The 65379-nt window shown below is 41.2% G+C and overlaps 4 protein-coding genes across 5 annotated transcripts in view; all 4 read right to left on the bottom strand.

The window, feature by feature from the left end:
* LOC146991898 (uncharacterized) overlaps positions 1-1497 on the bottom strand; it is a 2146-nt gene extending 649 nt beyond the window's left edge. The window contains exons 1-2 of the mRNA XM_085780434.1: positions 1121-1497; positions 1-859 (exon numbers count right to left, since the gene is read on the bottom strand). The exon at positions 1-859 is cut by the window's left edge and continues 649 nt beyond it. Coding sequence (XP_085636560.1) covers positions 1-859; positions 1121-1277 — 1016 coding nt within the window. The 5' untranslated portion in view covers positions 1278-1497. The remainder of the gene's footprint in view (positions 860-1120) is intronic.
* Positions 1498-13372: 11875 nt separating this feature from the next.
* On the bottom strand, positions 13373-22312 carry mogs (mannosyl-oligosaccharide glucosidase). Its single transcript, XM_085780442.1, has 5 exons — positions 22237-22312; positions 17976-18339; positions 17005-17228; positions 16627-16820; positions 13373-15223 (listed from the first exon to the last, which is right to left on the bottom strand). Exons 2-5 carry the CDS (start codon positions 18322-18324, stop codon positions 13453-13455), a joined length of 2538 nt encoding a protein of 845 aa, XP_085636568.1. The 5' UTR covers positions 18325-18339; positions 22237-22312; the 3' UTR covers positions 13373-13452.
* A 1328-nt stretch (positions 22313-23640) lies between these two features.
* On the bottom strand, positions 23641-39679 carry pdcd4a (programmed cell death 4a). The gene is made up of 11 exons (XM_085780454.1): positions 39627-39679; positions 32583-32885; positions 32240-32337; positions 29919-30032; positions 29557-29778; positions 29060-29157; positions 28465-28579; positions 26456-26563; positions 25356-25466; positions 25067-25206; positions 23641-24845 (listed from the first exon to the last, which is right to left on the bottom strand). Exons 1-11 carry the CDS (start codon positions 39670-39672, stop codon positions 24794-24796), a joined length of 1407 nt encoding a protein of 468 aa, XP_085636580.1. The 5' UTR covers positions 39673-39679; the 3' UTR covers positions 23641-24793.
* Positions 39680-47712: 8033 nt separating this feature from the next.
* LOC146991901 (uncharacterized) lies at positions 47713-57583 on the bottom strand. 2 transcript variants are annotated; one of them, XM_085780462.1, is made up of 6 exons: positions 57101-57583; positions 53677-53721; positions 53249-53269; positions 52346-52493; positions 51947-52108; positions 47713-49896 (listed from the first exon to the last, which is right to left on the bottom strand). In XM_085780462.1, exons 1-6 carry the CDS (start codon positions 57149-57151, stop codon positions 48767-48769), a joined length of 1557 nt encoding a protein of 518 aa, XP_085636588.1. In that variant the 5' UTR covers positions 57152-57583; the 3' UTR covers positions 47713-48766. The 2 variants fall into 2 exon arrangements, with proteins under 2 accessions (XP_085636588.1, XP_085636596.1); XM_085780470.1 differs by lacking the exons at positions 53249-53269; positions 53677-53721; positions 57101-57583 and having other exon boundaries at positions 52348-52596.
* Positions 57584-65379: the final 7796 nt, after the last annotated feature.

A 65379-nucleotide genomic window follows, 5' to 3' on the forward strand; every position in this document is an offset into this window, starting at 1 on the left:
TATAAGGAATCACACTGATTAGATGGCTGTGGTGGTTCGGGGAAGGGTTTCAGGTTAGAGGAGAGGCCCATCGGTGGTGGTGGTGGGAGGTAATTATTGTACAGGGGACTGGAGTAGCTCTGAGAACAGGTGTCAGAGAAACACGGTTCCTGCTTGATTCCTCCCTCCACTTTAAACTCCATCTCTGGGTTGGGACAAATTGGGGGGAAGGTGTCTAAAAGTTCCTTTACATCCATTTGCTGCTCGGGGGGGAAATCACTTGACATCGGGAACGTTTCTGTCTGAAAACTCGTCTCCAAACAGTCAGACTTATTAAAGGTTCCCCACTCGTAGCAGCTGCTTTCAAACTCATTCTTGACCACAACAGGGAAAGAAGCGGCCTCTGACTTTGGTTCAGCCTTCTTCTGGTTTGGAGCTCGGGAGGAGCCGAAGCTGAGCTGGGAAGTGGACGGGTCTTGGGCCTGGCTGCCGCTCTGATCATCAGCATACCTCGGACATGTCTGGTCCGGAGAGTATACAGGGGGGGTAGGTCCGGAGCAGGTGTAGGATTGCCTCTTGGGGCCGAGGTCTCCAAAATTGCCATTGCTGCTGCTGTCCATCGGCGCTGGCGATGGATAAGTTCCCCGACTGCTGCCGCTCTGTTGCACTTCTGAAAGTGGCAGAGTAGATATCCCCACGATCTCAGTGATCATATTGAGGAGTGTTTCGGTGCTGCACGGCGCTCCCTGAGATGCCTCAACATAGAAACTGCCAGAGTAGGCGAGCGAGGAGGGGGTGTAGGTGTCTTTTGGGCACTCGCAGGGGTTAAAAGCAAATTCCGAGTTGGAAGCTTCGGTTTTGAGGGTTGCAGGGGCTCCTTCTGTTGAATTAGAATGACACAAAACTTTGTCATTGCCTGTGTTTTAAATCTGAGAATCAGTGCAAATTAAACAGTGAAGAGATTCAGCGTTACATAAACATGCATGCGTATTTTGGCACACAGGAATACCTTGGTAAGACGCCTTCACGTACACGACTGCACTAAAAAAAAGTGCCCGCTATTTCCAACGCTTCGCGCATTTAAAAGATTGAAATTCTCATGCATGCACATTTTATCGACTGTGCAAAGATGCGAACTCACCGTGGCCAAACTGGGCAGGTACCCCCCGCTCTGCATCGACATACACCTCCTGGTTATCTTTTCGCACGCTGTTTTCCATTCCCAGGGAAGAACTGTTGCAATTGTCAAACTGGGGGTAAAAAGAATCTTTCGCATTCAAATCCATATTGTTCAACATAATGATGCACTTAGAAGAAGTCCGTCTCTCCCAGGGAAAAAGGTAAAAGGGGGGGAAATGTGAAACAAATTATGCAGATGACTGTTTTCTTTCAACCCCCCTTTTGATGGTTTTCAACAAATGATCCAAAGTGGTCTGTGTCAAAAGGTGTAAAAAGCAATTAAAGGTATTCCTTTTCGTCTCTCTGCTCCTCGGTAGGTATTTGCTTGCTGTGGATTTCACATCAGCGACTTCCCTTCTCGCTCCTTATATACACTTTGGCAGCTCCCTCGGCCCTCCTCCCCATTCATCAGCTCCAGTGAGAGGATTCCCCGCTGCGTGTAAACTTCATGCCCATATATGGACAGAGGATGTGACGGAGTCCCCCCCTTTCACCCTCCTCCTCTTTTTGCCCAAACCTCCCTCCTCCCATACTGGAGAGATGGAGTCTGACGTTGCAACAAGTGGCGACCAGTGTTGGGTGGTGAAACGTTGTATTAATGGTATATTTCATTGCATATTAACGAGTTGAATTAAAAGCATGTCTAAGTAAAGCAGTGATAAAATATGAAGGTGTTGCTCTCATTCTGAAGATAAGGCATCCCACGACATAGAGCGACCTCCACCCGCCGCTTAGTTTTGGCATTGTATCCGAGGAAGGGTATTGCAAAAATAAAATCAAGTCAAAATCAAATCGCTGACTTGATCATTAGGTATATTCCAAACTTTGGAGATAAGATGGTACTCAGAGCGCATTGGGAGCGTGCACAGAAGGTAATGTAACGAGTAACGAGACAGTCTTAAGTCTTGAGCACTGAATTGAGAGATAAGAAAATTTTGAGTTGGCAAACTTAAAGACAGTTTGATTCCCTGCAACCATATTATTATATTTGACGATTTAACAATATAATACAACAAACAGCAGATATTTTATAGACGTGACAGACTGATATAGCTGTATGCAAGAGTTCTGAGAGCTAACAGCAAAATATTTCACAGTGTTTCTTCTTGGTTTATGAGACGATGAGATGTTAATTAAATACAATATGTTTGAGGAGAGTCTATTAATGTTACAGCAAACTAAGTGCATGTCCTATGGGATCAATGACAGAAAATATAGACTGATGATATAGGAATACATTTAGGATGCTACACAATAATGATAAAATAATAATAATAATAATGATACTGATATAATAGTTTTCTTCAGTGCGTCTTTTCATTTAAGGTAGGGTAATACTGGGGACTAGTGTCCAGTTCCAGTTTAAAAATCAACACACAACGCACAATCACACATAATGTAACACTGTAAGACAGTGCAGATTTCAGAGGTGCGACTATGGCTGTTCTTTGTAGATCTGACAGACGACACTCTTCATCTATGTGTGTTAACAGCCTGCAGTGAAGATGAAAAAGCAGAACACTAATGGACGATTAATTAAACGATGAAAGGCAAAACTGCGGGAACCTAGACACATAATTGTTTATTCTCCTAAGTAAGACTGCCTTTGAATATAAGTTATAGACTGTTGCAGTAATTACTTTAAGACCAATATAAGACGAAGCTACTGTCCAGTTCATCTAATTTCTGCACCGACACTTCCCTCTCTGTCCAGACTGCATGCTCTTGATGTTTCAGCAGTTAAACTGACCACCTCTTCCAGGCAGTCCACTGATTAGATTTACAAAATCCCTTCATCTCGTGTGGCCGCTGGAAATTGTGGTCGCTTACACCGTTAGGGCGAATAACAGCAAAGCCCAGTCTAAACGAACCCTTGGCCTTTAAAAGCATTGAAGGGAGTCGATAACACCCCTGAGGTGTTCAGTGGTTGAACCCAACTGTTCACATGACATTTCAACCCCCAAAGCATTTTTTTTTTCCAGTTTCGCATCTGTTGCTGGGTGCACTCCGTGGTCACACTTCCTATTACAAAAAGTCGATACTCTTTCATAGGACGTTGCAGTCTGCAGCAGACCTCTGGCACCGGCTGGACGTTCAGGACCATGGATAGCGACGGTGCAGCATTCAGCCGTGTAATCACATATGAACCGGCAGCGCACGAACCCTTTACTTGTTGCTTTGTACTGAATAGTTCCTGTGGCTCTGTGTTCATGTGAATGTCATTCTGTTGCACGACATCAATCCAATCACACCCCAGAGGACTATAGGAAAGCCTAATCCTTACTATTGCAATGATTTTGCCTAAATCTTGTGGTGCGTTTCCTTGTACAGAAGCAGTGGTCAACACAACTGTAATGATCCCGTTAGTGCAACATGAGCCGGGACGTATTAGCAATATACGAAGGTGTTCCGAGTCCTTATGTTTTTCCACATTGCCCAAAAGATGCAAGGCTATGCAAATAACAATTTACTCTGTAACTGATACATAATAGGCTATTTCTATTTCCTTCTTTAGTTTGTTGCTGCTTCTCCAACATGGGGGAAATGTATTTTATACTCAGCTTCATTTACTAATAAAGCTATAGGCTATTTTCTTTAGATTAGGATTTTGCACAAAGGGCATTTTTTGTTAAGTTTATCATCTTATAAAATGAAATACAATGCCTCAGTTTTAAAAATGAAACCCAGAAACCTACATAAAACTATTAATTTTGCTCCATCTCGATCTATGACGTTAACATAGAATTAGGATCCACTGACAGAAGTTCTTTTGACTTTATCAAGTAGACCCTTGAAACCTACTATAATGAAGCTGATAAAAAAAATAAAAAATTTTAAGACATTGTAAATTCCATTATATTTACTATTGAGGCCATCATTAAAGGTTCAGTTGTGCTGAACTATTAGGAAGTGCTTGTATTTTTTATCTTTTTTTTTGCTCTCCCTACATGAGTAGGGAGCAATATTAGAAACACCTCTCAGTGCAACACAGTCAGAAACTATGACATCTAAAACTGAACATTATGGACATTATAAAAGTAGACATTATGGCAGAACAGCTGTTCAGGGCTGCATTAGCTTGACACTGAGTGGATTTTTGGCAGGAATGAGATAGACAGGGAACATGGGGCAGGAGAAAGAAAAGGTGACATGCAATGAAGGTCTCCTGTATAGCCATACAAAGCCAGAAGTATTGCCGTTATATGGAAAGACTCTTTACTCCCAAGACTTTCCTGAAATAATCTTTATTTTTCTGTTTTCTAAACATGTGTATATAATATATATATTTATATTTTAAAGCCTGTAAATTTATTCAAATGAAACAATCTGAAAATGATATCACATTCAATCTGACTTTCACAATAGCCACACAACCTGTGACAAGGGGTCACCACATGAACATAGCTGTATATAAGCAAAAATGTTATAAGGTAAATGGACCTAAGCAGAAAATAATTTCTTTCACTCCACTACAGACGGCACTTAACCGATCGCCATAGGATTTTTTTTTTCTTATATTGAGATGTAATGAAAGGGCCCCTGTGAACTCAGATCTTTGGCCATCTGAATAGTATCCACATGTTGTTTGTTACGAACTAGATTAAGCGAAGATAAGAAAGCTTGTAGGCTATATGGAATAAAATGTATCCAGTCTACTGTAGCACAAATGCAAAAAGACTAATAAGACATAATAAACAGCCTGCTTACACTAGACTTCTCAAATTTTATGTTATCTACTCCAATACTGAGCGGTGGAAAATGTATCAAAGGATCTCTGAGACGCTTCCCTGTCATCTTTTTAAGGTAGTGTATGATAATAGCGTATAAGCTCTTTCATTGCAGCGGTGACATTCTCCGGAACAAATCGTTTTCACCTCAGATGTGCACTCTAATTCTAGGCCCAGAGATGTTTAGCTTTGAGGAACTGCCTCCAAGTAATCCCAAGTCTATTAAAACCAATCTGATCACACAGAGTTCAGATCACGGGATGCTGTTATGATAACTGCAGTGTGGCTAACCTCTCTCCTCCATAAAATGCCACAGCACAGGGACTAAGTAATGGATTTATGTAATGTTAGCACTTACTGACATTATAGCGCAGGGGTAACTCCATACTGGTGAAAGATAAATGAAAGCCTTTGTTTTACTCCTTCACATCTAAGCACTGTGAGACAAAATTTTCCTGTTTCTTATTGAAGAGGTAGAGAAGAAATTTAGAGCAATACAAAGTTGTCTCCATGTTTTAACAAGGATATTGACTTCAAAAGAGGTTCAAAGTACTGGCTATGGAAAGAGGATGAAACATTGCTTTAATGAAAGGACATCTTAGCACTTCTACTGAATGGATAGTTCCAGCGAAGTGCAAGTGGAACATGCTTTCATATTGACTAGACTTAATATTAATTAACTGTCTATGTATCTATCTACCTATATGTGTATCTGTCAATCTATAAATGTACAGTGGCAAAAAAAAGTATGTGAACCCTTTGGAATTTCCTAGTTTTCTGCATTAATTGCTTTGCTTTCCATTGCAGGCCTGAAGTTTGCCACTCCACAACACTAATGGGAAAATGTTTTGTGGACTGATGAAATTAAGATTTTATTTTTTTAATTTTTTCAAAACTAATTTAGATATGGTGTAAAAATGGCACTTCATACCAGCATGTAAACATAATCTCAAAGGTGAAGTACGGTGGAGGGAACATCATGGTTTGGGGCTTTGCTGCCTCAGGGCCTGGACAGCTTGCCATCATCAAGGGCAAAATGACTTCCAAAGTTTATCAAGGCTTCCATAATGTAAGGGTGGCTGTCCACTAGTTGAAGCTCAGTAGAAGATGGATGATGCAGCAGGACAATGAGCCTAAACATTGAAGTAAATCTACTATCTAGATAATCTAGAGTAGCTTCAAAAAAAGAAAAGAAAACCAACCTTTCGGAGTGGTCCAGTCAGAGCCCAGACCTGAATCCAATAGGGATGCCGTGGAATGACATCCTCAGAACATGGTTGAGCTGAAGCAGTTCTGTAAGGATGAACGTCCTGAGTGTTGTGCAGATCTGATCTGCAACTACAGGAAATGTTTGGTTGAGGTTATTTCTGCCAAAGGAGGTTCAACCAGTTATTAAATCCAAGGGTTTGCTTACTTTTTCCACCTGCACTGTGAATGTTAAATGTTCAATCAAGACATGAACATTATAATTGTTTTTGTGGTATTAGGTTAAGCACATTGTTTGTGACTTAGATGTAGATCAGATCATATTAAATTGCCAACTAAGAAATTCTAAAGGATTCACATACTTTTTCCTACCACTATGTATGATCCATCCATCCATCCATCCATCCATCCATCCATCCATCCATCCATCCGTACGTTCTTCATGTCAATTACTTAGTCAAGTGCTACTAGAATCAATCTCTGTGTGGCACCGCAACGATTTTAATGCATATCCACCTCAATGCATATTTTAACAAGACTGAGAGTCTAAGTGCTTAGTGTATATCAGCAGGCTAACATGCGTACCATGTTAATGCTACAAGCCTTTGTTAAGTTCAGGCTGGATGGAACGTCATTATATTTACATGTGTTTGGTCATGAACCAAAGTAATGGATGAACTGCACCAGAGTGGTGGCTATAGCCTATATGTCTAGGAGTCTATAGGGACTGTCATGCCAGTCCATCCAAAAGTGTTTGAGTTATTTCACACAAAACAACATTAACCTCCTGGTACAGGTGCTACAGGAAAAGTTAGCAGATCACCAAAGCCATTACAGTTTGTCGTTTGGGGACCATTAATGTCTATACAAAAGTTCACCACGTAATCCATTTACTAGCAATTGTGATATTTCAACCTGTGGAGGACAAAAGAGACAGACCAACATTTCCAGCCATGCAATGAATAAAAATGTCCCTGTGAAGAAAAAAACTGCTTCAGCTTTTTCACTCAATAAAGCTTGTATTTTGCAAAGTAGTTTACTCCCTACTTCCTGATGACTACAGACCTTTTCTCACTAAAATTCAAGCTGTTTAACAGAAACAGACCACTCCAATCTCTGTTGATTATGCCGCCTTTATTTCATTATTTTATTACTCCCATTTTATTAATTCGACATGCAATCCCCCATATTACTTACCGAACTGCTATGCTTTTTGCATAAAAGTAAATACTTTTTTTATACTGCAAACCCCTGTCCATGATATTTTCAGATTCACTCCTGGACAGGGTGTGGGAGTTACACTTGCACTTGGGTGCCTGATAAAGTTGAAGAGGCAGTGAGGAGTCACTGCCCTCTGAGATCACCATCTGCAAAATGAAGACTAGGCTGGGCACTAAAGTCTGACTCTTTTTTTTTTAAATTTTAAAAAGGAGCTGCAATGCTGACAACACAAAATCTAACCTAATTAGGCCCAGTTATCTCCTATGAAAGAAATAACATCTAAAAATAAATGCATTTCCTTTAGATAAGATACTACTACTTATTCATACAAAGCTGATACACATCTTGAGATGGGACAAGCTTTGGCATGTTGATTTTTGTAAAACTGTTCAACAGTAAAGCTATAAATAGACAAATCAGTTATTTTCTTGTGCTCTGAAAAGTATAGTGTAAATCTGGTTAAACATGTGATAATTAGTAGACTTTTGCTTGTTATTGAAAATCAGTGGCTAGTCTCGCATCCATGGATTTCCAATGGGAATTCTAAATTTAGTGAACAGCTCCATTATTTGATTTTCTCAGAAGTGTTGGCTGTTTCTGCTGTCACATTCATAATCATTGCATACGAATAAATCTAACTTCAACATGAAATACATCTCACTTGAGTTACAGTGGCTCCTCAAAGTCTCAATGCCTTGGCATCCTGTCAACCAGCTATGCTACCCACACTGTTTGAGAGTAAATAATAGAAGAACCTGATCCATACCAGGAAATCCACTGAGATGCAGAGGCTGTCGTTGCTGTTTGATATAAAAAAGCACTTCAAACCTACCATGATCTAGAGAGGTTATACTCAAAACACTGTGCTGAATCTATAACACAAACCTGCGATTACAAAAAAAAAAAAAAACATGCCTGCATCCATATAGTAATGAAATGGATATATCATACAGTATGCACATTTACATTCAGCCTCAAGTGCTGTGTTGTACTTTTGACTAATGCCTTTTTAAGTTTGTCACTGCAAAGCTGATTTGCTGGAGCAATCCTACGAAAGCTAGGGTTGCACAAGAGCTGGAGAAATCCATCTACCTCCCCCAAATCACATTCTGACATGTCTCACAGTCAAATCTCCCCCCAAGGCGCTAGATGAGGGAACATCTTCAATCTAAACCTGGATACAATAGGGCCTGTAAGACACCGCAAAAATGGATTGGGAGTGCTAAAACCACAGAAACCTCTGCCGGAAACACGACTTTCTATAAATACAAGATACTCGCCTCAGCTGCCAAGTTCGTTATTTTCTCTCTCTCTCTCTCTCTCTCTCTCTCTCTCTCTCTCTCTCTCTCTCTCTCTCTCTCCCTCTCTCTTTTCCTCTCTTTCTCTCCCTCTCTCTCTGTCATGTTGGGCTCTGCATAGTTATATATACTACATCATCATTCAAACGTTGGGCAATTGAAAGAAAAATAGCACAAATAAGAAAAATAAAAGCAGCGGAAGCGTGGTTCTTCTCTTGAAGGAACATCTCTCTCCTGCTCTTCCTCTGAGAGTGGGAGTGGGTTAGGGAAGCCCGGTACCAGGCCCCGATGCTGCTGCTGCTGTTGGTGCGGCAGGTTTCCCGTGCGATCCAAAAATACTTTCGCACTCGCCCACTTTGGTCCCCAGCCGCCTGTACTCTTTGGTTCTACAACAGGGATGGGTGAGAATCACATTCAGCTCACCAATCGTGATTGCGGAAAGCCCCAGTGTTTCTTTAACCATGCCCCCAGACTCCTCCACACACACTGCACTTGCATGGCTCCCACCTTGCCCTCTTCTCTGCTGAATCTATGCTTGCAGCATTCTGACAGTCCAATTCTTGGGCCTGATCCAGCATACTGTACCTGGTGTTACCTAACTGCTTGCACATATTTAAGAGAAATCCATGAAACAGAACAGTGATTTTTCTTTTTTTTTTAATCACCCCACAACTGATTCAAAAAATGCTCGATAAACTGTAGATAAAGTGTCAAATTGCAAATATCTAGGTTATTTGCTCCATCAGCTACAACAACAATCCCCTTAGAGTGACACTCAATAACAACCACTACACAAAATCATTATCACGCAACACGGGACTAATTGCATGTACTTTTGACCAACAGAAGTTAATAGGTCTACATATTCTAGTCTCTGACTCATCTGCACCCACACTGATTTCTATTTGCTGCTTTCTTCCATCCAGTGACACAACAACATGTATTAAAACATGTATGCGTCTTAATAATTAGAACATTGTTTCCATTACTGCTTAATCAGTGCACATACAGTCACTGTGAGGACATGCAATGCAAACAGATTCAAACAAATAGCCAACAGCAGACATGTGAGGAAACAGATGAAGAATGTTAAGAGCTTGCAGCTAACAAAAGTAACTATGGAAACGGCCAGCTCTACATTGCACTAGCTTCCACAGCTCTCTCCAGAAATAAAAACTGTTGGGCTAAGAGCGAATCAGGTAAAGACAAAAGATCGCGGGTGAACCTATTTATAGTGGGCCTTACATAACATACATAGACCTATGTTTGCTGAGGCAAGTTTGGTGCTCAACAGTAAGCTTCTAGGGGGCAAAGGCAGGGTAGAGAGGGCTGGAGATGCTCGATCCTGGAGGGTATTTTATAGGAAGAGGAGAAGTATAAACAGCAATTAGGGCCAGTCGGCATCATTGTCTACACCGAGAAGGCTTTATGTTTTGATGTCAGGCAGAACAAACACTGTCCTGGGAGGGTAGTGATGTCAAAGCTGGAGTGCCAGTAACAAGATTAACAGGAGATATGCTAATGAAAATTGACATATTCAACAGTGCATAGCCATGAGGTTCGAGGAATGCACACGTCACAAGAAGCAGAAGTTCATAGCCAGTTTGCCCAGAGGTCTGGTTTATTTGTTTGGGAGGCAAAGAAGAAGTTGGGTCAGAGGAGACTGCACACACACACAGACATATTACTGTGTGTGTGGCCTCAGGACAAAACATCTGACATCTCCAGTGAGCTCATATGAACATACAAGCCCACATACGTACAGAGAAGAAAAAGAACCTGTGTGAGAGCTGCGGTAATGCAATAGCAGTTATCATCTAGAAATACAGCCTGCCACCATATCTTAAATCCAAATTGAGCCATTAGCATAATTATCCACTTATACTGCTTTAATTCTAAGTAGCTCTCCATTGTAAGTAAAATGATAGCTAAGCTGTATTCAAAAAGCCTCTTTCCCACTCACAAATGCCTTATTAATTAGCTCCCTCTAGCATAAGTTCCCAGTAATTACATTCAATACAGCAGTCAGTGCTACAGGCAGAGGGGGTGGGGAGGGAGGGGGAGTGGGGGTGTATTTCCAGACAGCAACTATTAGACAACTTTATAATTACTCTGCAGATGTATTATGATTTCCATCATAAAAATACACCATTTCAACACCGGGCTGCAGCTATTTGGACTCTGCATTCACACTATGTTCTCTGTAATCACCAGATAATTCACTGGTAGTAGGCAATCACAAAATATTCACTATATAGAAGCTCTGATAAGGTTGGGATGATATGCAAATGAATACTCCCTGACTCATCTGTTTATTATGCAGTCACATTAGTTAGCTCTGATGCTGTTTGGCTATTATCCCATCTCACTGTGAAAAAAGGGTCTTGGGTGAGGGGGATGGATTGCGCAGTGAGTGCTTTAGTCACACAGATTGTCCGCACTCTTCAAAGAAATAAATGCATTTTCGAATGTAGTTGCATTCAGGGGATGTGGAATCCATTTCCACTGAGAGAAATGGCAAAAGGCAGAGGATATGGCTCATCTGTGTCCAAATCCCTTGATACCGTGCTTTGCGTTAACAAGTCAAAGGGTCAAATGATGAGCTTGGGTCTCCCACGACTGAACCCCTGAAGGCATCATTGCACACTCATACATCATTCACTAATTTTTGAGATCTAAGCTCACGATGATTCAACTGAATGTTTCACAATGTTGGGAAAAAAAACTCTAAAATGGTAAATCTGAAATCTTTTTTTTCAACAGATTATATTGAGTTGCTGTTAATTTACAGCGTCTTTAGTTTTCATGAACAGAAGAACTGAGGGACATACTGTATCTCCTGATAAATGTGGCAAAACTACCAATCTGTGGCTTCACAGCCTATCTGCTGTTCTGCTAACTGACAGAGGCACTATTTTTAGCCATGCAACCTTAATGCACCATGCTAAGCCTTCAACTATACAACTGCACATCTAGCCCATTCAAAGGATTCATAAAAGTCTAGAGGTTGGAACGCAGTGGTCATGCACACAGACGGGGAGCCAGTATCAGTGCTCCGAGTATCAGCGTTTTATATTTGGCATTTTATCAATAGGAACACTGCCACTGTATGCCCTGGTCTGTGAATATATGCCAGTATATGTCAAGGAGTGAAAAGGATTTACCATCTATGTACTCTCCATCCCTTTTGATGTTAGCTAATTAAGCACCAAACCCTCACAACAAATGTGCTCCATGGAAACCATGCAAAACTAAAGAAATAACCTGCAGCAGATTGACGTCAGCTGGAGGCCTTCAAATGTGCCATCTGACAAAAGAAAGAGGACCAGGTCATGGTGTGTTGAAGCTACTCTTTTGCTTTGACTGACAGAGGAGAACTGACATCTGCACTGAACATGTGAGGAGTTATTAAGTGCAAGGTAAGGATCCTGTATTCTCATTCAGTTTGTGTTACATGCTGGGAATGGAAACAATGTTGGCTACTGAGTGAAACTGAAAGAAAATCTGTCAGATTGATCTAGTATTTCACTCTGCACAGTACTGTGTAACATTCATTAAATATTATGACACTTAGATCTTAAGATTCCACTTCATAGATAATGTGCACTCTGAGGCATTTTTGGGAATACTGTAAAGATTTCTAAAATAAAAGGGAAAAAAGTAAGCCATGGTGGGATTTAACCTCCTGACAATAAGAACAATCTTATTAATACAAGATAGAAATATTCAAATCTGCACATACCCAGGCTGACTGATACATTTACCACATATGAATGTACTGTAACATGAAGCAATCAAAGTTGTGTATTAATTAATTGCATTTTTATGTTTATCATAACATATTTTGTTCACCGCACTCTTTCTTTTTGTGTCATTTGTAATATCAAATTCAAATTTTAGTGAAACATTTATTGTAATCATAGCTGGTTTACAATAGGATTACATCCAGAAGAACATCCAGTAAGATAGAGGGTGAGGGTCTGAGCCATAACGACAAAGGTAAATGTTTTTTGTTGTTGTTGTTATTTCTGCCTTCTGGAGATTTTGTAGTTATGAGTAGAAGTAACATCTCAACAAAAAAAGTAAAGTATGACAAAACTTCTTTAAACCATTTATTGTTTTTAACAAAACAAGATCAACGTCACAGTCCATGTTGTGTACCCTGCTGTCTGTCATACCACAGGCTGTGTATACAAAATAGGGCTGCTTTTAGAAGCAGTAATTTTAGAAATATTGAGCAACACCGTTTGGACTTTTTTTTTTTAAACAATTTAATATCAAAATTACTAGTCACTGAGACAGAAAACCAAGGACATGGTTGATTAAAGAGAAAATGGCACATGTTACAATGAAGTCCCTTATTGTTTAAATGAAAGCACAATATGCTCCTTGTCTGTTAAGAACTGTCTTCACATAGAGTGGTGAAGTATGAATACTCCCTCAGTGAGGTGGACCGCCAATTTCCTGCTTTCTAAATAACAGTATACCATTCTTCAATTTTCAAATTAAAGATTGCAGTGAATGTGCAGACATGTGAAGGTGTATGAGAAGGAAATATGAGTTCATTAATTAAAATGCATCTTAAGTACATAACTGAAGCACTAGACAGTGCTTAGTAACGCATACAGCAAAGTCAGGATAGCTGCACTTACACTTGTTTGAAATTGCCCTTCAGAGAGCACCTGTGAGAAACCTGTTATTTTAATTAAAGGTCATTTGTGGAAATAAGATCATAAGTTTTATCAACCGCACAAGTCAAACTCTATTTCTGGTCATGGTATTGTTCAGTCCCATCCAGATAAATAACGGCCAGTACCTTTTAAAACATGAAATGAAATCTATCAGTACTGTTCAGCCATCATTAACACTGTCAGTGCTGACCAGCCGGTGAAGGGGTGGCTTCCTTGGCCTCTGCCAGTGCTGTCATTGTACTGTTCCCAGACATATCCCGTTTCTACATATTGTCTATAAACATTATTGATAATGTTAGTCCTGAGTTCCTCATAGAGAGCAGCTGCCTTTTCTTGATATGGCCCTTCCGTGTTGCTGTAGTAATGGAGGGCTCTCACTGCCAAGAAGTTGAGATTAATCCAAATTGGGCCCCTCCAGTAGGGGGCATCGTGTTCTGTGTTTCGCTTCATATACATGGGATCGGCCTTGGAGAGTGAACGCAGGCCATAGGGTGTCCAGAGTTTGTTGGAGTCTCTCATGTCTCTTAAAATATGTTCTAGTTTGGGTGAGTCAGGTTGGAGGATGTGCAATAAGAAGGGGAACAAGCTGACATAACCCATGGCATTAACATACTGTAGCTTGGGGGCCCTGCGGACTGAGCGCACAAGGCGAGCCACAGGGAACTGGTGACGAGGTTGTCCGGGAGGTACATACACCTTCTCCTGCTGCAAGGACACAGCCTGAGTGTGGTTGCCAAAGTCACTGAAGGCCTGGAGTTGTTCTGACCAGTGGAGTTCATCCAGCAGGTTGTTGTCACCGAGCACTTGGTGGGTAAGTTCGTAGGCCTGATAGGGCTCTCCAAGAAGCCGAGCTACACTAGCCATTATGCTTGAGGACAAGGCCATCCAGCAGCGCAAATCCACATGGCGCTCATCTGCTGAGGGGTGTGAGGCCCGAGGATAGTCATCTAACCCGGAAGTCAAGGTCTTGGGATTGAGGAAAAGATTGGTGTCCTTGTCCCGTCCACGCCAGCGGTAGGAGTTGGGTAAAGGTCCTGTCTGCGTGGTGTTGTACCATTCAAACCAGGTTTTCAATCTGGGGAAGATCCGTCGGAGGAACGGCAAAGTGGGCTGAAAAGCCGCCTTGTCTGGGTTAGCAGAGAGCTGTTCAATAAGTTCCTGAAGAGCTAAGAAAAGAGTAGGTGGGTTTGCATTCTCGTTCCGCTGAACCACAAACTCAGCTGGGACCTTACTGCGAGCTTCATCCCCCAGGATCTGCTCACGCGGGATCCAGCCCTCCATATTCATTAGGTCTATCCAGTGGGCAATAGCCTCCCTTGTCACCTGGGGATCCCACTTACTAAGCAGCAGCTGGTGAAAGCCCTCATCCCAAAGGAATCCTCTGGGGAAAAAAGAACGTGATGGTACGGCAGTGAACAAAGCACCCTCGGGGTATAGGAGCGGGTACTCATTGTAGGCTGACTGCACCACTGACTGACCATAGAAGTAGCCCATTCCACCCAACATGTTGCTGAGTGCTGCTTTGGCAAATCTAATATGTGCCTGGTTATATCCTTTGCTCTCAAGTCCAAAAGTCTTCTCAAATTTTGCATCAAACTCAGCTTTCCTCCTCTCTAGCTCCTGGGTCATAACAGAGCCCACCAGTTGGTTTGGTCGACTGTGGAAACTTGCAGACTCAAACAGAACTTCAATCTGGAATGGCATCTGGACAGTTACCTGGTGAACCACAAAGTCACCCTCTTTCCTTGTGTCAGCAGGTTTCTGTTGGTTTTGGTGATGGGGAGGCTTGTAGGTGTCTACAGCAATGTAATGCCTTTTCTCACCAGTGGGATGGCTGTAGACAAACCGGCGATTCAGACTGTGCTTCACAATGTCAGTCAGCTTCTCCAAGCCAGGAGACACCGTCTGGAGATAGTTGTAACTGAAAAGTTAAGAGACTATTATTAACTGCTCTGTGTTTTCAAATCTATGAAACAAGCAGCCACACAAATCGTTTTAGCATAGTTACAGGAGCTACTGCTGTACAGGTGATCTTCACTTAACTAGCTATGCTTAGGTAGCCTTAGCTAACTGTATCTTAGCCTTTGCTGTCTCATGTTGTACCGGTGACTCAGAATAAAGTGACTGGTCACAGTTAAATCAAACTCTAGTCTCTCCCACTTACACCACATCATCCACCATCTTCCTACGATAACTCAAAATTCATACAATAGGCTTTATGCACAGCTCCACTACTTCCTGAAATAAGCCAGCTCGTTTATTTCCTGTCTTACATTATTGGACCAACTGATTAATCCAGGTGTGTCTGACCTCACAACAATGGTCAGGCACACCTGGGTTAATCAGTTGGTCCAATAATGTAAGACAGGAAATAAACGAGCTGGCTTATTTCAGGAAGTAGTGGAGCTGTGCATAAAGCCTATTCTTATCATTTCTACCTGTTTATACTGTACCTTTCTCTTTTGCTATGCTGGTCTTCTCTGCCCTTCACAAAGTTGTGAAATACTGGTGCTTCTTTTGAATACTGTTAGCAGACACCCTGCAGAGATCCACGTTATGCAAAAAGTGCCACAACAGTTTTTTGGAGGTGGATAAACGCCTTCAATGATTAAAACACAGCTGCAGGAAAACACTAGAGCCCTTAAGTAAAGGGTCTGGTATTCTTTGGCTTTTCAAATACATACATGCTTTCTAGGCATGAATGTGTATATATAAAATCCATTTCACAACAGTGATGGAATTCATAGAACAAAGGCAGAAAGTCCTGCTTTTGCTTCCACCTAGTGGTTACATTTTTTTTACCCCAGTGTTGTTGGATCACACCATAGTGTTGCAGGATCACACTACAACACATAATGGCATTACTACTGAATATCATCCAAAAATGCGAAGTGTAAAAGGCTACACATCTGATATTGGTAATCTAATGATGTGTAGTTGGGTAACATTTAGGGTTCAGTGATTTTCTGACATGAAAATTTGATTTGTTTCATACTGTATTGACCACCTGTACATTATTATGACTATTATTATTATTATTATTATCATCATCATCATATTATCACAATGTCTTCTTCCCTTTCTATCAAGATTTGCCTACATGTCTTCTCCCTTAATTGATGGATTGATAATTAAACTATTTGGATCAAAAAAGTAAAAATTATATTCTGTCTCTCTACAATGTTTATTAGCAATTTTTTTGAGGCAGTTGTTGCTGTGAAGTGAAGTCCTAACCGTCAATTTTCTTTGCTGGTTTCTTTGGTTTCTTGCTGGTTTGGAAAGACCTGCTGACTTTACCATTCACTCCAGTATTTATTAATTTACCTTGCATATTTAGCGTTGGATAATTCCCCGGTAACAGGCTTTCGGAAGGTGATCTTAAAGTTTCCAAGCTCCTCTGAGGAACCAGTGATGGATGCAAGACGGTTTCTCTCCTCCACGTGAGCCTCCAGTGAGCCTTGTGTGTCTGCTGCTGCATAAAACATCAGGGAGATGACTGGTGCTTGAGGGGTATAGCTCTGGTGGATAAAGGAAGAAGAATTATTCCTTAGAATCATTTATATTTCAAACAAAAGACATTTAATTCAACCGCTGACTGCAATATCCAAGGCAAAAGCTGATTAAAAAAAGATGAAAAACAGTCAACATCATGTAAGGGAACATCTACAATAAATCTTACACATACACACTGTGAGAACTCACATGCTGTTTGGCAGTGACCCTCCAGGTCCAGTCGCCCCCGTGACCCCCTCCCATTCTCTTAACAAACTCCGTGGTAAGGGTGAAATTGTTGTCTCGGATTTCCTGGACCCCAAAGGTGACACCATCATGCATCAGCCAGCCATATCCTTGCAAACGATCCCCCTGCTCACAGGTGTGCCTCAAGTTTATGTCCATGTCGGAAAACTGGCGCATCCACATCATACCTGTGGAGATATGATGATGGAGTTAAGTGAAATTGGTTGTATACCACAGATGATGCACATATAAAGCTGTTAAATTATGCTTTAAAATCCTTGTCAACAGTTTCAGATAAAAGTTAATTTCTTAAGTCAACTGATCACATAAGTTACCAACTGTTACCAACTGGGTTTTCAGACCACCAGTGCACCGGTGCTTACTCAGTAATACTAATCATCCAAATTGGCTGAAAGACTAAATAGTAGCAGGAACTGTGGCCATAATTGACTTGAAATTGACAAGTGCCTGAGTTTATTCCCCACCCTGTCCCTGTCTGATCTAGTGCAATGAAACACTGAAAATATCATCAATGAAGAAAAGTTTGTGTTCGTCTTTTGTATTTTCCACTCCAAGGCACTCACCTATAAGAAATAGCTACAGAGGTCCTCTGATATCCCTGCGGTTTGTAAACAATTTCACTGATATTCCTGACCACCTTCTCCCATACATTTATATAAAGTCTCTATAAAGCACAAACCACACACCAAGTTTCACACCCTACACACCAACACTCAGTTACAGGAAAGGAAAGATGTCCTCACTCATTTGATTTATCTTATTCTAATATTTATCTTAATTCTAATATCTATTTATTTAGTTATTCTTGTATTTCCACATCAGAGAAATGTCATGTCATTGTCATATTTTCCTTTAATAAACCCATCATAATTGCGCTTATCAGCTTCAGCTCGACTGAGAATGCATCAGCCTACCTGTCACTATGGACCTGGGACTCCTAGTTTTCATGCCAAAGTAGACTTGCGGCCTGTACGACCCCCAGAACCTCTCTGGGGAAACTTTAGAACTACTGCTATTGACATCCAAGACAGAAGGTGATGGATGAAGAGTCACCACCCGTTTGGCCAAGCTGGACCGCATGTAGAGGGCATAAAAGAACCAGATCAGACTGAATATGCAAAGGCCGATGGAGATGTTGATGAAGACTTTGCCGATATCAACTTTCTTTTTCTTCTCCTTTCGGTGAAATGCAGGGGGCTTCTCATCTTTCCTGGGAAGGGGAGCAGCTTCACTGTTCACCACCCTCTTCCTCTGCCTGCCCATCCTGCCCTTCTGAAACTGGAGACAAGAAGGAGAAACATCAATCAGTGCCTTCTTATGCACACACTTTTTTATGAGGACAGAGCAAATTACATAAATAACAATGTATATTAAACAACAGGATCAAATGTTTATTTGACCTTAGATATCCCATATGAATGCAGCACTTCTGGAGAACTACAATGAGATACAACACCTTTTTTATCTGAATAAAATGCAAACAGCTCTTAAGCAAGGTTTTTTCATACCACTCGAAAATGTTCAAGCTTTATTATCCGATAATATGACTATAATCATCTGGTTCAATTCATGGTCATTTCAGATGCTGCAGTTTGTGATACTGTAGAGCTGCACTGTGCAATACTTACCACATTTTCTAATATTTTGTCTGTTTTTGTCCATTTATTTGAATATCAAACATTACTGGATTTTGAGGAGGCCAGTAAACAGGTCAATGACTTGACACTAATTTTTTTGTGTCCATATGGTTTACTTGCACAAGTGATGTAACTATGAACATTTGCACCAAAAACTTAAACAACACACTACACTACAATTCTAAATAAAACATCATATCACTGGTTTGGCATGATGATCTTAAATTTATTTATATATTGAAATTTAAACTGGGGAATCATGTGACAGGACATGGTATAACGACCCGACCCTGATGATCACAGCTGCTGCATGACAAGGTTAATAGCTCTTTATGACTCATAAATTGACGTTTTAGGGTTTGGTCAGGTTTGGTAAGTTCACATGTCAAATGGTATGACCCTAGAAAAACATCAATAATCCATATGAATGATAAAAATGAATATTTATTTTAAAAAGTATGTTTGCATGGTAATGCCTGTCATGTTTGATTTTAAAATGAAATGACTAAAGGTGTAACGTCGGGTCTGATGCATGCTTTTAAAACATTTTTTAAAGGGACTTGGGGCAGGATTCATGAAAAAATACACATACGTTTTTTAATGCTAATGGGTGATGAAGCGTTCCAAACCAAAAAGAATGAGCCCACCCGTATCTCTCCACTGCCTTTAACAGGCTGTGTGCTGCATAATTTCTCGCGCAGTCCTGCAGACATGACGTCAGATGACGCTGAATGCGTGTCCTCGAAGGCTTTGATTTGCGACTGGCAGAGGTCTTGCAGTAAATAGTCAGGTGAACAGCGAGTAAAGAAATAACGTCACTTTATTAAGTTTTTATATTTTTTCATGCGAGAGAGTGATCCAAATAACGCCTGTTAGGAGATTTGCTCCAACGTTTTCTGAAGTGCAGAGCAACTGTGGGAGCAGCGGCCGGGAGCAGCAGCTCGTCACAGAGGCTGCAGCAGCTGTCTCCTGAGCTGATCAACCTCCGTCGTCAGAGAAACAAGCCGAGTAACTTATCTGCAGGTTTTTAGAGGTTTACCGCCGGCTGGTTAAATTCTTTTTGAGAGATAAATGCTGGTCTCATTGATGAAAACTAACAACTGTGGCAGTTGCATTAGTTTGTTTGAATGAAAAGTGAAGCTTCGGGTGTGATTGGACAGAAGAGCAGCGCTGCCTCGAGGCTCTGCATGCACAGAAATCACCACATTTACATCAATAAATAAATGTTTTACAATGAACCGATCAGCCACATTTTATTTTATTTTACTTTGTTACATAACATGGTTACGGTACAGGGCAAAGATAGGCTACTTCACTACTCTAAACCAGCTTTGGTCAGAGGTCAGGGGCGCATTGCATTGTGGGATAAAGTACACAATGTAGACTGGTCAGATCATGGATCTAATACAGTACATCCATGGGTTAGATGCACACTAGAGATATTTTCCGAATCAGTACAACATCCGGGAATTTTTCTCATACTGCAGATTGTGCTTTTATTTGCATACTGTCTGCAACATAACAGTAAGCCTATGCGGTTTCGAATACAGCCACATCAGCTGCACTGCTCTGAAGAGTTCATGCGTGCTCCCGCACCGGCTTGGCTGATGGCTGCATGGCCGCAACAGCGGTTGTGTCACTAATGAGTCTTATTTCCTGATCCTGCCCCAAGTCCCTTTAAAGATATTTCTGAAATGCTCATCTTGCCAAACCATAATTGTCACTGACCCAAACACCCACCACATCCTTAAACAATCTAGATACAGATCCTTTTGTCTTTTGCCTTAATTTTCTTTGTTAGCAAGATACATTTTCAACTTTGATGGATAACTGAGTAGTCTACCAGGGCACAGGGTCTGTCAGGAGGGGCCTTTAACTCTGGCAAGTGACCGCTAACACGACTTGTTGTGAAGTCAATCATATGACCACAAGGAATCAGAAAATTAGCACAACTGGAGTCACTTGACACCCACCACATAAAGACACAAAATGCTCACAATGAGTAAAGATAAACTAAGGTACCTGTAAACAACCAAAAGAAGACGAGTTAAAATAAGCACAAAATGACCACAGTGAGACGCAGTGAAGCATTCAGGTGCCTGCACTCAGGGACTCTTTGTCTCGTAACCCCTGCATGGTAATGGATGGTAATCTATTTTGACATTTCTTAACAGTGAGACCTTCTTACTTCAGCAAATACTGAACAGCAGCCTGGCCACAGTCTATGAGCCTTGCCAATTTATCAGTCTAGTTCTTGCCTATAACAATGAGGACAGATTGATTTATGTTTGACTTGTCTGACACTGTAGCCTATTGAAAATAATGACGGTGACAACTTAAAATGTTGTTTTGTCTGAACAACAATCTGAAATCTGAAATCCAGAGGTGTTTACTGTCATGTATGACAAAGACAAGCATCAAATTCTGACAAATAGCATGTTAAACACTGCAAGTAATTGATATGTTCGTATTTCTTCTGCAATAAAAACCAACCTTTTAATCTTCCTATGTTGCAGCTCTACTTTAAAGCAGTACTAAAGAACTTTCAGTTTTGGTTGAGTTTGGTGGCGTCTGTGGACCAAAGCGGTAGTGTTTTGCCTGAAGGAAGACTCCATTTCCCATGAACACTAGCGTGAAGCCCTGTAAATATCCTGCATTAAAATTAACAGAAGACATCAAAACTAGGCTAAGTTTCTGTTTCCAGTGGATCATTTCAAAGTGAAAACACAAACATAATCCATTGCTAAAGTGCCGTTTTGCCTGTTCCCTCCTTGTTGTGACTCGCAAAAGTGAAAGTGAAACTTAGGTGAGAGCAGGGTTCCTACCATGCTCCTCAAAGCTGCTTAGTGCCAGAGAAAGAGATACAGACCCCCTCAGGCCATGACAGAGGTGTCATTCAACTTGTTGTAAGTCGATGTATCATCACAAAAGTTATGAAAATATTTTATGAAGGTTGAAAAGTTACTTGGTGCTGGTTTAATGGCAGGAGCACTGAATTAGACTGACTGCAATGGTGCTAACTCCTAGTACACCCATAAAACAGGCAAGTGGTGGCACCTTTCCAATTCAAAGCAAGATAAAAACAACCAGCATAATTTGTTAACACAAGGGGGGGGGGCTGTCTGTATCAGTTCTGTGGTGTGTTGTGGTGTGTTATGGAGCGTCCTCAAACGCCTCAGGCTAAACATGACAGTCTAGCTGCCCGTGCATGGTAAGTGTGTGTGATGAAAATATGTTCCTTATGTCGACGCCCACTATATAATAATGAAACCTTCAATATTGACAGTGATTCCAGTTAAAATCACAGGCACCTGTTGTTTCACCCACAGCACATTCAGCCGGAAACCCGCCACAACGCCCAGATAAAGCAACGTAGCCTACACACTGCACGCTAGTCGTACCAACACGTTAACGTCAGTTTTAACGATACCGACCGGCTGTCGAAATGTAACACAGCTTTGAATAGCCAGCAGATGGTACAATATACCTCCACGACGCAGTTCTAATTTATTTGTACTGTGAATAAACGATTACTGACCTGCCAAAATACAAGAAATACTCAGCTGCTCATTATCCGTTGCTAGCAAACTAGCTACTTCCTGGTCAGTGCCGCCTCCACTGACGTGTTACTCCGTCGGCGCCTCGTAATGCCGTGCTGCCTTCACGGACTGTCGGCAAAAACATAGGGGGAAGCATGACCAGTAGCCTATCATACATCCATGGGAACAAGCCATCTTTGCCTACCATCAGTGAAAAAGAGGTAAATGATTTTTAAGTTCATATTCTTTAAATTAGATGGACCTGAATTTTCGGTTGCTATGCAGGAACAGTTATTTCACCAAGTTCGCCACCACATTTTTTTTGTCCTCATATGTAATTTATTTGATATAGAGTATTTTGTACCACAGCACTGCAAAAAAAAAAAAAAAACACCTTGATTTTCTTCCTTTGAAAATAGATTTTTTTTTTTTATCCTGGGAATTTTCCCTATGCATTGTGTCCAACACAAATTAAGGCGACTGAGAAGGGGGGGGGAATGCAAATATGACTTTATAGAGGGAAGTATATTGTATTGAAATAAAGAAAATGACCTTATTTTCTAGGACATTATTGCCGCTATATGACTGCAGGAATACAAGACAATAAGATAGATCCATAAATAAAGTCAGATTGATTGATTGAAAACACATCATTCCCCCTGGATTTAGTATGACAAAAAAAAAATGGCATTTAAACTGTAAAAACTTTTTATGGGTTTACAACTCAACAGTTTAAATGCCAATTTTTTTAGACTTTTAATAAAAGTAAGCTTTGTGAATTTCAGCCTGCTATTCCAAGAATTCACGGATAGGAAAGCGCCCATCAGATACCTTTCCACCTTGATTCAGTAAGACAGGAAGATCACAAATGGGTGAATTCATGCTACTGACTTGTCTACCTCTAGCATGTGAATTTCAGCCTAATATTCCTTAAGTCCCCATTGTCTGAAGGAGGAATGGATTCTGACAGCTGGAAATGTGTCCGACAGATACCATGGATCCACCATTATAGGAGCATTACAAATGAGTAAAATTCATACTGCTGACTACATAAAAAAATAGGCCTTGTGAATTTCAACCTGTTATTGACAAAACTCATCACGCATGGATTCTGATATCTAAAAAATATGTCCATCAAATGAGCTCCCCCCCTGGATTCACTGTGACAAGAAGAACATTACTTCTATTCCACGTTTAAGTTAACTTTTTTTCTTTTCTTTTTTTTTTTTTTACACCTGCTCTGATAAATAGTCTGAGAAAATGGAAATTGAGAAGCTTTCAGCTGGACTCCAATCAACAGATGTGAGTGATGCACAGTATATCTCTACTACTTTTGCCCTGGGGCAATCTTGGTTACTCTTTGCTTAATACTGCATACATGGGAACAAAACAAAACAAACTCCATTTTTGTTGCCTTTTTTAATGAATGAAATATATTTCTTATCCACAATTCAACTTTGGTCAACATGTAAAACTTTTACAGACAGTGGCAGAAAAATCTGAATATTCCCAACATGTCAGAGTTGCCTTGTCATTGACATATTAAACAGATTCCATGTTTAAAGAACATTTCCAGATTTGTCATTGACATATTAAACAGATTCCATGTTTAAAGAACATTTCCAGATTAATTATGTTCTCTAGAGCAAGGTCGACTTAAATTTAAGGTTACCTGTCCAGAATCCACTGCTGACCGTGTGGCTGTAGATTCATTAACTGCAAGCAAAGTCAGTGTGCTCAAAATATCGCTTGTTTAATGGTCTTTACACACATTACCCCCATTTTTTTTTTCCACAAAGGAACTCCAATGTATTTTCGCCCTAATGCAAGAAAACACCCAAACAGTGCCCAAACACCTCTTGATCCAATTGTTGTGCTGTACAAAAGGGAAGATGTGGCCTCAGAGACCAAGAATCAAAATGAAAGAAAGACTGTTCATGAAGAGATCAACAGAACCAGAGGGTACAAAGCATGGCAGCCTTGAAATAACTTCAAATCATTTGTAGCAGAAAATAAAAAGGTTTAGATCTTTGTTGTTTGAGCTAAACTTCTAAGTGCTCACTGATGGTATGGTATGCTCTTTCTTTTAAGTGCTTTTTTCCCCATTTATAGTGCTTAACATGAAAAAAAACTGAGATGTGGCAACAGGTGAAGCAAAGCAAGAGACAAACCACCAAAACTCATCTCCGACAAAAACCCATCCTGCCCTCCTGTCTGTCTTCTGCAGCTCTGACTTGAATTATTCTTGACAAACAGGTACAAAGATCGAGGCAACGGGGGGGGAACATCAACCCCAGAAATAAAGAATATTCTTACAAAAAAAATGTCAAAAAAAAAAACAGTGATTAACAAGATGAAGGGAACTGAACGCCACTCTTCAGTCTGCTTTCACCGAACGTCAACGCTGGTTTGTGTAATGACAACATTATCAGGAGAGGAACAAGGAAACTTTAGACTGCCAGCACGCTGCATTTCAAGAGAGCAGAGTGCTGGAGCGTAAACGGAGAGGGAGAACCTGTAGACACCTCTCCTCCCTTCTGCTCTTCCTCCTGTACATTAGTTCTTGATCGCACCTCCATCTCCCTCGCTTACAAAGCGCTTTCGCCCTCTGGTGGAGAAAATAAAGATTGAGACACGTTAGTATAATTTTGTTACCCAGGATGGTATATTTCATTTTTCTAAATCTTGTTCAAACCAACAATGTATTGATCATGCTGTTGTGTTATCTGTGTAGCTAAAATCTTATAGCATGCTCCTTACTGTCATGGCCAAAAACACACAACACAGGAAAATAGCAAACTTTTAAGTGCTGATTACTTGCTGACTGACCTGGAGGGACAAGCATCTCTCAGCTGTTGGGTAATGACAGACTCCTGGTAGCAGAGGTCCACAAAGGTCTCCATGATGGAGTGGGCATGTGGCACATCGAGGTTGATCTCAGGGAGTTCATCGTAGACGCGCTGGAAACCCTACATGAAAAACAATGCACAAAACAGGGATACTGTTATGACTTGGTTGAATGCTCATTGGTTTTCGGTTTCGTTTAGATCTTTTCTCTCATGAAGGAAGATATTTCAAGTTCAGTCAAGCTAAAACAAAAAAAGGGACAGAGACTGACCCTGTTCATCTGGTCCACAGTGATGAGGCCTGTTTTCCAGAAGGACTTCAGCAGCTTTATCATCATATGACTGGCAGTGTCCCCTTTGGACTCCAGCACCATCACTACAGCCTGAAAAACAATGACAACAACGTCATGTATCAGAGAGCGATGATCTGCATCACGTTTCCAATTCAAGGTCAAATACTGGTGGAACTGACGACTGAGATGGATTTTTTCTTTTCAGACATGTGAGAGTTGTACGTTGACCACATGGTGGCAGTGTTTGGACCGACATGGGGGATGTTCACCAGGAGACATGAGTTAGGACAAGGTAAGGGCAAAGAAAGACCCATATCATGACTTTGTTGTTCTCATATTGCACTTTAGCAATAACTACATTAAAGATTTAAGTTTTTAAAACAGTGACAAGATTTTATAATCCAATTGAAAGTATGAAATAATAGTAAAAGCTAACAACATGAAATGATACAAACATTGACAGTTTTGTATAAATTTGTTCCCCATCTAATTTACAGAAAAAAAAACCTATTGTCTAGTTTGTGTCAACTGTGTATGTACACAGAGGACCTGGTAAGTGACCAGTATTACAGCAGGCATGAGTAGATAACATACAAAATGATTTTGGTCTTAAAAAGGCCAGAGTAACTGAAAGTCAGTTTTATTTGCTAAAATTAGGATCATCACAAACAAAACCAGTTCAGCAACACACTGTAGCAAACAACGACAGCAGCAATTACATTTGTACGTAGGATAGACAGCTCCATGTTATGCAATGTGCTTCAACATTTTTAGACTGATTGATTTGGACTGAGCTTTGCTAATAATATATGAAATGCAAATGAGAGAAAGCTGCTGCCAAACAAACACTGTCCTTGGCAGAAAAGAGAAATGAAAGTCTCGCTGAAGAGATTTGTTTTCGGTTTTTCTCATCAGCTGACAAGACTGAAGCACAAGAGAGAAAAACATTCACTTTGATGATTTAATTATCTTATTGTTGTAATTAGGGGGAAAAACATGCAGAAATCTGACATCAAACTCAAGACTTCTCTGCACTTGTATTTATTTACACCAGGTAATGTTAAGCCTGACTGCAGTACCTCATAGACCAGCTCGTGGTGGAAGTGAGGGACTTCCAGGTCCCGCAGACAGTGCTCGGCCTCTGACACGTCTCCTGATATCAGATACTCCTTGAGCAGAAGGTTCATCTAAAAACAAACACAAACAAATGAAACCACAGTTGTTTCTAGCTTTTACCATCATTGCTTCTAGGTTGTGGTTCAAACAATGTGTGCAAAAACTACATGAGGTAAAAGCTGTGTAAGACTTCTGTATCTGTAACATCTGTGAGTGGCGTTGTTGTGTTTGCAAAGACAGATAGATAGTAATAGTAACAGACAGAAATACAGTCTTCTCCTTTCATGCTGCTGCTGGTGGGGGTGTCAAACATGCATTGAGCCACATTTAGAAAACTACATTTAGATGAGTATGTAAGTCAGGAGCCATGTATGCAAGAACAATTTGTACAAAAGCAATGTGCCATACATTCTGTTAATCATATTTCAAGTATTTACGAGGCTTATTCCCCACATTTATTTCAAATGGAAGCTTTCACACCCCTGTGAGGCTTTTCCTTTGAAACATCTGCAGAGTCCATTCACAGCTGCTTTTGAGCCAGAACAGACAGTATAGCTAAAATGTCTGGTTAATAACGTGTGATAACTATTGCATGATAACTGATGGTATAACACTGTATTAAAAGGTCAGTTTCTTGGTCGTGCCTTCCTGGATATTGCAAATTTACAGTGTTTGGGAAATAATGAATAAAAAAAAACTTCAAACATCTGTTTATGTTCACAGGACTGAATACACAGAGTTGAATAACACCTGGAAGAGCCTGTCCCTCAAAGGTATTTTATTCCAAACCGTATGAAGGGATTTTCTCCAGCAATAACCTGACCTCCTTGGGCAACAGAACCTGGCACACACGTCTGATATAACTGGCACTTCAAGTCAGTTAGGAAAAAATAAAATAAATGAAAGCATTTCTTTCAGTTTGGAGCTTGCACTTAAATCTTTTAGTCTCTGATTCATTTTTTTTTTACTAGTCTTGGTTCAGGCACGCTTGCTGAGCTGTATGCACTGTTTTACTTAAACCTATTTATGGAGCAATTAGTCACTCCACTTGGGATTTGAGAGGAGCGTGATTGATGCAACAAGTGCAAAAGCCTCTCAGTTAAACCAACACGTCTGAGTCAACTCCGGGTCTAATTCACTGAGCTGAGGGAATGTGCGGCCATCTGAGCATTAAAAACAGTAACAGGAGTGAAATGTATTATGGACAGTAACGGAGGGGAGGATGAAGAAAGTGAAAAGACTGGAAGAGGCTGCGCAAGGACAATAGGGAGAGGGAGAGGGAGAGAGCGGAGAGTCAAAGAGGCCTTGTGCCTCCTCCGGCCCTGGATGCTCCCCTGAGGCTGCGCACAAGCCGGCAGGAAATCAAAACTGGACAGGAGAGCCTGAGGGTCTGGCGGTTACTGAGGCTCACACAGAGCTGCAGGAGCGAGGACGCCCCGACAGACCACTCTCTCATTCACTTAAAAAGGTTGCATAACTCGATAATTTTTCAAGCAGCTCTCTTGAAAACTCCTACACCATCCACACCCACATTAGCACGACAGGTTCCAGAAAATCCAGATCATGGAACAATAATTGTAAACAAAAGACAAAAAGGCAAAAACACGTGGGACGCAAATGTGTGTGTGTGTGTGTGTGTGTGTGCAGAGTTTATGTGTCAGTTAAAGGTTTGGGTGTGTATCCCCGTCGGTCATCTCCTGCACCCTCGTTTTTTTTGCAATTCCCTACTTCTGTGGAGAGAAAGAGTGCCCTGCTGCTGACACAGCAACATAGCAGAGGGTCAGCCTGTTGCTCTCTACCCAGCATGCAACTCTGCCTTCTGCTTATGTTACATAATGCCAACAAAGAAGTAGCAAAACACTGCGGCCTCAGGTGTTGGGTTGTTTTATTTTGAATATGGAAAAGAGCTAGTGATTTCTTTGATTATTGTTTCTAAAACGTACAGGACTCTTCCTGTTTGGCCGGAGCTTACCTCTTTGACGAGATGTTTGACAGGTCTCAGGCCTCCACCCACACCCCACACGTTGTCTAAACGCACCATCTTCCTCTTCATGGTCAGCAGCACAGCAGCGCGGTCTAAAGCCACTCTGGAAAAGATAGAAAAAAAAGAAAGAGCCGCACCCAAAAGATGACTTTCATATGATCAAAAATGGGCAGTGTATCTACATAATGTTTGATAACTGAAAAAAACAAAACAATAAATGGCTGCGGGGATTTTCCCAATTTAGCACGGAGGTCCAAAAGGACCAAGATAGCACCACAACAAAGATGTTTCATTCACGTAAACGTTATCCATCAGCCACACAGAACCACAGGAGAGGAAGACATCTGTTCCTCTTTAAAGAAAGTGAAAAGTAGCAGCTGTTTTCAACACAAGGCGGAGGAGGAAGGCCAAAATGTGTTTCTGCTGCATCTGTTATCTTTATCTTACTGTAAAAAAAAACAACAGATATTCACTTTAAAGAACCTAAGAGCTTGTAAAAAAAAAAGAAAAAAAGAAAAAAAGAAATCTTACAGCTCTCGTATTTAAGGGAGTAAGCAGCAGGTATTTGCATATACTGACTCACCTGGCGTGATCACAGTCCACTTTGCCCTTGTAACAGTCCAGGAAAGACATGGGGAGGACGTGGTCCGCTATGGCTCTGGCTATGAACTGGCCTAACATCTGGAAGAGACAAACATACAAGTGTCACTACATCACAAGTCCAACGTGTTGTCAGTATGACAACATGCAGATATGGTGCCACTTCACTGATACAGAGGAAAACTCTTCAGAACAACTACGAAGATGACCTCTAGGTTTACTATGATAAAAAAAACATTTTGACCAACATCCGGATTTCATGGGGGAAAAAAAAACTACTTAATGCATGTCGTGTCAGATTTTATCTTAAATACATCTCTCTCTTGCTTTATATGTTTGTTTTATATCTATTATATTTTTTTTTGACTGTGTATGCTACTGTAACAACCAAATGTCCCATGTGTGGGATGAATAAACAGTCTCATGTCTTATGTCTGTGGCTCTGCCCGCACCCCTTCCTCCCCTGTGTATCAGTTTTACCTGTGGAGCCTCCGGTGTGTCCAGTATGAGGTCTGGTAGCTCTTTGAGCATCTTGTCGAAGGCTCGGCCCATGTCGCTCTGCGACAGCATCTTGCCTGACAGGTCAGAGAGCAGGCGGGAGGTCAGCTCTCTGTGGCTGGCTTTGCCCTCCAGTGACAGGGACACGGCCATGGAGGAGAACTCGTACTTATGGGGGCCCAGGTTGAGCCCCTTCAGCAACATCTGATCAGATTAAGAACAAATAAAAATAAGATTGTTGCGGATCATCTTCCCAGTCTGAATTAATAATGTACGTGTAAACTGCTTTCCACCCATACATAATCTACTCTGTAAACCCCACTCATCTATTTAAAATCCTTTACCTGGACCTCTTTTGTGTCTCCATGTTCAAAGTACTCCTGCACAATCGGGTTGACCATTTTCTCCAGTTCCCTCTCGTCCACCTCCGGCACAACTGTCGCGTAAACTGTGTCCCCCTGTCCATGAGAAGACACACAGTCGTCAGTTTGAAGAAGGCATTCACGTACACAAACATTGCAAACTATTTTATTTATATTCCATCCAGAATTTAGCATTCAACAGCATTAACCATTGAAGTTTAGACACCTGAATACTCAATATCACGTAAAAACTGACTACAGTTGAATCATGCCATGATCATTTCTTTTCAGTGAAGCAAACTAATAACTTCAACTTCTCTGTTCTGTTCTGCTTCCACACTCATGCATGAATGCCAGATATGTCAGTCGAAACCAGTCAGACTGACTCTCTGTGGCGAGGTTTTGCTCGACCTGGAGAGCTGATCAAATAATAATCCGACTACATTCCATTTTACTTCACTGACTTCAGTGTCCTGAAAAAACACTTTTCTTTTCTGATCACTCTTTTGTCTTCGCCTCCTCTTATACAATCAGGTTCATCTAACAGGAAACAAGGAAATCTAGGTATAAAGGAGGATTACAGCCAGGAGTTCAACAAGCTGATTCATCTTCCTGTTTGCTGCCCTTGTTACATGAAATGACTGTTAACCATAGAGGAGGATGGGGGGAAAAGCAAAAAACAATCATTTCAGACCAAGTACAGGCACAAGATAAAAAATAAAAAAAACTTTCAGCAACCCAACGACAGCATATTCAATTCAAAATTCCTTCATCAGGTGATAACCTCGGCCCGATTCAAACAGTCTGCACATGTCCCACGTTCTTTGTACCACTCTGTCCTACTTCCCTTTTAACCCACTGACATCTTTCCACTACATTCCCGCAACGTTCAAGGTCGAGTCACGTCGACTTTTCGGAGCCGTTCCCAAACCTTTATCGCCTCCTTTTCTGACAGAAGCTGCTTTCCCACTCTGCGTCCAGTCCGCCGCGGCCTGACCATTAACGGCAGATAGACAAACTTGGCCAACAGCATCACGCACACGGATTTGATAACGGGGTTAAAGATTGAAAAACGCAGTTGATTGTGATGGGACAGAGCCATCTGGATCAAACGAGCATGTGAGTGGGCGTGCTGTAAATAAGCTTCGGCCAAATCGCGGGGACTTTTTGGATATGAAGACAGTGTCGCGTTGATCAACATGTGAACAATGAATGCAGTAGGAAATATCTTCTTTGATCATTTCCCCTCGGAGAAAAGGTTGCATAATTTATCATTTTACTTATAATTGCTCTGTTGTTCATAACAACAAAGCAGTCATTTCTGTAATTTATCAGGCCTTTATCTTGTTTACAGGGCGAAGCTTCTTTTCTATCCAGTGTCTCAGCAGCAGCACACACACACACACACTTATGATCGGCGATCCCCTCTGGAACAAAAGGTTGCCGGCTGCGCCATCATCAGCAGCTCTGACTAACAACTGTGATGAACTAACCTGTGCTGGTGACGCTTATTCATCACTGGGGGAAAAAAAACGACTGTTGGGAGGATGTGCGTAAAGACTGCTGATGCTCCAGTCGCGCCAGCGCTTTGAAGCTAGTGTTTTTTTCACAGCACGTCAGAAAGAGTGTTTTTTCTTTGATGTGGTGTTGAAACGATGAAATCATAACATTCATCTGCAACTGTTCCCTTGTTCCCTTCCTAATTAAGGACGAGTGTTGTTTTTTTTCTTTGTTTTCTTTGTCTCTTCTCACAGTGAAATTAACGTATTGGGTTTCGGACAGTTGGCTGGACATAACAAACAATCTGAAGACATCCACTTCAACTCTAAAATCTCCCATATCATAACAATGCAGGATAATATCTGTAATTAAGTGAGAGTAATACTACATTTTTGCCCCTAATATTGTCATTAATGCTGGTTCCAACCCTCACTTTAATGTTTGTCATGCTGTACATTTTTTTTTCCCACACTGAATTAAGTCTAAATAAATGTGTAGTTAAATGTGCCACCAGAGCCTAAAAGAGACACTACACAGTGCATTTACATGCACAGCTAAATCGAGCTATGTTCATATCTCGAGTTGGGCATCTCACCGGAATTCCTCAACATAGGTGGTGATATGCGTTGTTTTAGCAGGTTAAAATGTTCCACTTTCCGGTCAACCTTTTTGTCAGTCGGATTTGGAGAAATCCAATCCTAAACTTGTATTATGGCCTTAATCTGACTATAACTGGTGAACTGAAGTGCATGTAAACGTTTTTTTTTTTTTTAAACGTACTGAGTGTCTGTCAAATTACCCACCTGGGAAGACTCATCATAGTTAGGGTCCCGTGCATCAGGTTCTTCATCTTCGTAAACCATCCCAGCAGCCCCCCAGACTCCTTTCCCACCTGCTCCGCCTGCAGACAACCAGTGAACAGACAAGCCATAAGAGGAGCACACTTGTGTAAGAGTCATTTCTTTCAATGCTGCACTGTCAACAATCAGCACAAACCACAGATCCTGAGCATTTCTCTCTCTGGCAGCTCAACCTGTGATCTATCTGGTAAATGTTTCTGTTCCTCAAAAAAGAGGAACCGTGTCTGTGAATTCAGAGATTCTCCCCAGAGCTGAACTTTTTCCTCAGCCGTTCTGCCAGCTGTACCTTTTTTTGGCAGGCCTCTGCCCTTGCCCGTCCTGGATTTGCGGTCGTTGGTGTTGACTTTGCCTTTTGGACTGTTTGGGTCGCTTCCTGCCAATTCTCCCGACTCGGAGATGGACTCGCTGGTGGAGTTGCGGGATGAGGACTTGCGCAGGCGGCGCTTGGCTTTGGCTTTGAGGCGCGCCTCGTGCAGCGCTTTCTCCTGGGGCGTCCAGTTGCCGTTCACCTCGGCATCGTTGAGCGCGTCGTCGTCATCGCTGTAGGGACGGGTCGCTTCTGCCAGGTTGTCGTTGTAGGAGAACACCCCTGTGATCAGAGATGAAACGAGTTGATTTACCAACAAGAACAGAGAGGTAACAGCCGCTGCGAATTATTGAAGTCGCTTGAGACCATTGGACAACTGCACTAAAGTGAGGTCAATCATAATAATACTCCAACAAACAGTGTTGTTTAAACAAGAGAGTTGTTTCAAGTTCGTGGCAACAGGATGGAGGGTTTGTTTCCATTTTCTGATCCAGTGCACAAATGAGGTGGAATTATTTTGTCAGTTACGATGTGAGTCATGATTTCAGCTGGAACGGTCGCTTTCCAAAATTTAAAGGATGATGTTGATTTTTTTCTGTTTTCTGTCTGTACCAAACAAACAAGTCGGACTTATGTCTGGAGAAGACGATTTGTACACCAAGCCGTCCCTGCAATGTGAATACTCTATATTGTGATTTTAATTATATTTCATTAATTGTTCTAGTTTTCTGACTTTGAAGAGCGATGGGTGTCATATATCCAACCGTTATGTATTAGTGTTATGCTGAAGTGTCCATCTATTTTGTTTTGGTAGTGTAAATATGTGTAAAAAAAACAAACTCCAAACAAGACTTAAGAAAACTATTGAGCACACAAAACAAGAAATGCTTATGGAACAGTTAGTCAAAATATGCAAATGCTTGTTAACATTAGCAAATTTTCCTGTCCAAATCCTTGTATCTCGATAACATTTTGAAACATTCAAATAAATGTTCTCTCATCTACACTTGTGCGTCGGTTACACATGGCTGCCGTTTTTATAGCTGCTGAAAAATTGATAGTGAAAACTGTAGTAAACAACTTCTTCATCTACAAACAAGAGGCTGTTTAAAGAGCCTAAGGTCTGAGGGATCTGCCAACAATAACAGTTAAACAAATGGTGAAAATGCAGTAGGTTGATTAATGTGGCTTAGCTGCACTTAGAATAATGCATTCTGTTGAACAGACAAAGTTATGTTCAGCATATTATTGCTTAAATCAAAAAAGAATCAGAGTGCTTCATTGGCTTTGTTTGTCTTGGATTTACCTGCGCTGCAAAACATGACAGATTATCTTGTGCATTAGCACCTTTACACTCCAGCGACGACAACAACAGCAGCAGCTCAGGGCGTAAAAACAGTGTGTTCTGGCTGCGCGTGCGACAGACGCCTTCGTATGTCATGGCCGTGTTTTACACATGGAGCCAAAGGTCACGCAAAACACCCTGAACACTGAGGAAGATGGCAGTGAATGTTCACACACATACACACACACTCACACGTTGTTGCAACACTCGCCCTCTCTGTAAGCAGATGTAAGATGTGTCAGTGTGTCAAGTAACTAAACACACAATTAATGACTAACTACCATGTACTACTGTGGGTAGAAAGAGAAACTGAGATCAAATCTCAGGTTGTTTCCTGTAGGTGAAGAGAGACACAACAACACAACAACAACAACAACAAGTGGTGGTGGTGGAGTATTGCTGCAGGCCTGGGAGGGAGGGAGGGAGGGAGGGAGGGAGGGAGGGAGGGAGCAAAGTGGAGCACATGCTGGAGAAATGCTGACACCACTATTTTTTTTATTCCTCTGTCTTCTCGCGATCTGTTGGCGGCAGCCGGAGTGGACCTGACTACATATGGCCTGGTTGGGACCACGACTGGTCACATGACGGGGGGGCTGTAGGAGAGCAGGAGGAGGTGGTGGAGGAATGTCTGAGGCTGTAATGAATACTTAGATCCCTTATGCATGGCAGTTGGAGGAGTTATGGCCCTATAGATTTACAGGAGATGTGGAAAACACACAGAGGGAGGGAGAGGGGGAATACGTCCAAGCCACAGATAAAACTAACAATCTAAAAACGCAGCAGCAGTTTGTGTGCTGCAGAAAACACCAACATGGTTGCGACTGGAGTCTTCTTTATCATGCCTCTACTGGATTACGACCAACTTTTAATAGAACTCTAAAGTTTTTTGTGCAGAGTTCAGTCGGATCAAGAATGAGAGGAAGCACCTTCGAAGCGAAAAACACGACGCACCCCTGAATTAACCTGTTGTAGAAGGAGCAGCAGCAGCAGCACCACACCCTTGGCCTTCACAACTCTGTAAACAGCAGGCCATGTGTCATCTCCTCCTCCTGCTCCTCCTCCTCCTCCCTTCATGTAGGCCACAGGGGCCTGCCAGCACTGTAAATTAGGAACTAGCCAATGGCAGTGAGCCAAAACACACGACCGGCCAACTGGAAAAGAGCAGAAAAATGAGAGGGCAGAGAAAGTCAAGAGCTGTTTGCCAAGACAAGAGTTGCAAAACAAGCGTTAAACAAAATTCAGCCGGGGCTAACTAACTTTTTTAAAAACACAGCAACACGGGCCGTGTGTGTGTGTGTGTGTGTGTTCGCTGCAGAGCCTGATTGTAACAGCTAAAAAAAAAAAAGAGCTCAACAACAGTAGGTCTGTGTGTCACTGTCGCATCAAGCTGCACTCTCTCCTTAACCAGACGCCACCAACACCAATATCAAACCACTCACTGCTGTCATGACGGTTTTGAAAACCACCCCCACAGCACACCAGTTTTTTTTTTGTTGTTTTTTTTAACAGCACACAGGCTGATGAAGACCAGCAGAGGACCTCTGCCCTACATGCTGCGTGGGAGCCTCACACAGCCGGTGAGCCTGAGCTGCAGTAGAGAGCTAGTTGGTTTTTAGGTGTCCATACAGCGGCGGTGTTTATGAATGAGAAGGAGGTCAGTGGAGCAGGGATTGCACACACCTCAGCTCAGGGTAGACCTAGTTTTCCAAAAATATAAATATAACTGTGGGCTAAGCAGAAGTTAGTGTCACTTCGTCGGGATCTGTCGCTCATGACACAATTTTTTTAAAGTCCTGTTCCACTCCAGATATATGTTTTTCTACTTTTAGTGCAGTTTGACTGGAAAGCTGTGTTTGTGCTCGCCTCGAGTCTGAATTTAGTTTGACGCGTTCATGTGAACAGGATTTTCAGATCTCACAACTCCTTTGGAAGCCAATTACTGTATCACCTCACATATACACAACTAACACAAATGTGTGGCGCATGTGGAAATGAATATCCTCCAGTGCAATACATAAATTAAAAAATACTTGCACATGCTAAAGTTGTGGATGTCTTTCAGTGAGAGAGGGGAGAGTAGACGTTTACAAACTATCATTGAAAAGCACAGTATTACCATGCATGTTAAACCAGGTCAGGAGGGAAATCTTTACAGTAAGAACTGAAACCTGTCATTAGGGGGATGATAGAGATACGTTTTGAATTTCCACTTCAACCAAAACCACAAACTGCTCAGATTCAGGGTCAGTCAACCTAACATGCACAGATCCTTGTCGAGCTCGTCTGTTTGCACAAGAACAGACAGGAACTGTACATTTACACAACTTTATGTTGTTCTCAATGCTTGCTTGCGGGACCCCCCCACCCCCAAACACACTTCTCTAATTTTTGTTTCATGCTTTCCCATGAAACTCTCAAATCTCAGCTGAACAATCTGGTTAAATACAGGTCAATGGGGTAAATATCTAGTAAGCCTTGTCTGCTGAGTGCTGACCCAAACACGCAAGACCAAATAAACATCTGCAAAATGATACAGGGGATAAATGAGCCCTGCTCTACAGCATGTGTCCTGGTGGTGATTATCTATCACAGGGAGTCTAGGGTGTGGTTGTCCTAGAGGTTTAACTGTCATTTCATCTAATGAAAGGAGACGCTGGCAAATTTTTTTGCATAGAAACACGCTTCATATACGTTGCCTGAACTTGCATAGGGGCGATTTGTGCTTAAAATAGAACAGTTGTTAAAAAAAACTGTACAAAACAGAATACACTGGCCACAAATGTACGCTCATGAGCTGCAACATATGGAGCAATGTTAAGTTTCTTTTCTTTGTTTATACAGTGAGAGAAAAATAAAGATCTTCATTGAGTGGAAACTTTTGCTGACTCTGCTTCTTGAGTCACCACCGTCTGCAATAGCTGCAGAGCAACAGCACAGATAAAGTTCAAGGGGAGGTGCGTTCAAAAGATTACAGATACTCAGATAAACGGCCAAGAGTCTGATAGCGTGTGTGTTTTCTGTTTTGTTTTTTTCTTCTTCAATACTCAACCAATCATCTCCGCTGGTGCACTGTAAAGCACTCACTCTGCACGGTTGGTTTGTTCGGTTTCACAAACTTGAACGACTTAATGCAAACGGATGGTGTGTGCAAACATGTTTTCATGAATGTATGTATGGGTGGAAAGTTAACAAAAGAAGAGCGTAGTCTAATGTGTACTCAGCAGGCCACAAAGACATCTGGCTTGACATTTATGGCAGCAGGCTTCTTGCATGCGCATTTACCCGAGGAGTTATGTAAATGTTCCCACAGGTGGGGCGCTCGCTGCACGGGTTTTAAATCGAATGATCCTATAGGGCACTTATCACAGCACAGATGGGCTCTGTGTCGCTTCAAAACCCTGCACAGTCCGTACAGATCGTCAGTGGTGAAAAAGCCACTTGAGAAGCCAGCAGGACCATTAACATAAAATGATTCATGTCTTATAGGTCATTTCTCATTTAAAGTTATTCGTCAAGAGACAACACCAAAAAAAAAAAAAAATCTTCCCAGAAAACAGATTAAGGAAGAATTTTAGTTTATTTTTCAGGATTTTGATTCTAATAGCTAAAAAACAAAAGAGGAAAAGCCTCATCCTGACTCTGCTCAAGTGCAACAGCTTTGTACCTCCCTGAAGGTTGTTCTGTTATCCTCATACTGAGCTTTTTGGCCACCAGCCAGACTAGTTAATCTTAAATGACTTAAAATGACTTTAAGATCTGGTAATTAATCTGATTCATAGCAATTACTAGTCTGAAGCCTAAAATAGAAAATACAGAAAGGCTTTTAAAGTACACAATTAATCACAATATGGCCAAATCCAATATCCAAAACGCTGGAGGTTGCATTTTCTTAAATGTAAAGCCCTGGCAAACTGATCATGTTCTCAAAATGCACAGGGGCCTTGGACATGTCTGTTTGGTACAGGACACAACATATTACATATAAACTTGATAATGTCATCTGGGTGAAAATGGAAAGATAAAAAAAAGGACCATTCCCAAAGTAATTGAAATCGCATATCAGAATTGCAGAATGTGCCATATTAGTCACAATATGCATCTTACTGTGCAGTCCTACTTTAACCCCTGGATGACCGGTTACATAGGACAATATATGTTTAAATCAGCCATAATGTGCTCTACGTATATATATATATTTACACACTTCCCATAGGACTGTTGTTGAGTTCAGTGTGCAGGCTGACCCCATAGCATATGGGGGGAATTGTTTTGTCTTTGGTCTTTTTTTTGTTTCTTTCTCGTCTTCCAGCTCAGACAATAGAGTCTTTGACAGCGTCTGTGTGTGACCACCTCATCAACAAGAGGCTGCTCCATCAAGCGTGGCCAACCCTCCTTGAGGAAAAGTAGGCCAGTCAAGTTCATGCAGGAAAGCCCATATGTGCTGCTTTTTACACACAGAGACACACACACACTGAAGGCAACCATAACAAGCATGGAACAAACCATGTGGTGTCTCACATGGTCACAGATTTACCTCGGTGTAACCTCAGGTAAATCAACTGTAGTGTGATTTGTTAACTGATTTTGCTCCAAATCAAGATTAAGTTATTCCACTTTGACACATTACAACCTGCTAACTATATTTCTTATGTAACCTTCCTAATAAACAGCAGCGCAGAGATTATATAAGGTTTTCCTATTGGCTCGTATAGTAGGCTATACGTGTCGACGTCACTGACAGGCTGGGAAGAGGAAAACGGAACCCAGTGCGGCCATGGGCTCAAATATCGTGGTAAAAATAAATAAATTAAAAAAATTGTACAATTGTTGTGACCATTAAATCATAGACACTGAGGGGTGTGTGTGTGTTAGTGACAGAATGGGGTGAATATCGCACATCGTTTTGGTTTTTTTGCGTGAAAAGTAAACAAAGCGCGGATTTGCTCTATAAGCATTCATGCAATCAAAGAAATCTGAATTTCTGGAGGATAAAAGCGTCAAATCTGTTCCGAGTTCCGGTTTAAATAAAGATTTTAATAGGCAGAGTGACAGGGAAAGTGGGGATATGCGTGTATACGAGATAGGCTAACCCATGAAAAAAAAATCAGGAACCAAAACAGCTCTTTCTGTGTCGTGCATTTTGCAAGTGTTTAGCAGCTAGGCCAGTTTGTGTGTATGTGTGTGCACAATGCACACCACAACGACTTGTCAAAGCGGAAGTAAGGCACGGTGGCTTCGTCCAATCAGAGACGCGAAAGGGTTAAATGTGGAAGCAGTTCAACAACAAAAACACCGTGTCAAAGCTGCTAAGATGAAAAGCTGTAATAAATAAATAAATAAATAAATAAATGCAAATGGTCGGTGTTTTAATGCAAATGCGACGTCGAAAGTGCAACGTTGCGTCAGTGTGCAGCGATTGTTGCACCAGTTTGAGCGTCGGTGTGTGTTCAGAGAGAAAGAGAGAGAGAGAGAGAGAGAGTAGCCTATGTGTGTGTGTGGTTTAACAGGAGCACATGGTGAAGCATGGCTGGCGCTGCAGCCCATCCCATGCAGGGACAATGGATCTCGGGGGAGAGAGAGCTCACGCCAGCGGGGCCACGGTGGTCGCTCACCCCGGGGCTTGTGCACCGAAGCGCGGCTACATATAAGCGAGCGACGGCCGCGGTGCATTCACTTACCGTCGGCTTGCGGAGCGCTGGACCACGTATCCACTTCGGTCGCCATGGCGCTCGGTTAAAGATCCTACACGGACGGGTGCGCTCCTCCTTTGCCTTCAACTGCAACAAATCCCCCCTACCAGCCACACGTTAAACAGTCTTTAACAAACGACACGTGAAGGAGGGAATAATAAAAAATAAAATAAAATAAAATAAAAAACTCCAAGTCTTCCTGTGACTGCTTTCTTTTCTCCCTCGTGCAGCACGAAGAGAACAACAACAAAAAAAAACACGATGAAATGAATGATACAAAGAGCAGAAACGTTGACGAGTGAAGCGAAGAGATGCGATAGTTTCAGTGCTCCTCTCAGCGTGCAGGGCCGGGGAGGAGTCGAGTCAACAACACGCTGCGGTGATAGACACGGAGGAGGAAGGCAGGTAAACTAGTCAGAGGACATTTCAGCAAACAGCCACCAAGATAAACAAAGTCTGTTTTTAACTTTGCGAGAGAGAGCCGAGCGAAGTCACGTGGAGAAAGCGCGGATGGGGAGTGGTCAGTGGAGGGGGTGGGTGCTGGTCCTCTCTGACCAATCACAGAGCAGGGAGAGAGAAAAAATGCCTTAATATATGGCTATGTTTTCACTACTCTACTTTATTGTAATGGACACGACATATATTCAGATGTTACTGTTTTATTTTATTATTTTTAATGTTCTAAGTTTTCAAAATTCATTACATCAAAATGCAACAAGTTTGCACGATACATTTAATTTTTTTTCAAGCATGATACTTAGGCTATAATATAGCCTAACATTTGATCATTTTATTTAAAAAAATATATAAATATATTATTTGGTAGGATTAAGAGGTTTGATATACATTGGGGGTGTAGGCGTTTGAGATACAATGACGACAGTGTTTAAAGGACACATAAACATGCTGTACACATAAGTGTTTTTGTCATCTTAATTCACACCACTAGATGTTGCTAAAAAACCGTAAAGCTACATTCGCAGCACACTTGATAATGTACTGCATAAATCAATACAGGCCAACTATCCTTCGACTGTGATGCCTACAGCCTAATGTAATCCATGTTTTAACACTATTTTCTGTTTTTTGTATCTGCACCACTCATCTCTGTGGAGCTGGAACAGTTGCTTCATAGTAACACTGTCAGATTAATCATGACTGGGTTAATTTTGCATTTGGTCCATATGGCAGAAATGGGCTTATGAGCCTCTTGTCCGTTCACTAAATTCAATTTACAACATGCTATTTATTGATTGTGCATTAAAATCAGAGAAGAGATCAGTTCATGGTGTGATTCTTCTCCTCTCTCTGACCTTTGCATTGACGCCTTTTTCCTGACTTTGTTTTATGGGAAATACAGACTGCTGCCTTCTGAGGTAGGGCTCCCAAATGAGGTTCAATGCCAAAAAGGTGCACCTGTTTCCTCTTATGCAACATGCCCATGACTGAAATAAGGAAGGGTTCAATTCTAGATCAGATTTTTTTTCTTTTTACACAGTGTGTGTGTTTACAAAGATGAATTTCCAAATCAGGGGACAAAGCAAAGCCTTTCAGTTATAACTTCAGTTTCCTGTCTGGCACCTCTATCAAGAACACATAGGCCTACCGCTTATGGCAACAGGTCACATATCAACACCTCTCACCCAGCTATAAGAAACTGACTTGAAGTTAAAAGCCAAGCAAGGGACCATAAAACGGTAAATCTTGGACTGACCTATGCTTGTTGGGAAGAGCTCAGACAAAAGACAGGATGTAAGACAGATGCCAAACTCACTAACTTGTTCCAAGACTAGTAAGTAATGTCTTTGTCGGTTAGATTGACTTCAGGTTGTCAACTAATACACTTGTACAGTGGGGCTAGACTTGTGACTTGTATTTATGAGTCTGGTAAAATGAATTACACTGCTCAAATGTATGAGCAAAAAAAAAAAAAATGTAATTCTTGCACAGTAGTTAAGTTTCTGTGGTCCTTGAGTTTTAGGAACTGCAGTTTAGTTGCCTGTACTGGTAATAGATAATAGGCTATCTCTGGTCTGGCAGTTAACAGTTCTTGTTAAGGGTTATGACAGTTGTTGTTGCTTAGCACGTATATAAGACTATAAAAGCCAGTTAGTATTTTCATATTATAAGCTGTATTTGTCAGCATTGACACCACAATACTGTCAGCTCAATATTATCACTCATTTCATACTGGTTTTTCTTCATGTGGTTTACTCCTCAAAAAAATGAAGCTTTCAGAGTGAGTGCAGCCTGATGATTCACCCTGAGTCACAGTGACAGCTCCTCATGTGTGGGTGTTTTTTTGAGCTCATTCCTTGCTTAAATAAAAGTTGAGACGTTTGCTGTATTTCACTGTAGAACAGAGACACATACATGCACTTGGTAGCACTTGGTAGCATTTATTTTTTACACAAATTCCACAGTTTTTGTTGAATAAAGTAGCGCAGGTGTCAGAGTCCAACGCGGTAGAATCCCAATCGGCATCAAGGAAAAATAAAAGTCAAATGGAAGAAACCCAAACACAACCTAACCTTCTGAAAGAAAAGAAAAGCACCAAAAGATGTGCAAACAAAATAGATCTTTAAAAATGTGACAGCATTTCATTGTTTGGGTCTTACATCAGAGTATGCATCAGAAATCTCTATGCTATACACCAAGATATAAAAGCAACTCGATATCCATGATGACATAAAAATGTTGGGATAGCCTATTTATATTGACAAATATCCTGTTAACAAATACCAACAACACTCAACTTTGGCCTCATAATAAGCAACAATGATTAAACGCCACAACACGGCTGACAACAAGTCTCTCACACATGCGTACGACACACTGAAGAGCTGCAGGTAGAATTGCACAAAGATACCCTCAAAGAACACCACATTTTGTCGTAGTAATATTAATCTGAACTATTCCACATACAATTACATATTGATACTGCTATAAATCCTGCTGTCCCATAGCTGCAGGAGGAAAAGGAGAACGCTTTTGGGAGACAATCTAAAAGAGTTATCCTGACTCAACAGGGTTTAATGTTTTCTTTTGTTTTTTCCTGGCAAACTATTTCAGCCATACCAATGTGGGCTCTCTTTGTGTGTATGTAGGCTATGTGTGTGTTTCAATTCTTCAATTCTTGGCATTACAAAATAAAGTCAGTATAAATATAGAGTAAATACTATCTTGATAAGGAGAAGTAAACAGTCCTTTGCAGTCAAAACTCAGCGAGGTAACAGTCTTAAATCAGGCCTTGGCCTACAGTGGCAACGAGGGTAGAGTTTGGGCATTTTGTCTGTACACACTAGCTGCTATGCTAAATTTAAGTAGTTCTATATACACTGAACTCAGTTTGGTTTCTGTGAGAAATCAGAGTCGAGGTTAAACAAGCCGCAGGTTGTGAATCTTGTGTATTACCATTATGTTTACATCACAGAGCTACTTAGAAAAAAGGGGGGAAAACGCTTCAACTGCCGACAAAAGTCTTAATTTTAACAAAAACGTTTCTGCCCAAGGCCTTTTTTCTTAATTTTACAAAATAAAGAAAAAATATGTTTTGTTCTTGTTAAAATAAAGATTTTTTTTTCTGCTCTTTAAGATGAGAGTGTTTTTTCCACTTTTTTCTAAGTTGCCTGCTCCATCACTAGCACCTCCAAAAGTTAGCCATTTTTCACACATAGGCTTAAAGACAATGAAAACTCATAAAGGTATTGTTGCGTACTATAAAACTACACTTCGAAAACTCCTTCAGTAAAGACTAATATGAATAACGTTCACAATAGAGTTTTCTGAGTTTCATATTGGCATGAAAAAAACATGTGCTGTGTAACACCACAGTAAATCATTTAGCCTTTTAGTTTAAGAGAAACCTGAAACACATCAAAAAGGACTTTCTCCCAGAATAGACAGTGTACATTGCCTTGCTCCTGCATGTTATTGCTGACCTCATTACCCAAAGGGAGAATACCAGATACAATTTTCTGGTCTTTAGCATATCAAGATGCATCATATGAATCAAGACCAAATAAATATAGGCTATATAAAACAACAACAACAGAAAAATAAAACTGTCAGGTACATTTTCCTTTTTTCCAGCCAATTGTATGCGATATGAAAGAAATAGCATTGCAACCTGGGAAATGGGTTAAAAATATTTCGCATCATTTTTTTTAACCTGGACTAAAGAGTCTTTGAGGAAAGTGGAAATATCGTCAGGTTTTTCAAAGATAGTCAGGTACTTATCCTTCAGAACCACAATAGCTTGGGTGTATCACTCGAGTGTTAATGGTAATACATGAGAGGCATAAACCAAGGCTAAAGGTAAAACCAGATAATCTGAGTTTGCACTTGGGAGAAACCTTAAGCCAAAGGCATTAAAAACGCTGTGTTATGTACAATCAAGGGCCACTGCCCAGCACAGCTCATGGATCAGTAATGAAGAGGTAAATGTCTTTTTCACAACAGTTCATTTCCTATCAACCAGCATTAACTAGAGTAAGGAGAAAAAAAAGTGTGAATACTATTGCTAAATACTATTTTTGCAAGTCTCGTGTGTACTGTGTATATTTTTACAAAGAGACTGCCAAGCACTGCTATAAAATGTCTGATGTTAAGACTATACACAATTTCCAGAAAACACACACATTCACATAGCAGCATTAAACTACAGAATGCCTAAGAGAAAGTCTATTTTTATCTAGGCACCATATACTTAAAAAAAAAAAAGAAAACAGAAAAAAAAAATCTGCTAAATTTTAATGAAAATAAAAACTTTGACTTAAGCCAAAAAAAAGCCAGAAGGCTTTTATGTGGATGTGCTCAGAGGATGAACCTCAGAGTTACACCTGTGAGTCACTGCACAAGAGCTTTGAACAGAGAAGATCAAGGGCTACCAAGATGACCCGCATGACAAAACCACACCGCAATACAAACCTCATTCCCTACACACCTTTTTTAAGGTACACACCAACACGCGTGATTTGTCTTTGATGAATAAAGGTTTTACAAAGCTGAATCGAGGCAAAAGTTTTCTGCCCACACAACTATAAATGAGTTGAAAGCATCGAGACAATTAATTCGGCTTTGCAACGAGCCGACACAGCAAAGTGGCATCTTGTCAATGAAGTAGAAACACCCGTCTCATAATAACTACAGCAAGACAAGCATGTACAAAATGTGATTTGAGACATTGTTTCCCTCTAAAACTTGCCCTATTCTTAAGTACAGTTTGGACTTAATCAATCACAAGAGAATACACATGTGCTCTTCCCACTAAAATACTGAGACACAGTATCGATCAAAGGTGTCACACTGCACTTGCTCAGGCAGAGACTATTCTTAGTGAGAGACTCTGTACAATTGGACATCAGATGGCAAATGGCTTCATGCACAAAGACAGATCAACTGGGACACATGTACAGGAAAGCAGTCCAACTTCAGTCACAGTGGAAATTAAATTAAATAAAAAAAAAAAAACATGATACTGACTGTGACTTTAAACCTTCACTCTTTACATTTACAAGTGTTACACACAACAATGGAAACTTCATTTCAAAAGTGTTGTCTCAAAGCCCACACCTGGCAGTTTGTATTGCCTTGCTGCTGTTTTTGACACATCTTCCAGAAATTTTCAGTCAAGCATCATGCTATAAAAACTCTCCGTAAACAATTTAAATCTTTTTTGTTGTTGTTGCGATACATAACCTTTTACATTCATTATCAGTGATGAAATTGGGCTTAAAGTTTCTGCCTTAAAAAACTCAATAGTCCATCTGCAGAGGAATCAGATTTACATTGCCTTGCAAACAAAAAAAAGGCAATGACCAAATAGGAACATGTTCAAATACATTACATCCAAAGTCCAAACAGTCAGGTAATTATACAGTTTATTCATTTAACAGTCTGAAACAACAATGTATAGTCATAATACCATTGTAAAGCTGCGCCACCCAAACACATTTTAATCAATGCTTGCTCCCCTTTTCCTTAAGGGAATATAAGAGACATAAATGTAGAAAACACGCACCCCTGGTATCAGTCAGAATAGTTGCCTTCTATCAGGGGCGCCGAAAAGGGGGGGTAAAGGAGACGGATTCTAGGGGCCCATGATTGAGGGGGGCCCAGAGAGGTCCCTAATGATGATGAAATGATAATACAGAAAAAATAATATGACACTAAGTTATTAACTAACATATAATCACAAATATTTTATTTTCAATGTCCTGGTAACAATAACTTTATTTGTTTTGGAAACATCAACACCTGCAGGGCCCCCCCTTCCCCCTCTCTATTTATGTAAAATGGTAAGAGAGTCCGACTGGATCAGCTGCAGGTAGCGCACCGGCGCTTTGTCACACAGAGCCACAGCAGCAAAGAGGTGGAGACGGCAGTATGCCTCAAATAGCAGGCAGCCAAAAACGAAAAGAAAAGAAATTAAGAGAGGAGAAGGAGTTGAAGGGTCGACAATATGTCACCCAGTATTTCAGAAAAAAAGGTGGGTTTGTTAGTTGTGGTGGAAAGTTATGGAATATTAACTTCATCCCTGTCTGTGGTCTATAAGCTAGCTCACTTTTCTCACCATGTTAACTCAAGAAAACTCTGGATTTTTACATTTCACTGTTATTTTAGTTAAATAATCAATCCAGTCAAACATTTATCAAGCTGTTCTTATTCAATTAGTTGACCTCCCTTCTGTCAAAATGATGCCTCATTCTGAACAGAGTCAAGTGCACCAGCAGCTGCAGCAGCTGTCAGCCCCAAACTCCCCCTGCCCCTGAACCAGCCCCAGTGCCCCCACATGAGGAAGGTGAGCAGCTGTGTGTGTTGAAATAATAATAATAATAATAATAATAATAATAATAATAATAATAATAATAATAATAATAATTAATACATTTTACTACTGTCTCAAAACAATACAAAGGTGAATCTGTTATGGGAAAGATTAATTAAAATTTTTATTTTTTTATTTTGCCTTTATTTAACCAGGTCGGTCCCATTGAGACACAATGGCCTCTTTTTCAAGGGAAGCCTGGCCAAGACAGCAGCAGAAAAGTTACTACACATACATGACACAGAAATCACACAACACACAGATAAAATACAATACAAGATAAAAGCAACAGGACTAAAAGTTCGGATTCACATTAAAACAAGAACAAGTGCGATATGAAGCTGCTCCAATTTCTCTCACACGAGTTTTCAAAGATCCAAGGTTGATCAGCTCCTTTAGCTTTAGAGTTTTCTGCAGTGCATTCCAAGCAGCAGGTGCAGCATACTTAAAACAGTGCTTACCAAATTCAGTGTTAACTTTGGGCACGTTTAATAAATAAAACTCATTTGAACGTAGGCGGTAATTGCTTTGAGATTTGGAGAGATAGTTACATAAATAGAGGGGGAGCAGACCCAAAATGACTTTATAAATAAAAATGAATGAAATAAAAATCATTTTGAACAAGTTTAATGGTTCATCTGTGGTGTGTGCAGCAGACTGGGGTGACTGCTCTCAGTCCAATCTGAGAAGTTTACATGTTGGTGACTATGCTATTACAAATAGTTATATTATAGGAAATACTATATAATTAATGTATGTCATGTACACTCTACAGAGCCAGGTCCAGGACCCTCTTCTGGTTTGTCAGGGAGGAATGTAGAGGAAGAGATGGAAGAGGGTACAGATGAAAGTGAGAGCGCAGAAACACAGGCGACAGAGAGTGAGGACGAAGATGTTGAAAGTAATTCAGAGGAGGATGGACTGAATGAAGAAAAACAAGCTGATGTTGAGGTATTTGAAAGGGAAGAAGACCCTGGTTTCTGGCCAGCAGATTTTACTGATCATTGTTTATTTCCTATTTAAGAATCAGTGTTGCAGCAAATAAATGAATCATGAATTCTGTACATGTCAACTGTCATGTTGTTCTTCTTTCACAAATATGGTAATGATAGTCAAAAATACCATTAAAATGCATAATTGTATGTAGCCTACGTAAAATAGCATCAAAAAATGTTGCCGCTGTGTTGGGGGCCCTGTAAAGATTCTTTTCATGGGGCCCAAAATCCCTAGCGCCGCCCCTGCCTTCTATCATTGTGTCCTCTGATGAACAGAGGGAAGTAGGCTGGTGAAAGCAGAAATTCACCCTACAACGTATCGTGTTGAGTATTTCACTGATCAATATTTCTGAACTGTTTTCAGTTCTTTAAAAGCTACAAGATTATATGATGCTTGTTACTGAGCTCGTTTGAAAACACAGTTCTGTGGTTTTTACTTCAAGAATCATATTTCTTAAAGTAGAATTTAAGATAAACAGTCTTGTCTCTGGTTATTAAAGTTGATCGATTCACTGCTTTATTATATGACATAAGGCAGTGACCCTGAACCTTTTGCCATATGATCCTTAAATTTAAAGAATATCTTGTTGAGATCCATCATCATACATTGCATAATAACTTCTTAGCAATTCCACCAAGGATTGATTTTTGCTTCTCAGATTGTTTAAGCTAAATCATCTGTAATTCTGTTGAATCTGTAATTTCACATTTAAAAAAAGGAAAGATTAGAGAAACATCAGAAAAATATCATATAATTCTGTACAGCTTTTTTTTTTTCCTTTCTTAAACGTTTAATCCTCATATGACCTTTCAGTTTCACCTTTAGACCCTGAACCCCCGGGTTGAAAACCACAGACTATCAGGGATTTCATTGCAAAGAGCTTAAATTGCTAATTTTAGCAATGTTGTGTCATGCAGAGTAAAGAGAGGTAAAAAGGATGTTGGTATGTTGACACTGAACCACTTGTCAGAATGGTTAGCATGTGGGAAAGTGATGGAGAAAGGGAAAGAACAATTATTTTCATCACTTTAGAGAACAAGATATGCTTTCCTTTCTCCTAAACCACAAACCAAATGTAGAAACTACAAAATATGACTCTCAGCCCTCTGTTTCTCCTTTGAAATAGAACACACTGCAGGAAATAAGTGGATCTATTTCTTAACCTGCTCCTTGGCTCACAACCATTAAAACCTCCAAGACTTTTCTTCAGTGATTCAACCTCTCACCGACTAGTCTTGATCTGTAATGACGTCATTACACATTAATATCTCACTATCCGACGACGTATCGCCGGGCTGCTGGCCTACAAGGACTCCATGGTGATGATGGCCTCGCCTGTCTTCTGGATGACACCGGAGGAGGATGAGGAGACGTGGCCTTGCTGCTCCACACAGTCGTCCAGGAGGGGTGACTGCCCGCCGGTCTTGGCTCGGAGGGAGCAGTCCACGCTGTCATGCAGCACATCCGCCCTCTCCTCCGCCATCACATCTTCTTTACCCCCTTTAGCTAAATGCACCTTCTGCAGTTCCTCCTCTTGTTCCTCTCTCTTCACGTGGCAGCGACACACCTCGATGCCCGAGTCGCCCGTTAGACGACGATGCCGGAAGTGGTCCTCCTCCTCATCGTCTTCTTCTTCCTCTTCCTCTTCTTCCTTTTCTCGTTTCTGCTCCTCTTTGCTGCTGCACTGTGTGAAAACGGCCACGTTTGAAGAGAAGAGAGCCTGTTTAGGGGGAGACGGCGTGGGCCTGGGAGTTGGGCCATTAGGTGAGGCCTCCTCCATCTCTTTCTTCACAGCTATGGCCCCAAGTGGGTCAGAGAGGAGAAGAGGGTGGATCTGACCAGGAGGGAGGGTAGATAACAGGATGAGGGGAGAAAGCGGAAGGCGAGAAGGGTGTGACGGACGAGAGCGTAAAGGAAGAGACAGTGGTGGGGCCGGAGGTGAAAATCCTTCACCGCCAATGGAACGTCTCTGCATGGGTATGACATCCGGGGTGGCCGCGGGTACGACATCAGGCGGAAGTTGCGATGGAGGTGGCGGGGAGGGCGTCTGAGTAAAGGCCACCCCGGCCCTCGACGGACCCATGATGGAGCAGTCGCCCCCTGCTTCGCTGGGCGTAGAGAGGCGGCTGCTGTCGTACGTCTCGTCCGTCACCTGCACAGAGAAGGAGGTGCTCGACGGGGAGGTGAGGGAGCACGACTCGCAGGAGCAGCTGGTGTAGCAGTTGTCAGAGCTCTGGGAGGAAGTCAGGCCACTGGGGCCGGGGCCCAGGTAAGGGGGGCAGGGGTGACGGTGGTGGTGATGATGGGAGAAAGAGGAGCTAGGACCCCCCATACCTCCCTGCAGGGCGAAGACGGAGCTGTAAGGCGGAGGAGGGGTGCTGGGCTGCGCAGCCACCTCCTCATAGGAGGGCAACTTGAAGGAAGCTAGGAAACCTGAAGACAAAGGAAAGATCGGCTCAGATGTGGCAAAGTGGCAAGAGTTCATCTTTCTTTAACTGTTAAAACAAACCTCCGCTGATAAACTTTTAAGAGCACATCAGTTCTACTGGGTGTCCTGTGGCAGTAACTAGAGCAAGTGTGTATCCTCTGCTAAAAAAGGTTCTTGACAATCCACAAGTTAAAGCAGATAACAGCGGCACGGCCGTTTCGGCTAATGCTGTGTTCAAGGCAGGCTTTTGAAACCGTAAGTTACAGCTTCAAGTCACAACTACGACTTGGTAGCGTTCCAGGTAACCCGTAGCTCGTGTTTTTACCGTCCTGTTGTCTGTGAAAGTTCCCTATAACGGCCACTCGTAACTTCCGACCCGTGAACTCGTACCAGATCGAACTGGTATGACTTCACAGGAAGGAAAAACACAAAGTACGAGTTTCCTTGAACGCACCATGAGTTAGCAGCCCCCGCCCTTGTCAGGCATCAATTGGTCCTCGTGCTACGTCACCACATTCACGCGCATCCCTTGGCTGCACACACAGCCCTTCATGCCGTTCTCTCTCCTCATTGGATAACACTTGTATCCCACAAGGAAAATTTTCTCCTCGGGTTACAGCAGAGCAGAGTGACGGAGAGACTCGAGTTTAGGCTGAAATACTTCATGTAAGTGATTGCTGACGGAAAATAGGACTATTTAGGACTTATATTAACAAAAACATTCCACTGATATCTGCTTTAAGTTTTGACTTTACTTGTGGATTTGTCAAGAACCTTTTTCAGCCAAAAGACAAAAACTCTCCAACTCTTTACTGAACTACTTTGATGTGGAGAGGAGGGAGGCAGGGACAGGAGGTCCAATTGACTTGAATGTTGCATTCAAGATGATTGGATGGTGTTTTTACAGGAGTGTCTGTCCCACAGGTCACTGACTTTTTTCATCTTTGTGAAAAAACATTTAATGAATTGGTTGCAATCGGAGTGTAAAGAGGATTTCAAGCAATTTATTAAAAAATGCTCCAGAATAGGATCTCCAACCCTGCTTTTAATGGCCTGTTGTACACCAAGCCCATTGGTGGGAAGACACCAATGGGCTTGGAGCTGAGTAACAACACAGTGACAGGCTGTGGAGGTCAGCAAGAACTGAGAGACATAGATGAGCACATTGAGAGTTAAGAAAAATGTAGAATAACACCAGCCCTATTCCGTAATACTGAGGCCATTGTCCAACATATGACGCTATGTTTCTAACATGTTTTATGTTCTTCAGAGTTGTGTTATTTACAAAAAGAAACAAGACCATTCATCCTACTTCAAATGCAAAGTCTCTACCTTTTCTTTGTGGAATAGGTGCTCAAATTAAACAATATTTGCTGTATAATGAACATCAATATTCCATGTTTATGTTGATGTAACATTATGATTGTGTTATCAAATTGAATTTGTTGTGTTTGGTAATGTCAATGTTATAACACTCAATATTATATTAAAGGGGAACTATCCAAGTCCGGTCACTTTCCCGCTGTTTTGCTAACCCTCCTCCCGGCCATGTGCATTTGTTTACAACAAAGCTGGCGAGACATCAATCCATAGAGCGGTACATAACGTTATATATCATATACGATGTTACGATGTGTATATTTGTGAAGTCTTATCTGTCATAAACCAGGGACTGCGGGCTACAGGGCACATTTGTGACGCAGTGGGCAGAGACGAGAACTGGGTCGGTTTTCATACAAGAGCTACGTTGAGGGCAGAGAGCCTCCATTCTCCCTCATAAAAAGTTATGTGATTCATTAAACCATCACAATTACTCCAAAGCTGTTTAATTAAGGTAAAGAATTTGCAAAATTAAGCTAAAAATCCTGCATAGTTCCTCTTTAACAGCAGTTTAACAACTAGGCTAATTAAATAACCAAAGTGTCAACCTTTCTTAATACAGGCCTAGTTGTGTGGGTCGGTCTGTGTTTCCTAATCCAGAACATGTAAAATGTGGAGACAACCTGTGCAGAGCTACACATTAAAATCTACACATCAGAGACGCCATAAACATACTGAGGTCCAGCATTGAGGAAGGGTAGTTGCAGGCTCCGTTATAGGCGATCAGATTGATCTCTCTTTGTCGCTGCTGCTGTTGGATCCTCAGCTTGGCCCGGCGGTGGCGGTAAGCACAGAAACAGCTGAAGAGGATCAGCACCGTCCACAGAATCCAGAACCCTGAAAGAAAATAAAAGCAGGAAATTAACCTGAATGTTCATCAGTGTAAAAAACAAAACAAAAAAAAAACACACACACATTAAAGTTCTGTTCTGCTCTGCTCAGTTACAGCTCACAACATCAGTGGTTTTTGGACATTTTACCCCTGTGACATACAACGTTTCACATTACAGCTATCACCCTCAGGCCCCTGTCTACAGTGAGGCAGTGGCCAAGAAAGTCAGTAGGTTGACTCACACCAGAGTTCATAATAGTAGGTACAGCAGCCTGTCTCTCCGCAGCAGTGTCCTGTTTCACACAGGTAACCCGGGTTGTTGTTTACTCCAGGACAGTACTTGGGGCTGACTACAGGCTGGCTACCAGAACTCCCGTGCTGCTTCACCACCTAGTGGACAACACATCACATCACAACATAACCACAGTGGGAATAATGTCACTGCAGATGGAAAGTTGTAATGGCATGTATGTATGGCTTTGAGACTTCATTCTCAACCTTGGCAAAACAGGTTTGACAATTTACCTTTAACTCAAGGACTAGGCTACTTATTAGCATTTTTACGCCCATTTTAACCAGAAGATGAAGTCAAGACCAAACAGGAGGCCATAACATCTGATATCAGCCTTTTAACAGAGACTGGAATCACAATCACCCGCTTTATACGACCACCTGTTATCACCTGACTGTCACGTGATGACAGGTGAAACATCTACATGACATGACAGGCGAAAGCGAACAAATCTAGTGGTTGGATCTCAAAACTTGACTTCGTTGGGGTTGTTTTCCAACGACTTCTGAGGGAATAACCCTGCTCTGTAGCTATTAAATGCTCGGCAGCTAATCGATAACTGTGTCTGTCTGCTGTTCTGCTGAAGAAAGCTGTCTGTGGCAGCTATTAACGGGATTGATGTGAGCCTGAGAATGAACCAAGACTGTGCAGTTGCTGGCCATCAAACCAAAACAATAAGCTGAACAGAGCTAAAAATGCTTTATGGTGGGTAATAATTCTCCATGATGAATTCCTTGGTATGAAAGACCACCCGTTTTGCAGTTTTAATATCATTTCTATCAGATGGCAGCAACAGGTTGAGGTAAATTTAAACAAATTCCACACCTTATTAATTGTGTACACCTCACCTTACCTTCTGGGTAACGGTCACCACCTAGAAAGAAAAATGAAAAGACCTCCATAAATTTTACACTTGCATCTAAGTTATTAGGAAGTCACTGTAAAGGACACAAGCAGGTGAGGGGTGAATATGAAATACTAAATGTTTTATATGTCATAAAAAGCCAGAAAGAATACTTGGGCAAAAAGAGTGTTCAGAAGAACTGAGGCACTAGAGCAAAAGCATAACTCACAATAATAATGCAGCAAGGAGAGGTTTCTAAATCTGTTATGTACATAGTTACCACACATGAGACTCTGAAGTGCTAACAAGTAATTATGCATTGCCATAGCAACCACCGCTTGGAGGTTTTTTTTTTTTTTCTAAACTCATGTGGACAATGTTTTATATTGTCTAGTGGCATGACATGTTTAGTTGTAGTTGAAGGTCGAGCTCCATACCGTTGTGGTTTCAGTACTGTCCAGCCCCCGCAGGGACATGGTCATCTGGTGAAGGACAAGAGACACACGATGGTTATTACTAAGACGGAGCAGTTGGGTAGAAAGAAGAAATGATAGAATGTAAACGACAGGAAAAATGAAAGCCTGGCTCGACATGTTTCAGCTGTCAAGGGCACAAGACGATACTGTATTTTCGTTCCACTGATCAAGGATGACAAAAAAAGAAAAAAGGCAAATTAAAAGGCTGATTTTCCGCTGAAGACACTGGCTGCCATGTACTCCAGGTCCTTCAAGGAGACAGGAAGGTCAACGGCTTTTTAACAAACGAGTTTCTCCCCAATGTGTGTGTGTGTGTGTGTGTGTGTGTGTGTGTGTGTGTGTGGGTTGTCGACATTGGCAGACAGAAGGGAGCAGACACGCTACTAAAACCTTGCATGCTTTCTAGTTTACCTTTCCCTGTTTTCTCCAAACACACATGTGCTTTAAAGCGTCATCATACATATTTTATATGTTACTTTTTTTTAAAAAACCTGCACATTTTTTATTCTTTTTCTTTTCTTTTTGCTTCACAAATCAATTATTCAACTATCATCAAAGCATAGGCGATAAAACCCTCAGCCGTAATGATCGACAGTGATTTGTGTGCAGTGGTGATGAATACTACTACACCATATGTGTGTTTATGCTACCCGAATGCTATTCTGTCCCTGTGCAGATTTCAAAATTCAGAGTGCTGCTCACGCTTCGGTAAATGCCAGGCAGGCCCACTGTGAGTAAAAAGTGTGTGTGTGTGTGTGTGTGTGTGTGTGTGTGTGTGTGTGTGTGTGTGTGTGTGTGTGTGTGTGTGTGCCCTCTGCTGGGGCTACTGTCAAAAAAAAACAAAAAATATGTGGAGACAATGGGGGCTCGCTACCTTGTTTAAGACCAAAACTGCAGCCACGTAAATGAGACCTCCTTTGTTAACAAACAATGCTGTCCCTGGACTGCGGTATGTGTGTGTATTTGTGTGCAATGTGTGCAATGCATGCACAACTATTAACGAGTACAGAATCACAACTGCTGTCTGTTCACAAAGTACCAAATGACAATGAGCCAAATCTCATAAAGCAACCAACTCCACACACTTCTCTTAGGCTGTGCATTGTAGCTGCAGTAGCTGTTGGCCAAGTGACATATCTGCTGTGGCATATCATATAAAACTGCGCATAGTAAACTCCTCTTCAATACCCGATGCAGCCACAGGTTTATTAATATTGCATGGCCAAGCATTACATGATACTGTGGTGAAAGAGGAATGTCTAATGAAGGACATACACAGGCTCCAAAAAAGCAACTGGCACTGCAGCCTGCAGAGCACAGGACAGATAAGTCAGGTTTTCTGCCAGATATTGATCTGGTGGCAGGCAGCATATTATACTGTATATGGCAATGAACACATGATCATCAGCACTATTTTACACCTCATACAATATTTACATAATTGATAGTGAAATGTATACATCATTTTTTTCTAGACAGCATTTTTGTGTAAATAGTAAAAAGCTGAATTTTTTATTTAATCAGATCAAAGAATAAGCAGCATACAAACAGACACGTGTCTAAGGGGGAAAAGGTCTGGTCTGTTACTAAGCTCTACAAGAGTGCTGATTAATCACATCCCTACGAGCAATTGTTGGCCTCCAAGTGTTTGTCTCAAGATTTAAGATGATTTAATGATTGTTTCTGTTACGACTGCTTTTCATTTACTGTGCTCCAGCTAATCATAGATAAATAATATTCTGCAGAAGTTGCGTTTCTGATGTTGCGTTTCTATGTGCACATCACTGGTGGTTATTGTGCAACCACAACGTTTCAGAGATAAATCCAACTGTCAAGCGTAACCTCAGCGGGTTCATGGAACTGAGTTTCTATACTCTAAGAAAAGAGTACACTAAGAAAGTCAGAGTGAAAAGGGGAAATGTTCTGGCATCCGTGATGTGGAGCTGAGTTCCTGTGGTAAGCCCACCACACGGCACCAAGTGTGTGCACAAGGAGGGTGAGGAGATCATTCAGGCTTTCCTAGAGACCACGGACTAACCACAAATGATTTCCACCTCTGGGGTCCCAAAGGGCTATACAGCAGATCAGAGCAGCAAATAAAAGTTTTTTTTTAAAATGATTGTAAAGAGCTGTAAGATGATTATACGGTGATATGCACATTTCTGCAAACTGCCACACAAGAAATGTCTAGTGAAATGTCAGATATTCATAGGGAAAGTGAGAACCCTGCGCAGAAAACTTGATTTTATGTAATGTAGTCAAGATTATGACCTGGGATGTTAAACCCTAAAAGGTGTCATAAAGGTTTATAAAGGCAAGGTGAAAGTCTTATTCTCCAATCTTGTTCTCCAACTGCTGTCACAATGTGTCAGGCAACATTTCACACAACTGCCTGTGTGAGGATATGAGACCCAAGTTCCTAAAAAAAGCAGAATATTTACTCGAGACACAAACTGACGTTGCCATGGAAGCAACGAAATATCGCATGTGTGAGCATGTCACAGCCAACAACAGTGAGCAGCACATGACACTGTGCTGTGATTTGAGTCCCTCAGCTATGTCTCACTCCATGATAACATACTCGTTTGCAGTGATTTCATTTTCTCTGCTTACATGGTGGTGTTCTGTGCAGTGATGCGTTGACCGTTTGTTAACTTTTGTTTCAGGAAACATCATCCTCGGTGAAATAGTGGTATCCTGACTCAGCAGTATGCCTTTCCTCTCCTGGACAAGGAACTGTACATTAGATTTATGAGGCTATAAGGGTCTGGCAGGGAAACCTCTTGTAATCATGCCTGCATAAATTAGTGGTAAATCCTTGGTGCATTACCTCGAACTTCTCAATGCTACAACGCTAGAAACGAGGAATCAACTTAAAATCTATAACAGCAGTTTCCACAACACAATGCAGGATGTCCCACACTGCCACTGAAATCAATAATAACCTATCGCTTATGACTCCCAAAGAAAGTTGACTACAAGTCTGTGCTTTTTTTATATATATATATTTTGTGGTGTGTTAGAAGACCCAAATTCAAAATCCAAAAATCCAAAACTTGACATACATATATATACAGCCTTTTCCACCGACTACAAAACAAACAGGACCCCCTAACTGACTGACTTTACTTAACACAAATCATTTGCTGCAGTGGTGCAAAAATGCAGCTATTGTCTTGAGTCAAAAAAAAAAAAAGATGAAGAAATTAATAAAAGACAAATATGCACAGAACAAGTTGGGGCAATTGTTTGCCAACAATAAAAGCAGCAGCAGCAGCAGCAACAACACCACAGGCGGAGGAAAGCATGTTGCTCTGCAGAATCACTAAAGCCCAGCTGTTGACAGCAGTGCGTGCATAAAAGGAAAGCTGTGCAGTGCATTTACCTCCTCAGCCGTCAACCCGAGGCAGAATGTCAACTTTTTCTCAGGATCCATGGCCAGAGCTGAACACCAAAGCTACACGGTGGTGGAAATCAAAAAATGCAAAGGTGGGGATGTCACTCTGTTAAACCCCCATCACCGCTGCTGCCCCACTCCACAGACGCGGCGGCCTCCCCATCCGCCATTCCCCTGGACTGACGGACGCCCCTCCCAGACTCCGCTCCGCACACCGCCGGGTACCAGGGCTCAGCCTCCCCGGCGTAAATGTACGGATGGGACCGCGGAATTATCACAGTGCGGACGGTGCTGTCGTCGACTGTGGTTTTCTGTAGTGAGATGAAGATGTTTCAATCTTTGTTTTCGCTGAGAGGGCCGGAGCTGTGCATGATGTCATGCTTCTCCAGCCCCCTGAACTACTTGTATGGAAGCGCTGCGGCTTTGATTGGCCGGAGCTCCCAGCAACAGCCGCACAAAGGCTGTGTCTGCTGGGCTCCGTAGCTACACACACTGTTGCTCCATGAGTCTTTGCAATTGCAGTGAAACAAAGTAATATTAACATTAACAAAAAAAAAAAAAAACACATAGGTACATAGGCTATATAGGCCTATGCTATGGTAAAAGAAACATCCAGTCTTGCTCGATGATTTAAAGCCAGAGTAACTTGAAATAAATAGCTAATGCAACACATTAATGTAGTAGATATCTGGGTTGGTTAAAGAAAACACACATCTTAATTTCATTTTATTTTATTTTGACAATATATTATTTAAAATGGAGGATTTTTGCAAGGTCTAACGTGCTACTGGCTAAACACTTCTATTTTTACACTGGCTTTTTACATCCTATAAAGTTTCTCTTGTTTTATGTTCCCAGAATTCAGTGATACCCATCGCTTCCCCTAAAATTTTATAGCCTACTGTTGGCCATGAGTTCGTTAGCCATAGCCATTATAATAACTTTAAGATACTGGCTAAAAACAAAGTTCTTTGTGTATGGAGTCCAGCCTGTGATGCTAAGCTAAAGAGTGCTGGTGAACCATGTTCATATTGAGGGTTGATGTTATCATCCTTGACCTTGACCTTACCACTCTTGGTGGGGTTGTTGGAGGCCGACATGATCTTGACAGCCTCACATAGCCTAAAAGAATTAAGTTTTCAGTCCCTCATGTAGCCTCTTTTAATTTTGGCATACAGAACAACATGCAGTAGGGGTTTAACTGTCAACCACAAGCATGTTTTTTGTTTTTTTTACTCTGTAGAAGGGCAACTTACAGGTGTTGTGGACATGTTTCTGTAGCTTTTACTGTTTCCAGAAAATGCATCGCCTGGAAGTCAAAAAGAAGAAGAACGTGTACTTCCAATCATTTTTGTTGTATCACAACTGGTTTGGAAGCCAATATTGGACTAATACCCTCAAACGCCATGCAAATGATAAGTTGACTTTTCATTACTACTACTACTAAGAGACAGTTTGTGTTCAACAGTTTGAAAAGAATGATGTTTCATTATCCTATAGTAGTAGTAGATTTTATTTTTAGACGCCAGGTCCATTTAAAAGAAACAAACACAAAAAAAATCACTGTTTTATTTAAGCACTCCTTGGTTCAATTGCATGGTACAGTAATGCAAGGTTAATACTTCAGCAGAGAATTGGAATTTTTGTCTTTTGGTCACAGGAGGGCAGCAGAGTATAGGCTGTCTGAGTCTGAGTTACTAGGCCCTGGTAGGAGTAGGGTGAAGGACCTGTTGCGGAGAATACTCCCTCTCTCTCTCTCTGTCTGGGCATGGTTGAGTGTGTGTGTGTGTGTGTGTGTGTGTGTGTGTGTGTGTGTGTGTGTGTGTGTGTGTGTGTGTGTGTGTGTGTGTGTGTGTGTGTGTGTGTGTGTGTGTGTGTGTGTGTCCATGCATGCGTGCGTGCATGTGTGCGTGTGTGTATAAACCCCTTGACACTAGGAGAACAAGGAAACTCCACGGTATGTCCTCTGCCCTACCTGTGTTGTTTTCCCCTTATTTCCAACCTTTGATTGACAAAACTCACAGTTAAACAAGTTGGAGCTCTGCCTTACTAAATGCAGCATTAATAATCAGGGTGTGTTAACGTTTTTTCGATGTGTTGCGCTCAAACAGTCAGAGGTGTTAGTTAGCAGGGTAACCACACCATGTTTCATACCATGTCAATGAGCCACAGGAATTTACAAGAAGCAGTAATGACATGTGGCGTGTTGTTCATCATTATTTCCAACTGTTAATGGCTCTGCACTAGATGTGTGATGTGAATTGATATAGAATTTAAAACAATATTTTTAGATGTAATTTTGTTTTATAGAATAGAACAAGACACAAGAGACGAATGTGATGTAAGAAGTATTTAAAATTGACCTTTATTTCAATAGTAGAATACGAGTTGATGTTATTTCATCCAGATTTACTGTTATTTTCTCAAGCATTTAAGTGAACATGTTTGGTCAATCTTGCTTTGTTCACCCACATAGTGACACAATGCAACAAAGCACACTTCCTCTGACCCTATTAGCACATACACATGCATGTGCACACCCACACACAAAACAACAAACCATAACTGTTAAACGGAAAATAATGTAATTAGTTTTTGTGAACATCAATTTGCACAAATGCATGTACAGTGTTTTGCTTATAGACTGATTTAAACAGATGCACAGTTTATCAGTCATTTAGGTCACATGAGGCCACTCAACTGCTACTATGTGGAAAAGTGAGACTGGAAACAGGAACTCTTGGCACTACACTAAATGAGGACATACACGGTCTGAAATATCCTTTAAAGGAAATTCAAAATGAAACTCTGCATGTTTAGTTTTCTTTCCATGGCGAGGTAAGACATGTGATTTACAGTATGCAGTAATTACTTGTTAATTACTTTATGCCTTCTCCACAACCCAAGGAATTTGTACGTTGCACAAAATGCAAGCTGGCGCAAACTGTGAGAGATGTGGCCTTCAGCACGTCTCTCTCTCTTATCTCATATCAGAGTCATCAACCCCTCTCTATTCACAGGAGGGGAGCAACTGCTGCACAAAGTAGGAACCACACATCCATGAATACACAAACAAAGATCTGTCTCACATATATATTTCTCTCCAGTAAAAGTGTATATATTTCTGTAGGTGACATGTTTGTTTGTTTGTTTTTAGTGGATCGTTTCACTCTCAGAAATTCAAACAGCAATATTTATTCAAACAACAGTTTAAAGTGACGGTTTAAAGGAGACTTTGATCAAAGTTCGTTTGGCACTGAATCCTGCTGAACCAACAGGCGCATGTGATGTTCAAACGACACAGTTACAACCACTAAACCATTTCTTGGCACAGGGCGATTTCTTTTCTGCTTTCAAGAAAACAAACAGTGTTGAGAGCTTAAGGGACCCTTTCAACCTGTGACAGTCCCTTTCAGATCTTACATTTCTGAAACCTCTGAACTCTTGATATGACTCTGCTGTTTTAATTTCATTTATCACAATGGCTATTATGGTTTCCATTATCTTCATCGTTATGAAATGCATATATTGAAATATGGTATTTAACAAATATTGGTTTGTTCTCTTTCTGTTCCACCCATCGATAAAATCTTACTTGCACAACAATCATATTGTAAATGGTTGCAGAGGTATCTCCACGTATCTAACAGCGAAACAGCACACAAAACACAGGTTGTTTTGTGAGGGATTAGATGCATCCTAGTAGGCCCAAACTCAAGAGTTCATACTGCGGACTTTGACACAGTTGTTGAAAAATAAAAGCCTTAAATGACAGTCAGGAATGTTTCCTGTAGCTTCATGATTGCCATGTTATTATAGAACCTGCCCATCAAACGACAAGTCGGACGCCTCGACAATGATGTCACTCTGGAAAACTGATAAGGAGACAAGTCATGCAACAGTGACTTCCCTTTTTTTCTCTCTCTCTCTGTCTCTCTGTCTCTCTCTCTCTCAATGCCCGGCAGAAAGTCCACAAAGCTTGATAATTTACCAATGCTGGGAAAATGCAAAGTGGTCTGTTGCTGCAAAAACAACGTGCATCGCATCTGCCTGCACTTACCACATTGTCAAGTCACATCCTGTGCCTCGTGGACATGTGACATTTCAAAATGCCACTGTAAATGACAGCTCTGTGCACAATAGGTCCCTGAAGGGAGAGAGCAAAATTCCATATACTTTGCATTATTACCAGCCATTTTCCAAAGTAATCAGGGAAGACTGAGCTTTCTCCCTAATATGCATGTTATGTTTGTGCCTTTTTTCTCTGAATGTGTCTTTGACAGTACTGTATGCTTGTTCCCCCCGTGCCCTTTTTAAGGCCCTGCTTTGCACGGCATTTGACTTGGCTGTTCTGAAACATGCAAAGGTTTGTATATTTGCTGAGATAGCTGACCAGTGATTCCCAGATAACATGCAATCAATACACAATTGGCCTGATAACAAATTCTTATTCAACATACAGTGCTTTTAGGCCTCCCCCCAAAAACTCTCTTATTTCTTAGTTATAGGGTCATCCAGACAGTACATAAATATAATATAAATACCAAAACAAATACTTCTGTATTTGTTTGTCTTTGCTCATTTTCTTCTTGTGTTCAGGGTTGGAAAACAAATGGATTTCCATGCACCACAGGGGTGCTATATATCCTTTAATTCACTGAATAAACGTGATGAATGTCCATTATCTTTAACGAGGGGCCATAAATCAACTTTGTTCCAGTACAACGGATCACAATCTAAAAGGTATGGTCACCACTGCCTCACTGACATTGTTCACTACATTTAGTAATTGAGCATACTGTATCTTAGTGTAAATATAAGTTCTGCATCTATTCAATTAAGTTTAAGTTTAATTAAGGAGATTATAGTAGGGATGTGTAACAAAAGGCACATAGTAGTGTTGGTTGTATGTTAGAGTTTCATTTCTAATGGGGTTAGGGTTAGGGTAATTTTCACATCTACACATGTCACACAGTGGAACAGTTGTACACATTTTTTTATTAAAAAATATTATTATTATTCCACTGGGAATTTCTGGAGTGATATATAGAGGCCACATTGCACCCAGAGAGTTCAGTTAAGAGATTTTGTGAGGTTAAAATTGTGAAGTAATTCAAGCCGACTACTTCGTTAACAGAAAGCAATGTTTTGTTTATGTTTGTTGTTGATGTAGCCATGGAGATGCCTGTCAGATTTAACCACACCCCCTGAGTCCTGATGAAACAGATGTTTTGAGTGTTTATTATTATTTATGCAAAAATATAGAATGTTTTAAACAAACTATATTGTTGGTTCATTGCTTCAGATAATTAGGCCCACTTAAATCCATGTCTCAAACATATCTGTGATCATCACTTACCTGCCAATGACACCTGATGTCCAGCATGTGGCCTTCATTTATGACCTCTAGAAGATCATCCACCAGCTGTCACTGGTTAAGACAGACCAAGTCACAGCATCAGTGTCTTTAGCCTCTTTGTTTGAAGTTTGACTGCAGTGTGTTATCATCAGCACTGTAAATCAGCTGTCCCTGTGCTAATAGACCACAGCTGTCAAACAGGAGGAGACAGACAGGCAAAACTATTCCTCTGATGTTTGTCAAAGGATGCGGGTGCAAACATTTGTCATTATGCGCCATGGTACAGCCCAGCGCCAACCACATGCAAACCAAATACAGAAACACTCAATACATTATTATATATGTCAGAATACAAGCAGAACAGGCCCTAATGCATACATGACAGTCTGCTTTATTCTCACAACTCATTTGTGCATCCTCATCTCTTTTCATATGAGTCAAGATCATGAGATATTCAACGGGAAACCTTCAGTTATTGTTTTTTCCTTGTTTTTTGCTTTTGCTGATGTGAGCCAAATCATTGTGTGATATTTGCTTCCATGCAACAGTTGTATTAATGTGAGTCACTATCTCTTGGAAAGGGAGCATATCCTGAGTCTGCTAAATAACGAGCTGACAGCAAAGATCTGCTTTTTTAAGGCCTTAAACTGTCACAGACACAAACAACTGCCTGTTATAACTTTTCTTCTTCCTCCCTTGCATGTTTTGCGTTAATGAAACCATTGTTTCCACATGAAAGCAGTTTTGGGGAAACAATAATGTATTGCCTGTAACTCTGAACTCCTTCACGAGGAGACAAACTCTGGTTACATGCAGAGAGAGAGAGAGAGAGAGAGCACACGTGACTGACAGGCTGTTTTGCTCTCCTGTTCCTCTCTTTGACAGCGGATTAATCTGACAGCCCACCACACACACACACACACACACACACACACACACACACACACACACACACACACACCTCCCCATCCCCCCCACCCCCTCCTCAGCACACATGCACGCACGCATGCACATAGACACACAGACATCCACACACTAATAGTCTGGAACCATGGGCCAAACAGAGGTGCATGACAAGTCCTGGCAAGTCAACCGCAGTTAACTTAATGAGGGTAGTAAAGACCACGACACACACACACACACACACACACACACATATGCACGCACACATGCATACACACATGCATACACAAGCACATGCTATCAAACACGATTATCATGCTGTTGAGTGAAACAACCAAAACATCATATGAGACGACCTGCATCGGGTTACCTCACTCTGCAGTCTCAAATAGCTACACATCAGAGTATCAAAAGAAGACAAGTAACACGTTGTACATAATAATTCAAAGACTTTGGGTTTTGATATTCTTGTTTACTTGCAGGTTAAGAAGGATTAAGCACTGATCCTTGAGCATGCTTTAGTAAGTCCAAGTCATTTTTCTCATGTGACACAGACATGGTAGTCGGGCTGTTGCAAGACCACTCAAAGGTTTGTAAAAAGCAAATTTTAGGTGGAAATTATGACAAGCCGTGAACAATAATGGGACAATACTGTCTGCAAAAAATAGTTGGGAGGCAACGGGTTCATATGCACGAGGCACAAGCAGCAATGTCTGTGACTCCCTTGTATAATAAATAGGAGGTAAAATCGTCCCATGTGATTTAATCTGCTGTTGGCTGCCACCCCTTCACTTCAGTTTATATACGATGCTGGTGTTTAAATGTGCACACAGCAGTGACACAAACAACAGTGCTTTTCTCAGTTCAGCAAAACAAAAATAGAATGTATCAAAGAGAAAGGAGATGAAACCCACCATCAGGCCACGCATCCAAAACTCCTATCCCTTTCTAAATTGAGGGGTCAGGCTTGGGTTCATGGTTAATATACTGGACAACATTGATTTCAAGAGTGATAAACAGCTAGAGGAGGGAAGTGAAAGAACTTATGAAGAACAGAGTACTTTATGTTTGATAAAAGGCCTCCATATCAGCGCAGTTAACCCCCTGTTGATTCCACCCCCTTCCACTGGACCTTGATGGCTTTCTTCAGTGTTTGGCGCTATTGCTGCTGACATAAGGCCTTTGTCTCAGCCTGGCACAAAAACAAGAGGAACCCTGAGTGAGGACCATCAGAGCCCAGAGAGGAACAGAGAAGCATGAGCACAGCTCACAGTGACTGCAGCGAGCCGAGAGGAAACTCCAGCACAAGCAAAAAAAAAGTTGGTTCTCAGTGCATGTCTGCAAATGTGTCTGTTCCCCTGGCTGCATGTGTTATTTGAGTTCAAATACTTAGAGGACCGACAGACTCGAGCGTTAATGCTGCAGCCACATTTGATATATTGCACTATTAACATGCATGGAGAAAAAAACATGCATTTTGTTTTTGTTCTTCAGCCCGTTGTATTACTCTGATGTCTGATGACGCACAATAAAGGCAGTGGGCGAGAAAACTTGTTGATATAGACAGCCTCTGACTGAAATTGAAACATTTGCTATATTGCACAAACAGCTTTAGAGGCTTGCACTTCATCTGTCACACCTGCTTTTGGTGACACAAGACGAAAGTGTACCCATGAGGAGTAACACTTCTGCAAACACCTCAAATTTGTTATTTTCTCTCTTTCTGACCCAGTAAAACACTTTTTTAAAAAGAGCTCGTCTCTCAGTTTGCTTTCCTCTTTCTTTCTTTCTTTCTTTCCTTGTTGTCGATTCTTTTTTTTCTTTTTTTTGCTGCACATTTCAATCCAGTGAATTCTTGGCTGGCCTGAGTCCACAACTGACTCTCCCTCAGTTTTCCTCTCTCCCCCGCTTTGGAGCTCTCTATTTTCTTTCTTTTTTTTCACTGTAGTCCTGAGACATAGTGACCCACTTCCAGTTCCTTCCTCTCTCTCTCTCCGAAGCGGAG

The sequence above is a fragment of the Trachurus japonicus genome, chromosome 1 (genome assembly GCF_045865225.1).
Source record: "Trachurus japonicus isolate A0001 chromosome 1, Traja_1.0".
NCBI classification, from domain to species: Eukaryota; Metazoa; Chordata; class Actinopteri; order Carangiformes; family Carangidae; genus Trachurus; species Trachurus japonicus.

What these genes read in the sequence shown, in the direction of transcription:
- mogs (XM_085780442.1), bottom strand. Translation starts at nt 18,324, where the DNA reads ATGGGCAGGCAGAGGAAGAGGGTGGTGAACAGTGAAGCTGCTCCCCTT. An exon ending in TCCCAGGTCCATAGTGACAG is followed by an intron (nt 17,229 to 17,975) that starts GTAGGCTGATGC and finishes ATATCTCCACAG; the next exon opens with GTATGATGTGGATGCGCCAG. An exon ending in TCCAACGCTAAATATGCAAG is followed by an intron (nt 15,224 to 16,626) that starts GTAAATTAATAA and finishes TTAACTTTTCAG; the next exon opens with TTACAACTATCTCCAGACGG.
- pdcd4a (XM_085780454.1), bottom strand. Translation starts at nt 39,672, where the DNA reads ATGGCGACCGAAGTGGATACGTGGTCCAGCGCTCCGCAAGCCGACG. An exon ending in GAGACACAAAAGAGGTCCAG is followed by an intron (nt 29,779 to 29,918) that starts GTAAAGGATTTT and finishes TAATCTGATCAG; the next exon opens with ATGTTGCTGAAGGGGCTCAA. An exon ending in ACACACCGGAGGCTCCACAG is followed by an intron (nt 29,158 to 29,556) that starts GTAAAACTGATA and finishes TGTCTCTTCCAG; the next exon opens with ATGTTAGGCCAGTTCATAGC.
- LOC146991901 (XM_085780462.1), bottom strand. Translation starts at nt 57,151, where the DNA reads ATGGATCCTGAGAAAAAGTTGACATTCTGCCTCGGGTTGACGGCTGAG. An exon ending in ACAGTACTGAAACCACAACG is followed by an intron (nt 53,270 to 53,676) that starts GTATGGAGCTCG and finishes TTTTCTTTCTAG; the next exon opens with GTGGTGACCGTTACCCAGAA. An exon ending in TTCCTCAATGCTGGACCTCA is followed by an intron (nt 49,897 to 51,946) that starts GTATGTTTATGG and finishes CTTTGTCTTCAG; the next exon opens with GTTTCCTAGCTTCCTTCAAG.